General features: G+C 35.1%; 3 protein-coding genes across 4 annotated transcripts; 2 read left to right on the top strand and 1 right to left on the bottom strand.

The window, feature by feature from the left end:
- Positions 1 to 4,049: 4,049 nt before the first annotated feature.
- On the top strand, positions 4,050 to 16,548 carry LOC139839403 (protein PHOTOPERIOD-INDEPENDENT EARLY FLOWERING 1). Of its 2 annotated transcripts, none has more exons than XM_071829463.1 (21): positions 4,050 to 4,174; positions 4,558 to 4,653; positions 5,629 to 5,709; positions 5,821 to 5,928; positions 6,028 to 6,108; positions 6,197 to 6,285; positions 6,648 to 6,787; positions 6,873 to 6,928; positions 7,102 to 7,237; positions 7,691 to 7,765; positions 7,855 to 7,949; positions 8,041 to 8,172; positions 8,268 to 8,306; positions 8,518 to 8,586; positions 8,762 to 8,824; positions 8,938 to 11,947; positions 12,219 to 12,283; positions 12,392 to 12,486; positions 12,724 to 13,444; positions 13,879 to 14,357; positions 15,562 to 16,548. In XM_071829463.1, exons 2-21 carry the CDS (start codon positions 4,594 to 4,596, stop codon positions 15,956 to 15,958), a joined length of 5,991 nt encoding a protein of 1,996 aa, XP_071685564.1. In that variant the 5' UTR covers positions 4,050 to 4,174; positions 4,558 to 4,593; the 3' UTR covers positions 15,959 to 16,548. The 2 variants fall into 2 exon arrangements, with proteins under 2 accessions (XP_071685564.1, XP_071685565.1); XM_071829464.1 differs by having other exon boundaries at positions 4,104 to 4,174; positions 4,543 to 4,653.
- Positions 16,549 to 31,145: 14,597 nt separating this feature from the next.
- Positions 31,146 to 35,288, top strand: LOC139844229 (cation/H(+) antiporter 20-like). The gene is made up of 4 exons (XM_071834451.1): positions 31,146 to 31,325; positions 32,410 to 33,423; positions 33,890 to 34,714; positions 34,953 to 35,288. The coding sequence occupies exons 1-4, from the start codon at positions 31,146 to 31,148 to the stop codon at positions 35,286 to 35,288; spliced, it is 2,355 nt and encodes a 784-aa protein (XP_071690552.1).
- Positions 35,289 to 36,233: 945 nt separating this feature from the next.
- Positions 36,234 to 38,972, bottom strand: LOC139844230 (probable ADP-ribosylation factor GTPase-activating protein AGD6). Its single transcript, XM_071834452.1, has 3 exons — positions 38,103 to 38,972; positions 37,005 to 37,094; positions 36,234 to 36,782 (listed from the first exon to the last, which is right to left on the bottom strand). Exons 1-3 carry the CDS (start codon positions 38,907 to 38,909, stop codon positions 36,261 to 36,263), a joined length of 1,419 nt encoding a protein of 472 aa, XP_071690553.1. The 5' UTR covers positions 38,910 to 38,972; the 3' UTR covers positions 36,234 to 36,260.
- Between the last annotated feature and the right edge of the window lie 33,117 nt (positions 38,973 to 72,089).

Consider the following 72,089-nt stretch of genomic DNA (forward strand, 5'->3'; position numbering starts at 1 on the left):
ATCATTTTTATCAAAATTATTATTATTACTATCATTATTATTATTTTGACATTAATGTTATTATTTTTATATTATCAATATTATTATTATAATAACTAGTATTATTATTAATGTAAAATAAAACAACTTTTTATTTATTATTATCAATATTATTTTATCAAATAACTATTAGTTATATAAAACCATATTTACTACATATAACATAACTATATTAATATTTTATAATAGATATTAATAAATATAATTAGTTAGGTTATTAAGGAAAACACATAATTAAAATAACGATTAGATCACTAATATTATATAAATTCGTTCGATTACAATTATATGTGTTAATATATATATGAATAATATAGGTTCGTGAATTCGAGGCCAACCATACACTTGTTCAATGTCGTCATATGTATTTTTACTACAAAATACAGTATTGTGAGTTTCATTACTCCCTTTTAAATGCTTTTACAATATATATTTTTGGGACTGAGAATACATGCGCTTTTATAAATGTTTGATGAAATAGACACAAGTAATTGAAACTACATTCTATGGTTGAATGATCGAAATCGCATATGCCCCTTTTAGCTTGGTAGCCTAAGAATTAGGGTACTGGCCCCTAATTGACGCGAATCCTAAAGATAGATCTATGGGCACTAACTGGCCCCAGTCAGAGAATTTGAACTGCTTTAGTACTTCGATTTTATCATGTCCGAAGGGAGTCCCGAAATGATGGGGATATTCTATATGCATCTTGTTAATGTCGGTTACCAGGTGTTCAATCCATATGAATGATTTTTATCTCTATGTATGGGATGTTTATTTATGAGAAATAGAAATGAAAGTCTTGTGGTCTATAAAAATGATGGAAATTAATATTGATGATAAACTAATGAACTCACCAACCTTTTGGTTGACACTTTTAAGCATGTTTATTCTCAGGTTTGAAAGAAATCTTCCGCTGTGCATTTGCTCATTTTAAAGATATTACTTGGAGTCATTCATGGCATATTTCAAAAGACGTTGCATTCTAGTCGTTGAGTTCAATAGAGATTATTATTAAGTAAATGATAGATTAGGTCATCTATAAGTTGGATATTATGAAATGGTATGCATGTCTGTCAACTTTCGATGAAATGAAAGTTTGTCTTTAAAAACGAATGCAATGTTTGTAAAATGTATCATATAGAGGTCAAATACCTCGCAATGTAACCATATGTTATTGTATTCGTCCTTATAGATTAGGACGGGTCTTTACAGGTGGTATCAGAGCGGTGGTCGTAGCGAACCAGGTCTTGCATTAGTGTGTCTAACTAGTAGTTGTTAGGATGCATTAATGAGACTGGACTTCAGCCTAGTAGTTGTTAGGATATATTATTCGTCCTTATAAAAAAAGGAAGAATCCATGATGAAGATAAGAATGACGGTTGTTTAAGAGAAAAAGGAGGTTAAGAGATTAGGGTTTTATTATCTAGATACAAGGCTCGAATTAAGATCTGGCCCAAAATTAGGGTTTGTGGTTGATTCGTTAAACTATAATCGTTAACATCGCTGTTGAAGGCACCATCGCCACCGTCACTTCTATCGCAACCACCGCACCATCGCCGCTGTCACTATTATCTCTGTCATTCCAATTGCTTCACGGTATTGCTTTTGTATTAAAATTGTTTATTAATAAATCTAATTGGTGTTCTCGGATCTAATCTGGCTTATGTTTCCCAAACCATTAATATTTTCCTTTTTAACTGATTAGTGTGGATATTGCATCAATTTGATGGATTTGTGTTAACTTTTTTTTTTTATCTAAATAATTATTTATTGTTGAAAATGGTTTGGTTTTAAGTTTGAATGTATTGTTGCTATGGCCATAATAGACGTTTTTTTTTGTTCCATGGTACCTCATGAACTTAGTTACTAATTTTAAAAATACAATTTTTTTTCTAACCTCGTGATGTTTTTGTTCATACAACTGCAATTGGTTAAGGAAATGGGATTTTTCATCCAATATAAGGTATAACTCTTTGCTCATTCATGGTTTTGATATGTAACTTCTTAAGTGTTTGCGATTATCTTTTGTTATTGGTGGTACTTTCATTTCAGAATAAGGTAGGCCGAATAAGGTAGTCAGAATAAGCAAACCTGAACACCAATTGGTGGTACTTTCATCTCATGTTTGATTTTTATAAATATAAATTGGTTGGGTTGTAGTTTCTTTGATTTTCAGTTAGTTTCTAAAGTATATCATAATCTATTATGTCTTTTTTATTTTGATATGTTTTTATGAAAATTTATTAGCCTTTCTATCATTAAGACGCTACTGTATCTATCTCACTTTATATTATTTTTTTCAGCCACTTATCTTCAAAAATATGGGAATGATATTAATGTCACCTATGGAATCAAAGGGACAAAGATAGACACATATCGGATTAGGAGAAACGTTAATTGTGTACGATTTCTTCATCCTATTGTAAGTAACCTTTATATTGTTTTCTAATACTGTCCTATTTATAGTTTATTATCTTTAATTTCATTGTTTTATTTTCTCTTTTTTTTTGTGTGGTAGTTTTTAATAATTTTATGTTGGTTCAAGAGCATTTGAGTCCAACATATTTTTAAACATATTTTTTTTTTCTGTGTGCTCTTTTATCCAGATTTTGTATGCCAAAGTATTTAATGAAATGTCTTAATAAAAAATTGAATTTCAATCATATTAGCGTGTTTTGTCATTATGTTGTAAATCTCTTTTGTCGTTAGGTGTACCAGTGAGTGAATGTGAGAACGATGTTTTCAATGACAATTGTTGCTGCTTTTGATGTTTGTTACCGTAGTAAGCTTGGTTTTCATTGCTTGCCATCCATGTGCTTCTACAGGTGCTAAATTTCATATGGTCGAACAAGAAGTGAAAACTTTTATTGCTTGCCATCCATTGCTTCTATTCAATAATAACTTGGTGTAAATTTGGTGTAAATTCTATTTATCTATACGTTTAAAAGGTTTAAACTTTTTCTAAGGTAACATGGTATTTTAAAAAGTGGTGGTGTAAATAGTGAAGGTTTTGTAACCTAATATGATGAATATTCTAAGATATTTAGATTCATTGTTTTGATTATTGATTACTATGCATCTGGAGACAAAGATGATTATAGATCTATTTTCTACGGGTCATTAAACTAAATGATTTTAGCATTTACGTTCACTTAATACCTAAAACATATCATTAAACTGTTTCGTTTAAACAAACCCGTGATTTCACGGATCATTTCACTAGTAGAAAAATTAATTATAGATTTTTGTAAAAGTAGTTTTGTATAGAATTTATAAATTTTTAGTATTTCACTAAAATCAAAATCTAAAAATGTATATGAGGATAAGTTCTATAATGGAGGATCAAATTTTGTTAAGACTTATAAAAAGTACGAAGTAAAAAATCTCAAAGTAGATATGTACCATATCAAACAACAAATGCGGGGATCGTTTCAATGGGTATCTGTGTAAATTTGCGATTTATATCTCTTTACTTTATTTTGATATATATATATATATATATATATATATATATGTAGTGTCCCTATTTTATTTATGATTTTAAAAGTAAATCAAAATTAAATCTGAATTTAAAATTAAATCTGAAATTAAAATTTAATTAAATTAAAATTAAGTTTGAATTATTTTAAAAATATATTAAAATTAAATTAAATAATTATAAAAAATAAGATTTGTATTTAAATTAAATTAAGTTTGAAATAATATTAATATTTAGATTAAAATTATATTTTAAATTTAAAATAAAAAAAATTCACAGATAAAATAAAAATTTAATAATAATATAATATTATAATGAAAATGAATAATAAAATTAAAATTAAAATTAAAATTAAAATTAAAATAAATAAATAAATAATAAGCTCAAAAATTTCAGCCGTCAAGATTTTACTCTGTCAATCTCCATTCGCTCCATCTTTTGCCCTAAACAAAATCCTTCCCACATCACAAACAAACTCACTCTCTTCTCTCCAAATTTTTATTTTCTTTAATTTTTATCTTTATATAAAATTAAATTTAAAAAATTTAGAAATTTACCGGATCTGAAACTACTAAACCCGTTTTCTCTTTTCATCGCCGAAACCCTAAAAATCTACCGGAAAACCCAACTGATTGATTACTCGTTTCACAGCTGGTTAGTTCTTGAATTTGTTTGTATAAATACCTATACATACATATACAGCTCTGTTTACATACATGCAATTCTTGATTTTATTTGTTTGTTAACCAAGATTTGTTTTTTTTTTTCTTCACGGGTTTTACTTAAAATGGAAGGATGATTATATTAGCTTAAAAATTTACTGATTTTAGTTTAGGACATTTCTGTAACAATATTTGTACATTTTCTTGTGATTTATCGTTATAAAGCTTCAAACTTTAATTAACTACATTGGTTGTAGTTTTGGCTATTTGGGATTTTGTTATTGTTTATATAGTGAAATAGTGAAAGTGAATAGTTTGAAAGTAATTTTTTATTCAAAGTATTGATTTTTTATTTTCAAGTTTTTTATTTTGCAGATTTGTTTAAGTAATGTCCTGAACTTTGAGGGAGTGATGGCCTCTAAAGGTCCAAGGTCCAAACTTGATCATGAAGCGAAGGCTAAGCGCCAAAAGGTGAATTATTTTTTCATAGATTTTGAATAAGGTGGTGTTTGGATGCTTGTTTTAGAAATGATTACCTACTTTGGCTTATATGATAATATGATATGATTAGAAAGAATTTAGATAGGACTTAAGAACATGTTTTGGTTATGACTTGCATACTAGCTGCAACAAAATTGATATCCGAATGATTAGAGTAAATCAGTAAATTTTCTTTTATCTCAAACACTAGATACCATCAAATGTGATTGCAAACTTAGTGACAGAAGCACATTTAACCAATATGTAGCGTAGTGCGAATTATAATAATTTGGTACCACTTTAACCAGTAGATCCATCATCAGCACCTGCTAATTTTGTGGTACATTCAGATTTGGTTTCTTTATATAACATTCATGGTTGATTGAGCACAAGTGTTACCTTATGCTTATAAGCATGTAGCCATGTTGAAATTATGAGTTGTTTATATTTCACGTGCTAAGTTTATCTTTTATATTTCCTTTGCTAGCCCTTATATATTTCACGTACCTAAAGTATAAGAAATAAAAAAGTAACCACATAAGTTTATAAGCTAAAAGTAATTGAAAGCAACTACCTTTAGCCATGGATATCAAAATACAGTCAGTTATATGAGCATGGACATGAAATTGGCTCTTTTAAACTCTTTTTGGATGGTTCTCCTTAAATTGTATTAATAATAATTATAAGAGGGGTTGGTATTATCAATGTTCGTGCTATGTTTATGTTTTCGTATGATTAAGTTCATCTTCCCATTACTACCTTGTCAGTTTAGTTGTTATACTTTTTAGCCGCCCGTTCAGTCAACACTCGGGAGTCAATACCCTACAAACCAATAAGAAAACTTACTTTCTTTTTCCTAATGTTATCATCTTTATAATTTGACCCATTATTTTAATCATGTATATTTTGAAAGAACGAGTTATCTTCACTTTTTGATACGATATTGAACATCACTTCTCTTTGTAGGCGCTTGAACCGCCTAAAGAACCAAGGCGGCCAAGAACACATTGGGACCATCTTCTTGAAGAGATGGTGTGGTTATCAAAGGTACAATCTTTTTCTATAAATATTGTTATATTTTAACCCAATTGTTAGTTTTTATCACGAACTTGTTATTGGGTAAAGCTAGAAGTTGATAAAAGTGTTACCTACTACCAGGATTTTGAGTCCGAGAGAAAGTTCAAATTGGCCTTGGCAAAGAAAGTTGCCATAAGGGCTAGCAAAGGCATGGTAGATCAGGCCACAAGAGGAGAAAGAAAAGTAAAGGTGGGTATATTTCTTATTTTTTCAATTATATAGTTTTCAATTATATATTTTCTAATTTTCAAAATTCAAAATGACTGGATTTGACTTGTCAACTATCAGGAAGAAGAGCTCCGGATGAAAAAGGTCGCACTCAATATTTCTAAGGACGTTAAGAAATTTTGGACGAAAATTGAGAAGCTGGCAAGCCATTTTTGTGATTTAACTCTTTAGGGATAATTTTAACACTAAGTTGTATTGGTTAATGAAATGAAATGTTATGTGATTCCAGGTGCAATACAAGCATCGGTTAGAGCTTGATCAGAAGAAGAAAAAGGCGCTTGATAAACAACTTGAGTTTCTTCTAGGGCAAACAGAGAGGTAGGCTTCTGCTCTTTTATATATATATATATATATATATATATATATATATATATATATATATATATATATACATATATATATAATGTGTGTGTGTGTGTGTGTAATGCATACAATCTCCTAGTGCTTTGCTTTCAAAGATTTACATTGGTTTATATTATTATAATCAAATATACAATTGTAATCAACATTTAAAAGTAGTTTTAATATCTAAAATGGTGTTCTTGACCAACACTATAAATGGCCTGTTTCATTCCAAACTCATTATCAGACCCGTCCATATTGCCCCTCCACTTCTGTTGATTGAGTTGTAAAGAAGTAAAAGATGCCATCTATATTTCATCAAAAAATGATGGTCACAGGTATTCAACAATGCTGGCAGAAAACCTTGTCGACTCGTCTTCACAGCCACACGTGCACTCGTCGTCGGTGCAGGAACGACCAGCCATTGAATATATAGATCAAACGGATGTCAATGGGCGTTGCGAATCAAATAATGATGGTATAAAACAATAATGATCATTGTTTAAATATAGTTACTTTACTTTATCTTGAGGATGTATATGACTGTTTTCCTCTTTTGGCAGAGTCCGAGTTGAATATTTTAGAAACTGACGAAGACTATATATCTGAAAACGAACCCGTAAGGATTTACTCTCTTTTTCTTCTATCATATGTATAAAGGTTTATTTTTTTTCAAATATCAGCCTCACTAGGGTTTCAAAAAGCTTATAGTTTTCTGATTAAATCATTTATTAATTTTTATAATTATAATATATCCTATGAGCTCAAGTTCATATTTTGGTTCTGCTTTAGGAAGACGATGAGCATACGATTGAGGAAGATGAAGCTCTGATAACCGCAGATGAAAGACGAGAGGAACTTGCAGCTTTGCAAAATGAAGTAGATTTACCCCTCGATGAGTTACTTGCTCGTTATGCTGTTGGAGAAGGTTAGTCTGTTATAGTTGAGGTGACCAGATGGGCGGGTCGGGCGTTTTGGGTCACTGGGTCAGGTTGAAACAAATTAGTGCAGTACGAACGGGTACAGGTCATCTATTTGGGGTGTCACGGAAAGCATTTGTATATGCTAAAAACTTTACTGAAAATAATAATGTATCAGAAGGTTGTATGCATTAATATTCTTCCCTGAATTTTTTTCCTCAGAGGCTGTGTGCATTGATAATATACGCTGCACAACTTTAAACCTGTTTGACAGGACATTTTGACCCGCCCTCTAGTTTGACTTTATGGAGATAAAATTAATCCATATCCACTCAAAATTGTCACCTTCTTGTTATGAGCCCTCTTATGTCTAATTTCAGTTGCAGAAGTTCATATTTTATAGCATTATTTAGTATAAAAATATAAGTATAAATAAACTAACCGTACTCGAGTTTCCTCAGCTACTACCGATAGTCCTCCTGAAAAGACTAAAGATTTAGGTGAAGTGATGCAGATACACGAGGATGACCTTCAGTGTAATTAACGTTTTTTTTTTGTATATATCTTTTTTTTTTTCCTATCTGTAAGTTGTAACCATAACTGGCCTCGATGTTACTTTTTGCAGGTAACGGAAATGATAAGTCCGATCATACATCAAAGATAGAAAGTTGTCAAAATGATAACTCCGATCATATATCAAAGATAGAAAGTCGTCATTGTGTAAGTTGTAGGTCTTCATTACGGTTGTTACTAATGTAGTTAATGAATTGTGTTCATAGTTAAACGTGCTATATTTTCTCTCTCATTAAAGGTTGAAAGTAATGGCGGTTTATCGGTTTCAAGACATTGTCATTTAGAAATCAAGGAGCATTACGTTAGAAAACGCAAACGTAATCAAGAGGGAAACAAAAAATATTTACAATTAGACTTCCATGATGAGAAAGTAAGATAATTTACTCATATAAACATTCTTACACACATATATAAATATAATAAATATTCGTATGATGACGATTCCATAATTTTGTTTGTGTATAGGAGGATGGTGACTTTATAGTTGCGAATGGAGATGATAAGGTATGCTTAAATATAAATATATAATATATAATTTATAATTTATAATATATGACGTGTGATATAATCCCAAGTTAGGATTAGGATGTATAATCGATTTTTGAAGTGACCTTGTTGAAATTTGGATAATTTATTATCTATTTATTTCTTTTTGTAGTGTAACTTGTATTGAATACATAACCTTCATATTTCACATATTGTATTTTTGATGTAGGATGATGAAACAACCTTGTTGGAGGAAGAGGAACTTGCAAAGGCCGAACATGATGATTCAATCGATGAGGTGAATAGAATGACTTTTATATATTATCCTAACCAATGCCAACCTGATTTATTATTAAAAATATAATTATATATTATATATATATAATAATAATAATCATCATAATCATATATATAAAAAAGGAAAAAGTAATTGAGCTTTGGAGGGGGTCTAAAAATCCGAAATTGTTTTCCAGATTGCATTATTGCAGAAAGAGAGTGAAATCTCTATTGAGGATCTGCTTGCAAGGTATAGACAGGTACGTTCGTAAAGGCCAAAACTTGTTGCTTAATTTTTTTTCTTTCTAAATATTGTTTTTTTCTTCTAAATATTGTTTTTTTTTTTTCATTTACATTCACTTATTCTTAACAGGATGACGTCAATAATAGAAGTTCAGACGCCGATTCAGAGTCAGAAGGTGCATCTGCCTCTGAAAATATGTCTAATTCTTCTGGCCAACGAGATACTGAAGCCGATTCATCTATGAATATTCAACAAATTCCTACCGATGAAGCTGATTTACCAGTCGAAATCGATCCTGAAAAGGAAATTGATATGGATGAAGCGGCCGACGAAGGTGGGGATAATGAAGATAGAATTGCTGACGCAGCAGCTGCCGCCAGGTCAGCACAGCCGACAGGAAATACCTTTTTGACAACTAATGTTCGGACAAAATACCCGTTTCTGTTAAAGTTCTCTCTTCGTGAATATCAACACATTGGGTTAGACTGGCTAGTTACGATGTACGAAAAAAGACTTAATGGGATTCTTGCAGATGAAATGGGGCTCGGGAAAACAATCATGACGATTGCGTTACTTGCACATTTAGCATGTGAAAAGGGCATATGGGGCCCACATCTCATTGTGGTACCCACGAGTGTCATGCTCAATTGGGAAACCGAGTTTCTGAAATGGTGTCCAGCTTTTAAAATCTTGACGTATTTCGGAAGCGCAAAAGAACGGAAACACAAGAGACAAGGATGGATGAAACCGCATTCGTTTCATGTATGTATTACAACTTATCGGCTTGTTATTCAAGATTCGAAAATTTTTAAGAGAAAAAAGTGGAAATATTTGATTTTGGATGAAGCGCATCTTATAAAAAACTGGAAATCACAAAGGTGGCAAACGTTGTTGAATTTCAACACAAAAAGACGAATTCTTTTAACCGGTACCCCTCTTCAGAACGATCTTATGGAATTATGGTCGTTAATGCATTTCTTGATGCCACACGTTTTTCAGTCGCATCAAGAATTCAAAGACTGGTTTAGTAATCCGATATCGGGAATGGTTGATGGTCAAGAAAAAGTCAACAAAGAAGTAATTGATCGGTTGCATAACGTCCTTCGTCCTTTTTTACTCAGAAGACTAAAACGGGACGTGGAGAAACAATTACCGAGCAAACACGAGCATGTTATCTACTGTAGACTCTCGAGGAGACAACGGAACCTGTACGAGGATTTCATTGCCAGCTCAGAAACACAAGCTACTCTTCAAAGTTCTAATTTTTTTGGGATGATCAGTGTTATAATGCAACTTAGAAAAGTTTGCAACCATCCCGATTTATTTGAGGGCCGTCCGATTATTAGTTCTTTTGATATGAACGGTATTGAAACGCAGTTTTGTTCGTCTGTTTGCTCGGTTCTTGCGCCTAGTCAATTTTCGACGGTTGACCTTTGTGGGTTAGGGTTTGTATTTACTCACCTTGACTTCGACATGACATCTTGGGAGAGTGATGAAGTACAAGCTATCGAAACACCCTCAAGATTAATCGAAGCTCGTGTAGAAGAAGATTTTAAGTTTGTGAAAAAGTCAAACGGATTCAATATCTTTGAAGAAATTCAAAGGGCACTTCACGAGGAGAGACTTAACGAAATGAAGGAGCGAGCTGCGTCAATTGCATGGTGGAATTCGTTGAAGTGTAAACGAAAACCCGTGTATTCAACGGGATTACGGGATATTTTATCTATTGAAAATCGCTGTCAAAATCCTGTTTCATCGAAGCTTGCGGAGATAGTTTTGACTCCGGTTGACCGGTTTAAGCAGATGGAGGACCAAGTTGAGAGTTTCATGTTCGCAATTCCAGCAGCACGGGCCCCACCACCTGTCGGGTGGTGCAGCAAGTCGGGTTCGTCTGTTTTTCTAAACCAAACTTTTAAGGATAAATGTTCAACGCTGATATCACCGTTATTAACGCCGATTCGTCCCGCTATTGTTAGAAGACAAGTTTATTTTCCCGATAGGCGGTTAATACAATTCGATTGTGGTAAGCTTCAAGAGCTTGCGGTTCTTCTTAGGCGATTAAAATCCGAAGGTCATCGTGCACTAATCTTCACTCAAATGACAAAAATGCTTGATGTTTTGGAAGCTTTTATAAATTTATATGGGTACACGTACATGCGGTTAGACGGGTCAACACAACCCGAAGAGAGACAAACCCTAATGCAACGGTTCAATACGAACCCGAAGTTTTTCCTTTTTATATTGTCAACGCGTAGTGGTGGTGTGGGTATCAATCTTGTAGGTGCAGATACGGTTATTTTTTATGATAGTGATTGGAACCCGGCTATGGATCAACAAGCGCAAGATCGGTGTCACCGAATTGGTCAAACGCGTGAAGTACATATTTACCGTTTGATTAGTGAACACACGATTGAAGAGAATATTTTAAAAAAGGCGAAACAGAAACGGGCTCTTGATGATTTGGTAATTCAGAGTGGTGAGTATAACACCGAGTTTTTCAAGAAACTCGACCCGATGGAGTTGTTTACGGGTCATGGAACCGTTTCTGTGAATAATATGCAGAAAGGCAAGGCTTTGGCTAACGGGTCAGAAGCCGACCTGCCTGTTTCGAATGCAGATGTTGAGGCTGCTTTGAAACACGCAGAAGATGAAGCGGATTACATGGCGTTAAAGAGAGTCGAACAGGAAGAAGCCGTTGAAAATCAAGAATTTACTGAAGAACCGCCTATTGGACGAATGGAAGATGATGAGATTTTGAATGAGGAAGATGGTGATCATGGTGGATTAGTTACGGATAACCCGCAAACACCGAAACGGAGCGACCCGAATGAAGAAACGGGTATGGATTTGGTTAAGGTTGAGGAGGATGATGATGTGGACATGATAGATGATGTTAAACAGATGGCTGCAGCTGTAGCTTCGGGACAGGAGATTTTATCATTCGAGAATCAACTTCGGCCAATTGATCGATATGCAGTACGGTTTCTCGAGCTGTGGGACCCGATTGTTGACAATACTGTAGAAATAGAGTCGCAGGATCAGTTTGAGGGAGCCGATTGGGAGTTGGATCATATCGAGAAGTTAAAGGATGATATGGAAGCAGAAGTTGATGATGACGAGGAACCTTTAGTTTATGAAAGTGAGTTCTCGCTCTTTTTAAATTCTAAATTATTTGGACTAAATTATGTTATTAATGTGAACTATAAGCTAGTTTTCATGTGCACTAAAACTAATTAGTTATACGAGGTCAAAATAATTTGTTAGAATTTAATAGTATAGACATCTAATGTAATTGTTTCTTGAAACACTTTATTTTTGTTTATTTGCCACGTTTATGCTAATTACCGCTAGGATTCCATATCTTTGTTTATAATAATCTTCAAACGTCGTTGGTTTGTTGATGTTATCAGGCTGGGATTCAGAGTTTGCAACTAAGGTGTACCAAGAGCAAGTTAAAGCTTTGGCTGAACAACAGGTGGGATATTGATTATTTTGATTGTAGTTTGTATATCTCTGTTAGTTATATTATCTTTTTTTTTTTGTTCAATATGCTGACAACTATACAAATGTTAAACCTTTTTAGTTGATAGAAGAACGTGAAATGGAACTTGCTAGAGAGAAGGAACTTGCTAGAGAGATGGAACTTGCTAGAGAGAGAGAACTCGCGGACTTAAAGAGGTAATGCTTTTGTTAAAACACATTAAGGGTGTCTAATTGGGTCATGGGTCAAAATATGTAAGCTTTTGTTCCAGTAAAAATTGTTAGGCTGGGGTTGACCAGGCTCACTTTTGTCCAAGCAATCTGTATACTATATAGCAGTTGGGTTTGTCAAACAAGTTTTAGAGTAATCTAAGAAATAAATAACCTAATGTTAATCTTTGATTTCGGTACACCTTGTACTTGCAATCTTACTAGGATTGAGACGGCTGCAAAGAAATCGAAGACAAAGAAAAAAGCCAAGAAACCGAAGTTCAAATCTTTGAAACACGAAGCTTTATCTTGTGACACAAGGACTACAAACATACCGTCACCAATAGAATTTGACGATGATCTTGATGACGAGTTAATTTTTGTGAAGAAACGCAAAAGAGTAATAATAGAGGACAACACTGAATTTAAAAGTTCCAAGAAATCTAAAAAGAGCAAGAAGAAGAAATCTGAACCGATCCCATTAGATTTGGATTCTAATTCTTTAACAGACCATCAAGATGAATCAAAACATTTGAAATTAAGTAATAATCTTGAGGTTGATCATAAGCCAATTATCAACAGAAGCAAAACGGGATTAAAAATATCGGTAACATCAATGCCATTGAAACGGGTAATGACGATTAGGCTCGAGAAGATAAGAAAGGGAAGTATATGGCCTAATGATTGTTTTCCTGCACCCGATTCTTGGTTATCGTCAGAGGATGCGGTTCTTTGTGCGATTGTACATGAATATGGTGTAAATTGGAGTTTGGCAAGTGATGTTTTGTACGGTATGACAGCTGGCGGGTTATATAGGGGAATTGTTCGTCATCCTGTTCATTGTTGTGAAAGGTATCGGGAGCTGGTTCAAAGATACGTATTGTCTACTTCTGAAAATCTTCACAATGATAAGTCAGGTGGCAAAGCTCTTGTTAGAGTAAGCGAGGTAAGCTATATCTTTCTTTTAGTATTATAAATTAAAATTACTGGATTTATAAACTAATATTTTGTTTTTTTAGTGTTTGACAACAGTTATGCTATATTTCTCTGAGTGAATAATGTCACTATATAATAATGTTCTTTTTGGTCAACTTCTATATTCATTCTTTAAATAATGTCACATATCTACTCCTCTTACGCATGAATATTTTCGTTGTTAATATAACTCCTGAAAAACTCTGGTTGAATTTTTATCACTTTGTTCTAACCATTGTTTTAAAAACCAACATGTTTATACTATCATTAACCCTTTAAACAATATAAGCACATGCAAATATCATCTCCAGTTGCACATTGCACATATGATTAAAACCGTATCATATTGAATTTATTGTTTTCATTCTAGTCAATAACATACTGTATATATTTTCTTTATGATAGGAGCATGCAAAAACGTTGTTGGATATCGTTTCAGAACAGCCGGATCAAGCGTACACTCTTCAAAAGCATTTTGCTCACCTGCTTACATCTTTATGGAGGTCAACTAATTGTTCCAGTCGCCTAAAAACACTCAAAAGCGAAAGATTTCGGGACCCACAATTACAAGATATGAAGTTCACTAACGTAAACGCGATGAGCAGATTAGTAGCTGATGCACTAGAAACTTCTCAAAATATACCACGGGAAGAAACACTTTCTAGTTTTAGTGAAAGATATCATAATTCTCGAGGTGTTGTTAGTGAGCTGGCAGTTACGTTACAGTTTCCTTCAAGAACGAATGATGACGATCCGAATGTTCCGTTGCCTTCGGTCGTACCTGTGTCGGTAAACGATACGGAATCGTCGTCGTCTGAAAATGTGCCTATGGGTGGGAATCATCTTTTTAGGACGTGTAAGGATACTGCTGAATGTCGTTTCAGGTACGTACTCAAACCATTGTTGATTATGATTTATTTGGCGAAAATACATAATACATAATGTTATATAAAAACGGACCGAAGATCATCATACTACAAACCGATACTACTGGAAACATAATATAGCCCTAATCAATTTTCAGATTAAGTGACAGATTAAGTGACAAAGAAAACAACAATTTTACTTACTGAATTAGGAGTTGTACAGAAACGGATCATTAAGTGGAAAGTAAACGGGCTTAGAGGTGACAATATGGGCTGGTCAGCGAGTTGGATAATGGGTTTGGGTTTCAGGATGCAACTTTTTAGTACGAGTTGCTTGGGGGGTGGGGGTGGTTGACTGACCCATAGAATACTTACGTCCATTTTTAAGGTTTATTTTCTATTATTTGTTAGTTTAATTACTAATCTAACATTTCAATACTGGATCCATTTCTATATATTCAATTTTTTTTTTGAAAACCAAATATTTGGAATCACTGACGGACGGGGGAATAATAACCCACCCACCCACCCACCCGATCATTTTTCAACGTGCACACACGCTTTCGGGCCGAAACCCGAACCGTATTATAGGGAACCCATCCTTAAATCATCTCGAGGTGCCGGCAGAGCGGGCCGAAATCCTGGAATATGGGTCGTTAAAACCTCCTCGGGGTCACTCTGTATATCGGGTAAATACCCTGGAATGTTCTTATTCCAAGGGAGGGGGACTCGTACTTAGACCTCACACCCCCATCCAACACACAAGGTGTTGGGTGTACTGCTAGGCCACAAGGGCGGGTACATATATTCAAGCAGACACTACTTTCAGTTCTTTCTATTTAATATTTCGACCCATTTCAGAAAATATCATTTGAGATAAGAAATTCTTAACCCCAATCGACATGTTCATTAGTATATGGGTTGCAATTGCCACTTGTAATCCTATATGTATTTTATGGAGCTGTATGGATTGATATTATTGCCTTATATGTCGCATATTGGTTGTGTAACCGGTAAAAAAGACACATTTCTACAGTATAAAGTGAAAAAACTGAAATATGATTTTAAAAAGTATACAGTAATAACCGTCTGATTTTAGTTTATAGCAATTTAAGAGGAAAGTCAAATAGAAATCATTTGACCCGTTAGCAAATTAATCATCTCATTTGCTATCTGTTTTTATTCTTTTATATTTTGTCACATTTTGAAAATTGTTGTACAGGGATGCATCTAGGGTTGCCGTTGAGGATAGTTTAAGCTTGCCACCATCATCGCTTCCAATAACCGACGTCAAATCTCATCCGCCACCTAAATCCCAATCATCAAAGTCTTCTAAATCGAGATCGAAGAAAATTATCCCGGACTCCAACAACGAAGTAATTTCTCTACTTCGCGACCCCAATTTGCAACCACCACCAATGCCGATCAACGATTTGTCGTCTAGTTTTGATACGATACCTTCGATTCCTGGTGTCTTGTTGGACGATTTTATAAGTACGTTGGAAATAGGAGAAATAGGAGACGAGAGTTTTGACATGGTACCTCATGTTTATGATATGGGCTTCACATCGGGCCTTGAAGATTTTTCGTTATCTTGTGAGTTTACTGACATTGGATAGGGTTAAAGTTTGGTGATAACGAGTTTGGTTTAGAGTTAACTGGGCCACTGCATTTTGATCGTACCCGATAGTTCGTTGAATGCATCATGGATTGAGAGAAAGAAAGTTACTAACTTGATGTATCTGGAAGCCGAGATTTGGGGTCTGTTTGCTTATTTATGGGAATCTTGGAAGATACAACATTTTGCACATAAAAAATGTAACATTGTATAGCATGTGGCCCGTCAAGTTTGTAACTTTTTTCGGTTGTTGGGTGGGAAATCGTGCTTGTTAGTTATTTCAGGTATTGGTTAATTAAAAATGAATTGTTTTACGCACATGATTCCCCCTCATAGTGTAGGAATTAGAAACAGGAAATTAGTCGTCGATGAATGAATGAAAAAGCAATTAACCTATTTCTTTCTCTTTAGTGCAATGTTGTTAAGTGTTGCAGGTGCTCGCAGGAGTTCACTTTTTATACTGGTATGTTCTTTTGAAGGACAAGCTTGTTTATTTGATTTCTTTATAAATCTTTTAAATGTGGAAGTTCATGAAAGAATTCGGATCAAATGTACACCGTTTTGCAAATTCAAGTTTGTGCCTTTAGGTCTGCTGATATGTTGGTGTTATGAACATATAACTGTCGCGATTACATTGTGTCAGTGTATATTTGATTGCGATATTGATTCGAACCCAAGTGGGTAGTCTAGCAGTTATTTGATTCCATTCAGGTTACAAATTTTACATAAGTATATTGCAAGGCAAATAGTCTGCTTTCAGACATACAGAAAAAGCTTTGGCAGGAAGCAACACTAAAAGAAAGCATATGAACGAACTATAAGCATAAAGTACAAGAAAAAGTTATTTAATAAAAAGAGCACTCAATCAAATTGTACAATGTTTTTAAATACTCCCTCCGTCCCGGATTAATTGTCCAGTATTCCTTTTTGGGACGTTTCAAATTAATTGTCCACTTCCAAATATGAAAAGTAAATTTGATGATGTTTACAATATTGTCCCTAATGAATCAATTAAATTACAAAGGTGAGAGAGATTTCTAATTAATTAGTTGAGGGTAAAACAGTAAAGTAAGAAAAAAGTACAGAAGTGTGATAATGACATTTCTTAAACTGTGTGTTTTTTGTCTGGGTACAATTAATCTGGGACGAAGGGAGTATATTACATCAACTTTACTTCAAGACCATTCTTTTTGTTCTTTTGACAAATGATTAAAACTTAAAAAAATAATTTGGATATGAGATATTATCTTATTTTTTTAAATAATTGTGCCGTTGATCCCTTCATTTTACCCCAAAAAGCTAACAACGTCCCTCAAGTTTTTTTTTTGGCTTTCAGCGTCCCTCTATTATCACTTTTTTTATTACGCGTCCCTCCGTCAACTTTCTGTTAAAAAGGTCCGTTATGTCATGTGCATTGCATGTGAGGGCAAATTCGTCTTTTCGCCCCTCATCTTCATCTTCTTTGCTAAAAAGGAACACCTTTGCAGATTCATTTTTTCACTAAAATATCATAAACCTAAATTAATCAACCCATCATTCCATTTCAAATCTAAAGCAAAAAAAAAAAACCCATCATTTAATTTCAAATCTAAACAGAAAAACAACCCAACATTTTGTAACATCCCGCCTTTTTCCATTTACTTTTCCGTTATACTAATATAAAGTCCGTTATATGTTTATAACATCTCCTGTTGATACGCATTTTAAATTATCTCGTTTAGGTAATTCACGCACCCGAACGAAAGTTGAGGGACTAAACTTGACAAGGGATCAAACCCTTGACTAGGTCAAAGGGTCAAACCCCTTTCACCCATTCATTATCATCTCCATCTCTCTCTCTTTCTCTCTAGCAAGAACACACACACCATTACCAAATTCATTCAATCATCATCTAAATCCGATCTAGGAGGCTTACAACAAAATAAATTACATATTCGTAATCCTCTCTTCATCCTCTTCATTTTGGTACCAACTTCATCTCGTTTGGGTAACATTTCTAAAACTCTAGATTTCTCTAAATTCGTGTTTTTGACTTGAAATGGTGTTAGTTAGTGTCTATGGCTCATTGTGATGTCGTGTGTGTAATTTATATGCTCGATCTCGTTGTTTTAGTGTAACTAGCATGAACTTGAATTTTGGTGTGTTGTTCTTAAATTTTGGATGATCATATGTTGTTAGATGTTAAAAGTTCATGTTCTAATTGTGTTCCTAGTATCACTAGCTTCAATTTGATGTGTAGGTTGCTTTAGAAAAGTTCATGAACTTGATTTATGATTTTGGTGAATTTGGGTTAGGGTTGATGAACTTGAAATGGACTTTTGATGCATTGAATGCCATGGATTATTATTGGTAAGTGTTTAGTTGAATTGTATGCTTGATTACCTTCGAAACGGCATATCATTCATGTAAATTGGTTGCCCGAATCATTGAATTGCATTTATGAACTTGTATGCGGTTAATGTTAAGCATTAGATGCGGTTTTGGTTGTTGTATTAGGTAGATTGATTGATGAAATGTGTTTAGTTGTTTTCCTCGTCAAATTACCTTCCCAACGGTATAAGATACTTGTCTTGATTGTTTGCGGATCATAAATGGTGATTGTTTGAAGTTAGGTTCGTGCATAAAACTTAAAAACTGCCAGAATTCTCTGCACAGGTAATGGCGCGGCGCGCCATATACCCGCGCGGCGCGCCAAAGTGGTCTGTCCAACTTTGTCAATTTTTGAATAATGTTTGCTATGCTACGCACCTCCGATTCACATGTAACTTGTCCTAACATGCTCATACATGATTAAAAACCTCAGAAAAATAGTTCGGGACCCGACCCGAACGTGTTGACTTTTTCGTTGACTTTGACCGACCAAAGTTTGACTTTTTGTCAAACTTAACCAAATGATTATGCAACCTTCCTAACTTGTTTATATACTTGTACCTTGCATGAAACTTGACAATTTGATTTCACATGCTACATAATCGAGTCGTAACGAGCCATAGGACTAATTGAACATCTTTGACCTATCGTGTTTAACGTTATTGATACGACCTATTTGTTTAGGTCAAGACTAGCACTATCCTTCGCACACGTTATTTTGTGAAGTACTTTTCGTACGTGCACTCAAGGTGAGATCATAGTCCCACTTTTACTCTTTTGCACTTATATTTGGGATGAGAAAAACATAAACGTTTCTTTTTACTAAGTGAACACAAGTACAGAAAAACAAACATTCTACATACGAGTTTGAACAAAAATCCTCAATTCGATTATCATTAGTTACACTTGCCGGGTGTAAGCGAGAACTTATGTTATATGGCCATATGGGTTTGACAAACCCTCATTCAAACGGTTCGCTACCGTTTACGAATGAAATGTATTTTCGAGAAACAGTGTATGTTCTAACACTATTGTGATGGGGTTCTATGGAAGGAATGTTAAGCATTGATAATTGGGTGCTCGTGAAACAAACTTTTGGAATGTATTACTATTATCTCATGGTTGCAAATCTTGTGGTTCACTTGTACTTACTTACTTAAACCTATGATTTCACCAACGTTTTCGTTGACATATTTCTATGTTTTTCTCAGGCCCTTGAACGATACATGATACATGCTTCCGCTCATTATTTTGATACTTGCATTGGATGTCGAGTATATATGCATACATGGAGCGTCTTTTGGCTACTTTTAAATTGTGTCGCATAAGTTTCATTTGTACTTAAAACTTTGTATCGTAACTTGTGGTGGAACTATTCTTGTAAACTTTGAACAATCTTTACATTTGAAATGAATGCGACATATCTTTAGGTCAAACGTTGTTTTAAAGACTTATGACCACGTAACGGGACCTAAGTAGACGGCGCCGTCAAACATGATTTGGTCGGGTCGCTACAGATGGTATCAGAGCGTTGGTTGTAGGGATTTAGAGTTCATTGGTGTCAACCTCGAGTCATAGGGTACATTGGTGAGTCTAGACTACAACCGGCATATAGACTTGAAGTAGGAATTACTTGACTACTTGTGCATTTATACTCGAACGCTTCTACTCATATCTACTCTTAGTTCATCTTACTCTCACGGTGTTTAATTTGATTGACGCGCCACCTTGACTATATGAAATGATGTCGAATGCACATATGAATCAGGGTAATATAATTTCCGGGATTATATTACGGTGACTCATATGAACGTTCCGACATTATGGCATAAAGAATTTAAGGCGAGTCGAGGAAAAACTTCTCTTTATCTTTATTCTATATCATGGTTAGTATTATTGAGAATACTAATCATTGATATTCTTGTGTCTTGAAGGAACAATGGCTCCTCGTCGTGTACGCCGCAATGAAACTCCCGAACAAGCTCTCGAACGGATGATAGCTACCGCCGTAGATGCGGCCATGGCCGGTCACACATCCAACAACAACAATAATAACAACAACCACAACAACAACAACAATGGAGCCGGTAACTCAAACGAGGGATGCTCCTATAAAGCTTTCATGGGGTGCAAACCTCACACTTTCGATGGAACCGGGGGACCGGTCGTGCTCACCCGATGGTTTGAGCAAACGGAAGCCGTCTTTAGCATAAGCGGTTGTCGGGACCAAGACAAGGTCAAATACTCCACTCACACCTTCGCCGGTGTCGCTCTTACATGGTGGAATACTTATGTACAATCGGTGGGTACCGATGAAGCTCACGCCCTCTCTTGGGCCGACTTGAGGGAAAAGATGATTGTCGAATATTTCCCTCGTGAAGAAACCCGAAGGCTCGAACAAGAGCTAAGAACTTTAAAGGCGATCGGAAATGATCTCAAGGCTTACAATCAACGATTTTCCGAACTAGCCTTGATGTGCCCAAATCTTGTGAACCCCGAGGCTTTAAGGGTTGAACTTTACATGGATGGTCTTCCAAAGAGTATCAAACACGGAGTAATGTCATCCAAACCCACTAATCATCAAGAAGCTTTGAACATGGCCCGCAAATTGATAGAAACGGTTGACGAAATCGCTGTTCCGGCACCTAAGGCCGAGGATAAATTGGGCGGCAACAAAAGAAAGTGGGAACCCTCCCAATCAAACAACAACAACTTTGCTAAGAAGCCTTACACCTCCGACGGCAAGAAGGGTTATGCCGGGAACCTACCTCTTTGCAACAAATGCAACAAACATCACTTTGGCGAATGTAGTAAGTTAATTTGCCACCGGTGCCAAGGAGTTGGTCATAAGGCCAACGATTGTAAAAGTGCCACTCCCGTCGCTCGAAAGTGGCCCAATGCACCAAAGACGGGCACTTGTTATGAATGTGGCCAAACGGGCTATTATAGAAATGCATGCCCGAAGAGGAAAGATAACACCAATACGCGCGGCCGAGCTTTCAACATCAACACCGAGGAAGCCCGAGATGATAATGAATTAGTCACGGGTACGTTTCTTCTCAACAATTCTTTTGTCTCTTGCTTATTCGATTCGGGTGCCGATAAATGCTTTGTATCCAAGACTTTGACTCATTCTTTAAGCACTCCACCTCTTCCATTAGATACCACTTATACCATTGAAGTGGCTAACGGGAAACTATTAAGTGCCGACACATATTACCGGGGGTGTACGTTAAACATTTTGAGTAAGGAATTTGAAATTGACTTGATACCCATGGAACTAGGAAGCTTTGATGTAATAATCGGTATGAATTGGTTAGTCAAAACGAAATCTCACATCCTTTGTGATCTTAACGCAATCCGAATTCCTATCGAGAATGGTGAACCTTTGATTGTTTATGGCGATAAGAGTTGCACCAGACTCAACCTCGTTTCGTGCCTTAAAGTTAGAAAACTACTCCGTAAGGGTTGTTTTGCGATCCTTGCCCACGTTAAGAAAGTCGAGTCCGAAGAGAAGCATATCGATGATGTGCCAATTGTTAGTGACTTTTCCGATGTATTTCCCGACGAATTGCCGGGTCTTCCACCTCATCGACCGGTTGAATTCCAAATCGATCTTATTCCGGGAGCCGCACCCGTAGCACGTGCACCATATAGACTCGCTCCATCCGAAATGCAAGAATTGCAAAGTCAAATCCAAGAACTACTTGATCGTGGTTTTATCCAACCTAGCCATTCACCATGGGGGGCTCCGATTTTGTTTGTTAAAAAGAAAGACGGATCCCTACAAATGTGCATTGACTATCGTGAACTAAACAAATTGACGGTTAAGAACCGATATCCTCTTCCTCGCATCGATGACCTCTTTGATCAACTACAAGGGTCTTGTGTATATTCGAAAATCGATCTCCGCTCGGGTTATCATCAATTGAGGGTTAAGGGGGAAGATGTCTCCAAAACCGCTTTCCGAACTCGTTATGGTAGTTATGAATTCCTTGTCATGCCATTTGGTCTCACTAACGCACCGGCGGTGTTCATGGATCTTATGAACCGCGTGAGCAAACCGTATCTCGATAAATTTGTTATTGTGTTCATCGATGACATATTGATCTATTCTAAAAATGAAGAAGAGCACGAACAACATCTCCGACTTGTGCTTGAACTCTTGAGACAAGAACGACTTTATGCCAAATTCTCCAAGTGTGAATTTTGGTTAAAGGAAGTTCAATTTCTTGGTCATGTTGTAAGTGATCAAGGTATTAAAGTCGATTCCACGAAAATCGAAGCCATTAGTAAATGGGAGACTCCTACTACTCCTACTCACATTCGTCAATTCTTGGGTCTCGCCGGGTACTATCGTAGATTCATCGAAAACTTCTCTTTGGTTGCTCGTCCTCTAACCATGTTAACTCATAAGGGAAGAAAATTCGTTTGGGCAACCGAACATGAATCCGCATTCCAAATCTTGAAAACGAACCTAACCACCGCTCCTATCTTGTCACTTCCCGAAGGCAATGATGACTTTGTTGTATATTGCGATGCCTCGAAACATGGTTTTGGGTGTGTATTGATGCAACGAACGAAAGTCATTGCTTATGCTTCTCGACAACTAAAAATTCATGAACGGAATTACACGACTCATGATCTCGAACTCGGAGCCGTTGTCTTTGCACTTAAAATGTGGAGACACTATCTTTATGGAACCAAGAGTACTATCTTTACCGACCACAAAAGTCTCCAACACATTTTCGATCAAAAGCAACTAAACATGAGACAACGAAGGTGGGTTGAAACCTTAAACGATTATGATTGCGAGCTTCGTTACCATCCCGGGAAGGCAAATGTAGTAGCCGATGCCTTAAGTCGAAAAGAAAGAGCGGTGCCTCTTCGTGTCCGAGCCTTAAACATCACCATCCACACAAACCTTAATAGCCAAATTCGGGTAGCCCAAGATGAGGATCTCAAGGATGAAAACCTTTCACACGAGCTCTTGAACATTCTCGTCTCTCGATTCGAAATTAGGGAGACCGGACTCCGATATTACGCCGGAAGGATTTGGGTGCCTAGTTATGGGGACCTACGAAGCCTTATTTTAGATGAAGCCCATAAGTCACGATACTCGATTCACCCCAGTGCCAATAAGATGTACCACGACCTTAAACAACTATATTGGTGGCCGAACATCAAAAGGGACGTAGCTACTTATGTTTCCAAGTGTTTGACATGTTCCAAAGTCAAAGCCGAACACCAAAGACCGTCCGGACTACTTCAACAACCCGAGATCCCGCAATGGAAGTGGGAAAGGATAACGATGGATTTTATCACCAAGCTACCAAAAACGACGGGCGGTTATGATACCATTTGGGTTATTGTTGACCGTCTCACCAAATCCGCACACTTCCTTGCCATGAAAGAAACGGACAAAATGGAGAAACTTGCACAACTTTACCTTAAGGAGATCGTAGCCCGACACGGTGTACCTTTATCGATTATCTCCGACCGAGATGGCCGTTTTGTTTCTAGATTTTGGCGTACATTGCAAGAAGCGTTGGGAACACGTTTAGACATGAGCACCGCATATCATCCTCAAACCGATGGACAAAGCGAACGTACAATTCAAACCTTAGAGGACATGTTACGAGCTTGCGTGGTTGATTTCGGAAAAGCTTGGGACAAGCACTTACCTCTCGCCGAGTTCTCTTACAACAATAGTTATCACGCGAGTATAGAGGCCGCACCTTTTGAAGCGCTATATGGCCGAAAATGTCGTTCACCTCTTTGTTGGGCCGAGGTAGGCGACATGCAAATCACCGGACCCGAACTCATTCACGAAACCACCGAGAAAATCGTTCAAATCCGAGATAGGCTTAGGACGGCCCGAAGTCGTCAAAAGTGCTATACCGACAAAAGACGCAACGACCTTGAATTTCAAGTCGGTGACCGAGTAATGTTAAAAGTCGCACCTTGGAAAGGTGTAATCCGTTTTGGGAAACGCGGGAAGCTAAATCCGCGGTATATCGGTCCTTTCGAAATCTTGGAGCGTATTGGAACTGTTGCTTATCGTTTAGATCTTCCGCCTCAATTGAACTCCGTTCATCCTACCTTCCATGTATCTAACTTGAAAAAGTGTCTTGCCGAACCCGATATCGTCATCCCTCTCGAGGAATTTACTATTGATGACAAACTTCATTTTGTGGAGGAACCGGTTGAAATTGTGGACACCTCCGTCAAGACATTGAAACAAAGCCGAATCCCGATTGTTAAAGTCCGTTGGAACGCCAAAAGGGGACCTGAGTTTACTTGGGAAAGACAAGATCAAATGCAAAGGAAGTATCCTCATCTATTCGTGAATTCGGAAACGCAAGATTTCGAGGAAGAAACAACGACTACTACGCCTACTTAAATTTCAGGACGAAATTTCTTTTAAGGAGTAGGTAATGTAACATCCCGCCTTTTTCCATTTACTTTTCCGTTATACTAATATAAAGTCCGTTATATGTTTATAACATCTCCCGTTGATACGCGTTTTAAATTATCTCGTTTAGGTAATTCACGCACCCGAACGAAAGTTGAGGGACTAAACTTGACAAGGGATCAAACCCTTGACTAGGTCAAAGGGTCAAACCCCTTTCACCCATTCATTATCATCTCCATCTCTCTTTCTTTCTCTCTAGCAAGAACACACACACCATTACCAAATTCATTCAATCATCATCTAAATCCGATCTAGGAGGCTTACAACAAAATAAATTACATATTCGTAATCCTCTCTTCATCCTCTTCATTTTGGTACCAACTTCATCTCGTTTGGGTAACATTTCTAAAACTCTAGATTTCTCTAAATTCGTGTTTTTGACTTGAAATGGTGTTAGTTAGTGTCTATGGCTCATTGTGATGTCGTGTGTGTAATTTATATGCTCGATCTCGTTGTTTTAGTGTAACTAGCATGAACTTGAATTTTGGTGTGTTGTTCTTAAATTTTGGATGATCATATGTTGTTAGATGTTAAAAGTTCATGTTCTAATTGTGTTCCTAGTATCACTAGCTTCAATTTGATGTGTAGGTTGCTTTAGAAAAGTTCATGAACTTGATTTATGATTTTGGTGAATTTGGGTTAGGGTTGATGAACTTGAAATGGACTTTTGATGCATTGAATGCCATGGATTATTATTGGTAAGTGTTTAGTTGAATTGTATGCTTGATTACCTTCGAAACGGCATATCATTCATGTAAATTGGTTGCCCGAATCATTGAATTGCATTTATGAACTTGTATGCGGTTAATGTTAAGCATTAGATGCGGTTTTGGTTGTTGTATTAGGTAGATTGATTGATGAAATGTGTTTAGTTGTTTTCCTCGTCAAATTACCTTCCCAACGGTATAAGATACTTGTCTTGATTGTTTGCGGATCATAAATGGTGATTGTTTGAAGTTAGATTCGTGCATAAAACTTAAAAACTGCCAGAATTCTCTGCACAGGTAATGGCGCGGCGCGCCATATACCCGCGCGGCGCGCCAAAGTGGTCTGTCCAACTTTGTCAATTTTCGAATAATGTTTGCTATGCTACGCACCTCCGATTCACATGTAACTTGTCCTAACATGCTCATACATGATTAAAAACCTCAGAAAAATAGTTCGGGACCCGACCCGAACTTGTTGACTTTTTCGTTGACTTTGACCGACCAAAGTTTGACTTTTTGTCAAACTTAACCAAATGATTATGCAACCTTCCTAACTTGTTTATATACTTGTACCTTGCATGAAACTTGACAATTTGATTTCACATGCTACATAATCGAGTCGTAACGAGCCATAGGACTAATTGAACATCTTTGACCTATCGTGTTTACCGTTATTGATACGACCTATTTGTTTAGGTCAAGACTAGCACTATCCTTCGCACACGTTATTTTGTGAAGTACTTTTCGTACGTGCACTCAAGGTGAGATCATAGTCCCACTTTTACTCTTTTGCACTTATATTTGGGATGAGAAAAACATAAACGTTTCTTTTTACTAAGTGAACACAAGTACAGGAAAACAAACATTCTACATACGAGTTTGAACAAAAATCCTCAATTCGATTATCATTAGTTACACTTGCCGGGTGTAAGCGAGAACTTATGTTATATGGCCATATGGGTTTGACAAACCCTCATTCAAACGGTTCGCTACCGTTTACGAATGAAATGTATTTTCGAGAAACAGTGTATGTTCTAACACTATTGTGATGGGGTTCTATGGAAGAAATGTTAAGCATTGATAATTGGGTGCTCGTGAAACAAACTTTTGGAATGTATTACTATTATCTCATGGTTGCAAATCTTGTGGTTCACTTGTACTTACTTACTTAAACCTATGATTTCACCAACGTTTTCGTTGACAGATTTCTATGTTTTTCTCAGGCCCTTGAACGATACATGATACATGCTTCCGCTCATTATTTTGATACTTGCATTGGATGTCGAGTATATATGCATACATGGAGCGTCTTTTGGCTACTTTTAAATTGTGTCGCATAAGTTTCATTTGTACTTAAAACTTTGTATCGTAACTTGTGGTGGAACTATTCTTGTAAACTTTGAACAATCTTTACATTTGAAATGAATGCGACATATCTTTAGGTCAAACGTTGTTTTAAAGACTTATGACCACGTAACGGGACCTAAGTAGACGGCGCCGTCAAACATGATTTGGTCGGGTCGCTACACATTTTAAGTCGACTTTTATATGAACACTCAATTTGAATTGAAGCACAAATTTATTCACAGTTACCACTAACCTCAAAAGTAAAAATTCAAAGTTTTGCATTTTCTTGACTTTTATACCGAAGCACACAACTGAATTATAATACTTAAAACCTAGCTAGTGAATGCTAATTTTCTTTTTAACAACTAGATTTCTAATTCATATTCAGGATATGACGAACAGTAGTTACAAAGTTTATGAGCACAAAAATTTAAACTCAAGATCTAGATATTTTTAGGTGATGATTTCTACATGAAAGATGTTTAAAATTAATAGCTTAACACTCTTTGATCGATTTCAGAACTTAAAAACGACTATATGATCCGAATTTAAAAATCAACTTCTAGCTCAAAAACTTTAGATATCAAAATTCACCAACTAAAAGATGTTTTTAATTCAGTTTTAAGAGTCAAATAGTTCAAACGGGTGATAAGGAATACGAATCTGGAAGTTATTTGATCTGAAAACCGCTGAAACGATCTAATTGTTGACAGAATGAAGAACAGCAGATCTAGACTTAATTTGACGGAATCGGTTTGTTGAAGAAGATTAGGTTTTCAGTCAGGAACTCTAAGTTTAGTTTGAAGTTTAATCTTCAGAATAGAAAACCCCTAAATTGAGCTTGTAGATGAGGATGAAGAACGATGAAGATAAGTTCTGAATATGTAAACCAAAGGTATTCGGTATAGTTGATGTTTAGATGATGATGATGAAGATGATCATATAGTTGATTTTGTGAAATTGGGTGCTGGAAATTTTGGGGATTTTTTTATAGAAAAAAAAAAGATGAAGTTTGAAGGTGATTGGAGATGGGAGATGATTATGAAATGTGAATCTGTACAGATAATGATAATTTTTTAATGATGCATATTAAAAGATGAATTTGCCCTCACATGCAAGACAAATGACTTAACGGACCTTTTTAACAGAAAGTTGACGGAGGGACGCGTAATCAAAAAATGTGATAATAGAGGGACGCTGAAAGCTAAAAAAAAACTTGAGGGACGCTGTTAGCTTTTTGGGGTAAAATGGAGGGACCAACGGCACAATTATTTCTTATTTTTTTTAGTTTTTCTTTAATCAATTTTTTTATTTTTGAAACATTAGTTACAATCCCGAAAGTCCTTCTAGAAACAGTCTTTTTACCGACGAAACGTTCTCCACCATTGGGTAGAGAAACAACTTCTATTTTATTTTATGATAGAAGAACAAGTATTCACATCGCGCTTTTTAAAACCGCACATTCATAAAATTAATACTTTTTTTTGTAAGTTTTCTCTTAGAAAAGCATATATGAAGGTGGAAGAAGTAACATATGTCTCATGTCTAATCCCTCTAAAAGAAATAAGGTAATGGAATCCTCAGGTCCTTTCTATGTTGCTCCTAAGTGGGAATTAAAATCATTTTATTCCTTTTTTCATTGTATTTTCCTAATCAATAAAAAAAGGAGAATATAATTATGTTAAGCTAATGCTCGAACGAAAAAAAAATAAAAAAATTGCTACTCTTTTCATTCCAGTTAAAGTTTCTATTTTGGTATGTTATTCCAACTAAAGCTTTCTTTTAAATATACAAGTTCGATTGATTTCTCTTTGGTGGGGAATTCAAAGAAACATTTAAGGTCGACTTATAAAAAACTTGCAGATTATCTTAAAGACAAAGATAATGACTTTGGATGTTAAAAGGAAAATAGCTATATTTTTCTTATTGTAAGTCTTGAATTAATTGCTAATATTTATCCTAATGTTGAAAAAAATAAAATAAATAGTCTTGAAGTACTATATAAATAAAGAGATCCTAAGACCTTTATACTTAGACTATTTAAACCCACGAAACTAGTCTAATTTCAACTTATACTTTATCAAATACTAGTTTGGTTTTATGAGTCCGTGCGTTGCACGACATTTGTACAAATTATTAGTAATCGATAACGTTAATATTGATACTCAATTACTTATCAAATATATAATACAATTAAAACTAAAAAAAAATTCTTTTGTTACTGATAACATTTGTATCAAAAACACTAGTTTTGAATACTAACGCATAAATTATGAGCCCGTCCGTTGAAATCATTTTAACTTAAACTAACAAGTAACCGATAAAACACCAAACATATGCCCCTAAAAAGTTGTTTAAAACCGATTATTAAGAGTAATGTTTTATGTACATCTCTAATTGTATATGCTTTTAGTATAATTAAATCCATTATGTCAAAATGTCAAACGAAGCAGGGCAGACATATATCTAAATATCTCATAAGATAATGAACCCATTCGTTTTCTACAAATATTATATTAACGTAATTTTTTAAATTTATGTGCAAACTGTAAATTAATAATTATAGTTTAATTTACAGTTTGCACATAAATTTAAAAAATTACGTTAATATAATATTTGTAGAATATTATATAAACGAACGGATTGTCTTAGGGTATTTCACTCTGGGTAGAGAAATGACTTTTATTTATTCTAGGATAGAGGAAGGATTGTCTACATCTTACCTCTCTCATACCCTACTTAGGTGGAATTAAGTCTTGTTGTTGTTGTTGTTGTTGTTGTAAATTAATATTTATATTATATAAAATATCATTCATAAATAATATTATAATGTTTATAAAGAAATATCTATTTTATAATTTTTATTATTGTAAATGGTTTTTAATATATGATCATTATATATATATATATATATATATATATATATATATATATATATATATATATATATATATATATATATATATATATATATTATCAATATTTATATTAACTTAATGTATCATTTAAAACAATAGTATTATTTATGACCATTTAAAATAATTTTAATAATAATATAATATTATATGATAATAATATATAATATTTTAGGTAATGAAATCTGTATATTAAATTAGAAATCTGATAATTCGATTAATATATGGAAATAATTGATAGACTGACATGTGGTAGGAATAAAGGAGGAGTTGATACGTGACAAGAATTAATTAGGAGTTGACACGTAGGATTATTATCACGCGCTTATTATATAATGTATAGATATTTATAATGTGGATAAGTTACAGGGCCTACGGGACACCGCTAGTTTAAAAATTATCAGTAGAAAATACCCTGTAAATTGTATAGGACACCATGGAGGACCCCATAGTTGTTTTTAAGTTATAATTTTTTCTTTAAAATGTATTGGATACCACTATATTTAATTACTCGGACTCAATATATTTTTCGAACTTGTAGTTTTTTTTTAAGTAAACAATCACTAAATTAGCATTAAAATATAATTAGTACTGAAATTTACTTTTAAGATCCATTGAGTTTGCATCCTGGAATCGCCAAGTTAATTTCACTTTCATGTTCCAACAACATGCATATATTCAACTATAATAGTGGTCATCCATACCAAATATATATATATATATATATATATATATATATATATATATATATATATATATATATATATATATATATATATATATATATATATAAAATAATGAAATAGGATGAAAAGAAATAAAAAGAAAAAGAAAGAGAAAAAAAAAGAAAGAATAGCCGATACCAAATACATGAGAGGCCTATTACAAACAATCCAAAAAACGAGTACGTTGATTAATATAAGAAAATTAATAGTTATATACTTTAATTCGGTGCCTTCCAACAAAAACAATACATTTAATTTGATATAGTGATAAATAACTCGGTTAAAGTTTGTTAGAAACCATGAAAATTAATATGTGAATATTGATTTTTGTCATCTCGTATATATTATGTGTAAATAGGTTATACCGAGAATTAATTTAGGGAGAACACCGGGGAAAATATTTAGAATTCAAAAGAGTTTTGTCACTAAATAAGTTCTCCCGATTTTGACCCTGTTTATATATTTAAATTTTTTAGTATTCAAGATGAAGAAACAATAGAATAAACCACCAAATAAAAAAAACCCACCTTGAAATTCCTTCTTAAGTCGTTTATATATACTCGCATTTCTCCCTTTTCTTTCTCATCAACAACTGTGTTTTAAATTACTACCTTTAAGTGCTCTCGAGCATAAACAAGTGCTTAAAGACATGATGTTGAACATAACGTCAGTTAAAACGTCATCAGATGGAGTGTGGCAAGGCGATAACCCTCTCCGTTATGCATTCCCATTGTTAATAATTCAAACTGCACTTGTTATTTCGGTTAGTAGATTGCTTTCGTTCTTCCTCAAACCTCTCCGACAACCTAAAGTCATAGCCGAAATCCTTGTAAGTTCTTATACCCTATAATATAGATAGATTAATTACCACAAACCAGAGCCGGTCTTAAGAATTCAGGTACCTAAAACGAGGTGGAAAAAAGACCCTTGGGCTTTTAACGTATTCAAAAAAATAAGCCAAAAGGAATGCTATATTTCTCTTTTTTTTAGGCCTTTGATTGTTGTTTTGGGCCTAATGTGTTTCGCCTTCCCTATTTCAGTTGTGTTTTACTAATTCTCGTATTTCTCAAATCTCCGATTGTATCTCTATATATAAAAAAATTGGCCTCCGAGCGATCAATCACTTTGTTCCCCTCCGGGCCTCCCATGCCACAAACGCGGATATCTTTTGTGAAGGCCACTTTAGCTACGTAAAATGGTTTGTATGTGTTGACCAAATGATCTTGTCACATTTGTATCATGTAGTTTAAACTTTGGATGTTTACGGATACAAATTTAAGTGTCTTCAACGAATATATATGACACCATAGTTGCACATTTGCTAGAGACTCGTTAACATGACGAAATAAAGAGCTTTATCAATGGTTGATACACACACAATTTGAGAGTAAACGGTTAACTTTCATTTAACTCAACTGATCACTTACAACAACTATACATCAATGTATTTAAACTCGGCTAACTAACTAACACGTGCTTAATTAAGTTAACAGAATCTAACAGAAATTAACATTAAAATTACATAAGTTACCAGATAGCCCCTGTACAATACAATGTTACAGATTGACCCCCATACTTTTTAAGTTTCGATATTGACAACTTAGGTCCTTGTACTTTTATACAAAAAGGCATTAATGGGTAAATTACAAAAAAAGAGTATCATAAATTATACTTTTTTGTCTTGTGAGACACGAAAACATAGATCTAGTTTATAGAGAGGTTTATGAAAATTGTTACATCTATTGATTATATTGACCATGTGGTAATAACGGTTCGAACAATAAGGATGTTTGTAAATGTAAGTTTTGAAAGTCTTGTGTGTTGTGTGATGTGCCTGTTAATACAGAAGACACAAGAAGTTAATGTTGGGTCTGTAGACATTTCATGACCAAATTTGCTTTCTGGGTTCACAGGGGGGGATTTTACTAGGACCATCGGCGTTAGGCCGTCACAAACAATTTACGCAGTGGATATTTCCAACCTGGAGCACACCAATACTCGAATCAGTAGCCAGTATTGGCCTTCTGTTCTTTCTCTTTCTCGTAGGCCTCGAACTCGATCTCACTTCAATTCGCCATAACGGAAAACGAGCATTTTGCATTGCTACATCAGGAATCTTGTTACCATTCGTATTCGGGAGTGGAATCACATTCCTGCTACGAGAAACCGTCGTTGGAGCCGATAAAGTCGGTTTCGCACAATGTTTTTTGTTCATGGGAGTTTCACTTTCCATTACAGCGTTCCCCGTTTTAGCTCGAATATTAGCCGAGCTCAAACTATTAACAACTCGAGTTGGAGAGACCGCAATGGCTGCTGCAGCGTTTAATGATATCGCTGCGTGGGTTTTACTAGCTTTAGCGGTGGCTCTTGCTGACGACAGTCATAAGAGCCCACTGGTGTCAATATGGGTCTTAACGTCGGGTGCGGGTTTTGTGGTTTTTATGGTACTTGCAGTTCGTCCTGCGATGTATTTGGTAGCCCAACAATGTACTGATTCGGGCTCAAATGTAGAAGAAGGATATATATGTTTGACGCTTGCTGGCGTAATGTTATCAGGGTTTATAACAGACTTAATTGGGATTCATTCGATATTTGGTGCGTTTGTGTTTGGGTTAATGATACCGAAATCAGGGGAATTTGCAGGGAGGTTGATTAGAAGGATAGAAGATTTTGTATGTGGTCTTTTGTTGCCGTTGTACTTTGCTTCGAGCGGGCTGAAAACAGACGTGAATAAGATTCATGGAGTGAAGGCGTGGGGGCTGTTAGCGGTGGTGATTTCGACTGCGTGTACTGGAAAGATACTTGGGACGTTTGTGATGGGGATGTTGTGTATGATTCCGGCAAGGGAATCGTTAACTTTGGGGTTATTGATGAATACCAAAGGCTTGGTTGAGCTTATTGTTCTCAATATCGGCAAGGAGAAGAAGGTACGGTTTTTGCATTATATCTCTTCGCTTAACAATAGAATACTAACGGGTCAAAATGGGTTTTGTATAAAACGTATTTTTTTTATCCGTGTTGAAATAGATCGGGTCAAGTTGGTCCTGAACACTTTCTACACACATATAGTTAGTTAGTTAACCAAATATGAGATATAATATACAGTTATACAATGAATCATGATACCAGTGTTCTTATGTATACAGTTAATTTCAGATTACTTTCGACCAGTTTGACCCGTTTTCTTAAATGCTTTTTTTTATTTTTCTTATTCTTAGCAGAAAACTACAACCAGAATCGACTCATTCATGAGGAAATGAGTCGAATTTCCAACTCTATCTTAAGTTACACTCGTTCATAGTTCATAACCCAAATTGACACTTTCGTAAGTAAATGAGGCGAAATTACGAATAGATATAAACGCGTGCAAGTTTTTACTGTCTTTTGAAACAGGTACTCAATGACGAGATGTTTGCAATATTCGTAATGATGGCGCTGGTTACTACATTCATGACAACACCAATGGTGATAGCTGTATACAAACCTGCCCGCAGTATCTCATCCATTGTCTACCATCGTTCACTTAAAGAGTCGTCATCCCACTATTTACAAACTCTAAAATCTGAGCTTCGGGTCGTAGCATGTGTCCACGGGTCACAAAATTCACCATCAGTTATGAATCTAATTAATTCAATGCAGTCTCCAAACACCTACTCCAATATGAAGCTTTATATCCTACGTTTAATCGAACTAACCGAAAGATCATCATCCATAATGATGGTGCACCAGGCCTGTAAGAACGGAGTCCCTTGTTTCAAGTCAAGTGCAGTCAAAGCAAACAAAGTAAAGAAAGAAAACAAAGTGAAAATTCGATCATCGACTGCTATCTCACCATTGTCAACAATGCATGAAGATATATGCCACGTGGCGGAAAAAAAGAAGGCTGCAATTGTAATTTTACCTATTTATAAACGATGGAGACGAGAAGACAACGAAGAAGAGGTAGCTCATATTGGGCCGGGTTGGGAAATGGTCAACCAAAGGGTCCTTACACACGCACCGTGCACAATGGCGTTGTTGGTGGATCGTGGTGGGATCATTAGTATCCCTAAAAGGGTTTGTGTGGTGTTCATAGGTGGTCCTGATAATCGTGAAGCCGTTGAATTGGGTGGCAGGATGGCAGCACAACCTGCTACCAAGGTGACTGTAATTAGGTTCCTAATGAATGCGGATAACGAGAATTGTATTATCGGAGGGCCGAATATTGATATAGAGAAGGTAACCCGATCTCACCTTCCTAACTGAGTAGGTAATTTCGACCCTTAATGGGTCTCAGTATATGTAGTATATACTCATCTTACCCAGTCAGACTGAACATGAAAAACCTTATTAGTTTAAGAGCTAAAACATAGACCTACGTTTTGTCCATACAAATTTAATTGTTTCGACAACATACCCTGCCTATTTTGCACATCCACCTTTAACTGAAGTACTAATCCAACAATTTTCTAAACAGGAACTGGACGAGATGTCATTAGAAGAATTCAAAAGACGATGGGAAAGAGAGGTGGAATATGTGGAGAAGGCAACTCACAATATCACGCAAGAATTACTCGAGATAGGGCAGAGTACCGAGTATGAGCTTGTGATTGTAGGCAGAGGTAAATATCCGAACACATTGGCTGCGAGAATACTTCCATGTGATGATCAAGATTCGAAGGAGTTGGGACCTGTAGGAGGCTTACTAGCATCATATGATCATGGAGTTGCATCTTCTGTGCTTGTGGTTCAAAAACATGAATTAGCTAAAGAAGACCAAGGTCGAGCCATGTCTAACCAACACTTAGTCTAATAACAGTGTCATAAGTTTATTACCGTGATATAAATCCTGATCATACATGTCGAATGCACTTTGTTTTCTTTGTATGTGGGAGCATGGATCCGGTTTGACCCGGATCCAACTTGCCCATTAAGTTGGTTGCAGTTAATAAAGAAGTGAAAACCATCGAGTATGTGGTTAAGTCTCATTTTCATTAACTTGGTGTTAATTGTGACCCGACAGGTTTTATTGACTAAATAATCTATATAAGTTCCTTTTTGCATTGGAATTCTATGCATAACAAGGAACACTAGAACAAGTCTAGCTAAAGACACAATAAACACATAAGCAACAATTAAAAGATGTGAGTAAGCACTCAGTTTGATTCGTTTATATTTGATGTGTAACACCCACCATTTTACACTTTTACCTCATTATCTAAGCGCATCTTACAACGGAAACTAAACAAATTACGTTCTTTAAAAAGCATCTCCGAATCAAATTCAAATTCTACCTAGTGATGTATCATCAATAAGGCTCAACAGTATACTTTTCTTGAACATTAAGTTTGAGCTATGTGCAATAAAATACGTAAGCCTAAAGGCTATAAGCCACTCAAATATATTCATCAACTTTATTCAAACATAAAATGCAATGGTTCAACTTCAATGTGGCTGATAATGACGCAACCTGAAGTAATATTTGCAGAGCATTAAGTTACCAGTAAAAAAGGAGCTCTAATGGAGATTTAGACTAACAAGCGGTTTTAAGTACATAACCAGAATCACAAAGTTCCGAGAAAACTACTCATTACAAATACAAAGAGTGTTATATTTCAACCCAAAAAAACAATCAACTTTAGTTCCTTTTGGTTGGGCAATTACCCCACATTGTTGACAATTGTACACAATATAAACATTTTACTGAACCACAACCTCTCTTACATCCATACAAATTCTTTTAAAAAAAAGATGAAAAAAAAAAAAATAAAAAAATACACCGACCTTAAAGAAAGCCTGCCCCAGACCAGTTTCCATCCGATTTACCATGTTGACTTGCGGTTTTACCGTCAGACTTATAAAAACTGTCGTCCCCGTCATCTTTAACATCATCCCAACCCGCCCAGTCATCCCCGTTACTGGATACAGCCACCCCTGTGGTAGATGCATGCTTCCTATTACCATCGTTATCCCAATCATCCCAAGAACCAGAATTCACCGAGTTAAAATTTTGACCCGATGAGCTGATAGATGATGGGACGGGATTGGAATTCGAAGTTCCGTTAGAATTTAATCCTTTGTGTTCTTGCTGAAACTCGTGATAAGATCCATTTCCTTGTGTTTCATTTCTCTGCCAGCTGTCAATCGACCAAGAGGGATTTTCTTTGGCTAACTCGTCAACTTTTTGTGAAGCAAACGCCATGACCCCTTTCATAAGTCCCCATGTTTTTTGCCCGATTTCTGTAGTCTTTGCGGTCACAACATTGACGGTTTCATTTACTTTGTAATCATAGCCACCATCTCTAACCTGCACAGAAATGTATATATGTGAACATAGTTTACCATTTATGTAATGTTAATCTGAACTATCATGGTCACTACTGCATATCGATGAGATGATATAAAACTAAGGCCAATCAAGAGACATTATCAAACGCAAAACAAGGCTGAGAAAATGGTTATTTTCAGATAGAAAAGCTACATAAGGTGTTGGAAAAAGTTATATACAAGAGGATGAATAACAGAAGACCTTTGTAGTGAGTTCCTTCGTGCCAGCTTGAACAACACTAGCAGCTGACTGTGCAGCAGATGCAGCCACAACAGATAACTTACCGAGTCCCTGTAGACATATTTGATAAATCAGTATCCAATTAGACACAGCAAAAAAAAAAAAAAAAAAAAAAAAAAAACCACAAGCATTTTAAACATTTAATAGTGTTTGTGCAACCAAAAAGTCCATGTTCAGAGCCCTGTGCACGAGAGAGTTTGTTTATATGTATGTGTTATAAACATATGAAGGTTGAGATTTAAAAAAAGAGAACTAGATCCTCATTTTTTGTGGTAAATTGGTGCCAAACAAATAGCTATACTTTCCTAGACGTCATTGACTCATTGATCATTCCAAGTAGGTTGACGATTAATCAAGCAAATGGTGGCATTGAACTCAAACTAAGTTGCAAGATAGTCAAAAACTCTAATTCTTAAATCAAACCACCAAACAAATTGATAAAGCACGCACTTGTATAGCAAAATCAATATACGATGAAGTTTCATTTTGATAGAGCACCGATTCGCATCTTTACTGTAGAGAGAAGACATCAAATGCAATCAACATACCAATCATTCGTTCAAAACTTCTAATTGAAACTTTTGTCCTAGTTCTGTTAAGCTACAACCTCCAACTTAATGTTCAAAGTAACCATACCAGCAAGTTTGAAATATTTCTATATAATTCTACAATAGTCACAAGAGTAAATTACCAAGAATAGTAACATAAAATCTAACATTCGTGTGTATACTAATATCTCTCCCCTAAAAAAGAAAGCATAATCAAATTTTGGTCAAATGGTAAGTACATGTTTACATTTTGACAAACATAAAAGTGTAAAGTACAGATTTTGTAATAAAAAAAGAGATTTAGACTTCAATCTTTTCAAATTGAGGACTCAGATATAGTTCAGTTTCTTGACAAAATTCATCCATCATTTTAGAAATTAGTGATATACAACACATATGACAAATTTTGGATTTTATAATAACTTCAATGACAATTCGGCCTACTTATATAACTGTATACATAACATTTCAACAAAATTATAACTACTTCTAGAATCATGAACCAATCTACCTGAGTAACCGACGACAACACATCCCCTTGTGCATTACTCCTCGCCGCCACCGGAGTCGGAGTTGATCCAAATCCAACATACTTCCCGCCTTTCGATGGCGGCAATCCTTCAGGCCGTGATTCGTTCTCCGCCATTTTCCTCGCAAAAAACCCTTCCTTCCCCGCCGCAGACTCCTCCAATTGAGATCTCGTATACATCATATCCTCACTCGATCTCGACCTAACCGGTCCCACGCCATTTCCCCCAACGCCACCACTTCTCAAATCACCAGCCGTCTGATTCCTCCTAATATTACCATCAAATCCACCATTCCCCCAATCACTATCCCAACCGCCGCTACTTACCGCCGTCCCCGACGACGGCGGCAACTTCCTACCGTTACCGGCACTTCCAGAACTTCGAACTGAAGTTTCCTTAACAACAGGTGGATCTTGCCACGACTTACCATCAGCTAGGGTTTGAATTCTATCTCTATAAACCGACGCAGCATTCGTATTATACTTCTTAACGATATCCGTCTCTTTACTAATTCCGTATTTCAATAAAAAGTTATTTAGGGTTTCGTTACCACCGGATTCCATTTTTCGGATCTGGATCTCGGACCATGAGTCCATGGTAACAGATCGGACAAAGGAAATGTGAACACCTAGTCCACGGTGCTTTCCAGAACATTCTAGACACATGAAGATTCCGTATGATACGGAAGCCCATTGAGGGTTCTTTTGTGAACAGTCTACACAAGTTTTGTTACCTGGTTGTGATTGGAGGTCACGGAGACGACGTGAAGCTGATGCTGCTGACGTCATTTCGGAGATATGCGAGGGTAGATCTGGAGCTCCGATTTGTGGGGGTCGATTGTGAGGTGATTTTTTTTTTTTTTTTTGGTTGGATGGGTTTTACAGTTGGAAGTCACAATCTGATGAGACTCTGAATGCGTGATAGTGTACCGGCACCGATTTTAGAAAAAATAATAAAATAATTAATTTTATTTAATATTACTAATTATTAATTTAATAATAATAATAATAATAATAATAATAATATAATATAATAATAATATAATATAATATAATCAATTATTACATTTAATTATTTAATTATAATAATTAAATTAAAAATGTATTTAATTGGAATTATTTATTTTTTTAGTGATAAAAAAGTTGCATTAAATATTAACGTGAGAAGTTGGTAATTTGGGTTCTTTTTTCATGTACGTTAAATCGTGCGCTAAACATATTACGCCCTCGACTCCCACCATCCCAAGTGCTTCGTAAGATTCGGTTTACAACCATCATCATGAATCGGCTAATAAGAAGGTTTACGCTACTATGAAACAATTTTTGAATGCAAGCGAGGTTGGCTCTCCTGTGAACATTTTGCGTTTTGGTTGGATTGAAGTTGATAATTTGGAAGGGGATGTTAATGTTTCTGTTGTTGAGCAGGATGTTGGCTTTATTCCAATTGGTATGTCATGTGTTGATAGTCTTGATTGTGAAGCTAGTGCATATTCTATGTGAAATGGGTTTTCGGTTTTAGATGGTCCAATATTGATCCACTTATTGTTGTTCCAAGTCCTGCTCACCAAGAAGTGGTTCTTTTGTCTATTGCTCATCTAAGTATTCACCCAATTGTTGTTGTTCCTTGTCCAAGTAATTCCGTTCAAGGGGTGACTCTTATGTCTGATGCCTCTATTAGTTTAAAGACCGGCTCACTTTCTTGTAAATGAGCGATTAAAAAGAATAATAAAGAGATTGTCAATGAGTTCGTGTTACGGGATGAAGAAGAGTAAAAAAATTTTTGACAACAACAGTTCCGTTTTTTTAGGATTTGGTCAATCGTGAACTTTTACCTCATTCATCGGCGATTTTTAATGTTAATGGCCCGCCAAATATTTATCGTATTTGGTTGTTAATCGTTTGTAAAAATGTGTTTGTAACAACCTGACTTCGTATCATAAAACTCAACAAGATTTTTTTTTTTTTTACATACAGCATCTGGCACAGCGTGCCACTTGACTACTGAACCTGCCTTCGAACTGCCATGGCACGACGTGCCTTCAAGTTGGCACGGCGTGCCACTCTGAATCTGTTTAAAGTTTAATATTCATACACCACAATTAATACCCCCAAACATAATTAATGTAAACCAACCATATTACATTGTTATAAATGTTGTACCAAATACATTTTCACAACAAAATAAGTTTTATGACCCCGAGACCATTTCGGCCCGTTTAACAAATTCGAATACAAGTTCCGACCCAATAAGTTTAAGTACCAAATGACACTCGAACATGGGTTTGGGATTATGTAACATCCCGCGTTTTTCCGTTAAATTTATTTTTAACACCGTCTTTTTTTTAGATAATATCTTTCGTTATCTAAATTCGTATCTTTCGTTAACTAACGTTCTTAATATTTCCGTTATTTGATTTAACATCTCTCGTCTACTCTAGCGTTTTTAAAATATTCGTTCGGTTAATTCACACACCCGCTTTGAAACTTGAAGGACCAAAGTTGGCTAGTGGGCAAACTAGTTGACTAGGTCAACTAGTCAACCCACCATCTCATCCACTCATTCACTCCATCTTCCACCTCCCCATTTTCTCTACTTCCACTTTTTGATCTCAAACTCCAATATCTCTAAATCATCATCTAAATTCGATCTAGGAAGCTTGCAATAAAATAAATTACATATTCGTGATCCTCTCTTCATCCTCTACATTTTGGTACCAATTTCATCTCGTTTGGGTAACATTTCTAAAACTCTAAATTTCATGTTCTTAGTGTTTTTGACTTGGAATGGTGTTAATTAGTGTCTATGGCTTAAGTCTAACATGAATATATGTTGGGTTTGCTCGATTTGTTGTTTTGAGTAACTAGCTTGAATATGAAAAATTGGTGTACGTAATCTTGAATTTTGGATGATTAAATGTTGTTTAAATGTTAAAGTTCATGTATTAAATGTGTTACTAGCATCATTAGCTTCGTTTTGGTATGTAGGTTGATTTAGAAAACTTCATTAACAAAATTGATGAATTCATGATTCTTGGTTAGGGTTTGATGAACTTTAAAATGGATTTTTGATGCATTGAATGCTATGACATGTTGTTAGTAAGTGTTTAGTTGCAATGTATGTTTAATTACCTTCGAAACGGTGTATCGTATGCGTAAATTGGATTCCCGAATCACCGTTTGCACCACCATGTGCCATGTACATGACTTCATTGTTCTGAATGGATATTCGAAAACTCCGAGAATATTGATAACAACCATACTAGGGACACATCTTCGGTTATTGTCGAACCATATTTATACTTCCGAATGAATGACAAATTCTTTCAACTTCAAACATGTGTTACACGCATATACTATCTCGTTTTCGCACAGTTTTATCGACGAACTACAAAATGTTTGGTATGCTCACATCGAGGCGGAAACTTCTCTCGCATTAGACTCGTACTTCCGTTTAAGGAAATCTTTTATCTAAATTCTCAATGGAGAGAGAGACTCTTCACATTATACTAGTATTCGCCACGAGGGGGAATAGTCCTAACGAACGTTTTCAGAAACCGATAAGAAACTTGCTCTAACAAACGTTTCCGGAAACCGATAAATCTTCCGCGGCGCGAAATTCTTAAGAAACGAAAACTTGTTCAAATATATCTTAAAGAAATGTAGCTCATCTCGAATCGAGATTCTCGTTTCACTTCTAGATTTTTGGAGTGCCTTACAAAAAGCCTCGGGACCACGTTTAGATATGAGTACCGCACATCAACCACAACCCGACGAATCGAGCAAACATACGATTCAAACCTCGGAAACCATAATGCGAATTTGTGTTATCAACTTCAAATTTACTTGAGAAAAGTATTTGCCTTTAGCCGAATTCTCTTACTACAATAATTTTCATTCGAGTATTAACGTCACACCTTTCGAAGCTTTATATGACCGAAAATGTCGTTCTACTATTTGTTGGGCCAACGTAGGCAACAATCAAACTACCGGACCCGAACCCATTCATGAAACAACCGAGAACTTATTCAAATCCAAGAAAGACTGAAGACGGCCCGTAGTCGCCAAAAGAGTTATGCAGATGTTGGATGTAAACCTCTTGAATTCCAAATGGGGGACCGCGTAATGTTAAAAGTCGCACCTTGGAAAGGTGAAATCCATTTTGGGGAAACGCAGAAAGCTAAATCCGCGATATTTTGATCCTTTTAAAATCTTGGGGCGTTTTGGGCCCGTTGCTTACCGTTTCGAACTCCCAACTCAATCGAATTCCGTTCATCCTAGATTCTGTGTATCAAACTTAAATACGTGTCTTGCGAAACAAGAACTTGTTATCCTTTTAATGAACTTCCTATCGATGACAAACTTCACTTCCTAGGAGAACCGGTTGAATTTATGAATCGTGAAACCAAACACTAAAACAACGTAAAATTCCGACCATCAAAGTTCGTTGGAATGCCCAAGGAAGTACCTTCACTCATTCGTTGAATTGGTAACGCAAGATCTCGAGGAAGAAACAACAACTACTACTTCCAACTAAATTTCGGGACGAAATTTCTTTTAAGGTGTGGGTAATGTAACATCCGGCGTTTTTCCGTTAAATTTATTTTTAACACCGTCTTTTTTTTAGATAATATCTTTCGTTATCTAAATTCGTATCTTTCATTAACTAACGTTCTTAATATTTCCGTTATTTGATTTACCATCTCTCGTCTACTCTAGCGTTTTTAAAATATTCGTTCGGTTAATTCACGCACCCGCTTTGAAACTTAAGGGACCAAAGTTGGCTAGTGGGCAAACTAGTTGACTAGGTCAACTAGTCAACCCACCATCTCATCCACTCATTCACTCTATCTTCCACCTCCCCATTTTCTCTACTTCTACTTTTTGATCTCAAACTCCAATATCACTAAATCATCATCTAAATTCGATCTAGGAAGCTTGCAACAAAACAAATTACATATTCGTGATCCTATCTTCATCCTCTACATTTTGATACCAATTTCATCTCGTTTAGGTAACATTTCTAAAACTCTAGATTTCATGTTCTTAGTGTTTTTGACTTGAAATGGTGTTAATTAGTGTCTATGGCTCAAGTCTAACATGAATATGTGTTGGGTTTGCTCGATTTGTTGTTTTGAGTAACTAGCTTGAATATGAAAAATGGGTGTGCTTAATCTTGAATTTTGGATGATTAAATGTTGTTTAAATGTTAAAGTTCATGTATTAAACGTGTTACTAGCATCATTAGCTTCGTTTTGGTTTGTAGGTTGATTTAGAAAACTTCATTAACAAAATTGATGAATTCATGATTCTTGGTTAGGGTTTTATGAACTTTAAAATGGATTTTTGATGCATTGAATGCTATGACATGTTGTTAGTAAGTGTTTAGTTGCAATGTATGTTTAATTACCTTCAAAACGGCGTATCGTACGCGTAAATTGGATTCCCAAATCACCGTTTGCATTTTCGAGCTTGAAACTTTAAATAATGATCATTTATTGAGGTTTTCATTATTGTTAATAATGGATTTGATTGATGAAATGTATTTAGTTGTATTCCTCGTCAAATTACCTTTCCAACGATATAAGATACATATTTTGAATGTTTACGGTTCATAAGTTATGGTTGTTTGAAGTTGGATTCGTGCTTGAGTGTTCAAAAACTGCCAGACTTGCTGAACGGACATACTGAGCGCCGCTCAGGGTCTTGGAGCTCCGCTCCGGGCCCCGGCTATCCAAAAATGCCCGTTTTCGTTTAATTCTAACTATGCTACGCACCCCCGATCAACATGAAACTTGGCTAGCATGCTTATATATGATTAAAAACCTCAGAAAAATTGTCGGATACCCGACCCGACCCCGTTGACTTTTTCGTTGACTTTGACCAAAGTTGACTTTTATTCAAACTTAACAAATACTTATGTAATCGTTCTAACGTGCTTTTGTACTTATATCTTGCATGAAACTTGACAACGTGATTCACATGCTATATATTCGAATTGTAACGAGCCATAGGACTAATTGAATACATTTCGCCCGACCTTGTGTCGTAACTGGTTAATTGATACAACTTACTTGTTTAGGTCAAGGCTAAACAACTTTCATGCACACGTTTACTTTGTGAAGTACATTTATACTCGTGCACTTGAGGTGAGATCATAGTCTCATCTTTTTAACAACTTTTATACTTTTAAATCATGGGATGAGAAACATATACGTACCATAATTTTATGCTTTGAACACAAGTACGAAAAACAAACATTTCACAGCGAGTTAGAACGAAAATCCTCAATTCAATTATCATTAGTTACACTTGCGGGTGTAAGCGTGAACTTATGTTGTGTGGATCCATGCGGGCTAGACGTGCCCTCATTCGGACGGTTCTCTACCGTCGGCGGATGAAATATATTTTCAATTTTAGTGTATGTTCTAACACTACATAACAGGGTACCAAACAGTAAAGTCTTGATAATTGGGTGCTCGCGAACGTACTTTTGGAATGCAAATGATTTGGAAAATCAACTATATTAAATCTTGTGGTTCAAAAACAACGTTTATTACTACACCTATGATTTCACCAATGTTTTTCGTTGACAGTTTTCTATATGTTTCTCAGGTTCATATTTGGCTACTTGATACATGCTTCCGCACACTTTGATTACTTGCTTGGAGTCAAGCATACATGCATACGCTAGTGATAGCACTTTTGGATTCAAACTTAAAGCATACATACTTTCGCTATTTATAGCAAATCGTGATTTTCAACATATATTATGTCACAAGTTATTTCATTTATATTTTATAACTTTTGTAAGCTTAAACTTGTTGTCGAACCGTTTAGTAACTTAAACTTTGCAAGTCATGCACGTTTCAAATGAATGCGACATAATTTTGGTCAAACGCGTCTCATTTAGGGACTATGACCACGCAACGGGACCTAAGTTAACGGCGCCGTCAATGACGATTTTGTTGGTTCGCTACAGATTAAACTACCCAAAAACTAGGCCGACTTCAAAGGCTATCCACCAAAAGCATTAAAAGGAACGCCTACTTCAAAGCTTACCCTTTTCACGATCCGCTCCCATATCTAAAAATGTAAACAACGAGAGGTTAAGCTAAAATCTTAGTGAATGCAATAAATATACATATACATATACATATACATATACATATACATATACATATACATATACATATACATATACATATACATATACATATACATATACATATACATATACATATACATATACGTGTTACCTACTCGAATCCACAAACACACCATAATGCATATAAACGCATACCAACACACAACAAGCAAGTATCATCGAATCATACAACTAGCAACATCATCATTAGCATAATAATATGATAAAATTGAAGTTAAACATAACAACGCAATAATCATGGTTAACCATAAACGAAAGGGAATGGTTCCCGCCAAAGAACCATCGGTTATTCGCAACAACACTTAGTGATATGATGCACGATTTATTCACTAGCCCCATAGTTGGCGATACAACGCATGATTAACACCCATCCATCCTTCACATATTATAGTGATACAACGCACAATTAATTCACTATAACACACACGGTGATACGACGCACGAATTATTCACCATATGACCATTGTGGCTGTAGTGACCCGAACTTTTCCATGTTTATATATTAAATGAAAACTATATTTACATGATTAAATGTTTACAACATGTTAAGCAATCAAACTTGTTAAGACTTGATTAATTGAAATGAGTTTATGTAGACAATTGACCACCCCATTTGCCTGATGATTCACGAACGTCATAACTTGTGATGATTATATAATCATTTTATTTTTTTATGATGTAAGTTTTTATTTTATATATATGTATATATATATATATATATATATATATATATATATATATATATATATATATATATATATATAAAAGAAGAAATACAATCAAATCAAAGATGTACAAGTAAAATACTATTTGCTACAGTAAACACTATTTACTCGTATTCAATCCGTATTCGTACTCGTACAATACCCAGCCTCTAGACGTATATACTATTGGTATAGACACTCAATGATCAGCTCCTTAGCAGCCTTAATGAGTCATCAAATATGTGGGAACCATCATTTGGCAACTAGCATGAATGATTACACTAAAAATCAAACTAATGGAGCCTATATCTTGACTCCATATTCACATTTTCTTTCACCCACCACAAACACATTTTCATTCCAACTTTTCTGCATCAAACACATCTCTCTCAAATTCTCTCTTGATGTTCTAAGTGTTCTTCATCATCTTCATCAGAATCTACATCAATCTAGCTTATAAATCCATACATAAACCAACTTACAAAATAACAACTCAAGAACACATCAAGAACACTTTCAAGTTTACTAGCTTACTTCCAACCTTGCAAATCCATTTCAAGTGATTATCCAATCTCAAGAAATCTTTGTTATTTACAGTAAGTTATCTTTCTAATTCAAGGTAATACTCATATTCAAACTTTGATTCAATTTCTATAACTATAACAATCTTAATTCGAGTAGTAAACTCACTTGAACTTGTTTTCGTGTCATGATTCTACTTCAAGAACTTTCAAGCCATCCAAGATCCTTTGAAGTTCTAGATTATTTCTTGTCATTTACAGTAGGTTTACCTACTATACTTAAGGTAGTAATAATGTTCATAATATCATTCGATTCATATATATAACTATCTTATTCGAAGATTTAAACTTGTAATCACTAGAACATAATTTAGTTAATTCTAAACTTGTTCGCAAACAAAGTAAATACTTCTAACTTAACTTTTAAAATCAAATAAACACATGTTCTATATCTATATGATATGCTAACTTAATGATTTAAGACCTGGAAACACGAAGAACACCGTAAAACTGGACATACGCCGTTGTAGTAAAACCGGGGGCTGTTTTGGGTTAGATAATTAAAAACTATGATAAACTTTGATTTAAAAGTTTTTCTTCTGAGAAAATGATATTTCATATGAACATGAAACTATATCTAAAAATCATGGTTAAACTCAAAGTGGAAGTATGTTTTTCAAAATGGTCATCAAGATGTCGTTCTTTCGACGGAAATGACTATCTCTTTCAAAAATGACTTGTAACTTATATTTCCGACTATAAACCTATACTTTTCTGTTTAGATTATTAATATCTGGTTCAATATGAAACCATAGCAATTGGATTCACTCAAAACGGATTTAAAACGAAGTGGATACTTTTGCTTGTTTTAGCTACGTGAAACTTTGTAACAAATCCATATTAACCATAACTTAACTAACTTATATTGTATTATACATGTATTCTAACATATATTATGTAATCTTGATAGACCATAGACACGTATACAATGTTTTGACATGTCATATGGACGTCATCTATATATATTATTTGGAATAACCATAGACACTCTATATGCAGTAATGATCGAGTTAGCTATACAGGGTTGAGGTTGATTCCAAAATAATATATATACTTTGAGTTGTGATAGAGTCTGAGACTTGTATACACTGGGTCATGGATTGATTCGAGATAATATATATATTGATTTATTTCTGTACTACTAACTGTGGACAATTAATTATGGACTACTAAAGTTGGACTGTCAACTTAGCAAACTTAAATCGTTAAAACGTAATAAAATATGGTATGAATATATTTCGATCATAGTTTGATATATATGTATATATTTGTTATAGGTTCGTGAATTGACCCGTGGCCAAGTCTAATTCTCGACGAATTGATAATATGTGAAAGTGAGTTATAGTCCCACTTTTAAAATCTAATATTTTTGGGATGAGAATACATGCAGTTTTATAAATGTTTTACAAAATAGACACAAGTACGTAAAACTACATTCTATGGTTGAATTATTAAACCGAATATTCCCCTTTTTAGTTTGGTAATCTAAGAATTAGAGAACAGACACCCTAATTGACGCGAATCCTAAAGATAGATCTATTGGGCCTAACAAGCCCATCCAAAGTACCGGATGCTTTAGTACTTCGAATTTATCATGTCCGAAGGGAGTCCTGGAATGATGGGGATATTCTATATGCATCTTGTTAAGGTCGGTTACCAGGTGTTCACCATATGAATGATTTTTATCTCTATGCAGTTTGTGAAATGCCTGATATGAGATGGATGTTTATGAAAAGTGAAATCTTGTGGTCTATTATTACAAATTGATATACATATAGGCTAAACCTATAACTCACCAACATTTTTATTGACGTTTTAAGCATGTTTATTCTCAAAGTGATTATTAAGAGCTTCCGCTGTTGCATGCTAAATTAAGGATAAGATTCGGAGTCAGCATGCTTGTATGATAATGTTTAAAGAAAAACTGCATTCGAAAAATAAATTGTTGTAATATATTATAGTAACCCATTATGAAATGGTCGTATGTAAACGTTGTACTTTAGATTACCATTATTTGGTAATCTACGCTATATCTTTCAAACCTTTATCGATAAAGTAAAGGTTATGGTTTGTTTTAAAAATCGAATGCAGTCTTTGAAAAACGTCTCATATAGAGGTCAAAACCTCGCAACGAAACCAATTAATATGAAACGTTTATAATCGATATGAACGGGACATTTCAGTTGGTATCCGAGCGTTGGTCTTAGAGAACCAGAAATTTGCATTAGTGTGTCTAACCGAGTTTGTTAGGATGCATTAGTGAGCCTGGACTTCGACCGTGTTTACTTGAAGAACGATTGCTTAACACTTTTTGTTGGAAACTATATATTGTTAACACGTAAATATTATGTGATATATTAATCTCTTAACGTGTTTGATATTGTGTGATAGATGTCTACCTCTAGTACAAATCCCATCGACTCACCTAATAATAATGAAGAGTCGAACGAATTGTGGGAAGATTCACAAAATCCGAAAGAAGAAGAAGAACCGGAAGAAGAGGAACCGGAAGAAGAGGAACCGGAAGAAGAGGTTCCGGAGGAGGAAATATTAGGAACCACAGAAAAATAGATAAATAAAATAAAATCATCAATTAATGGACCAAAGTTAAAAATGGTTTGTGGTGTCTCCGCCGAGGAGGAAAAATATTGGGAAAATTACCAATTTTCCGATGAATCGGATCCCGATGAGGATTCCGATGATGTTATAGAAATTACCTCGGCTCAATTTAATAAGGCAAAAGAAAATAATAAGGGAAAAGCTATCAAAATAGGAAAACCCGAGTCCAAAACCGATGAACTTTATGTTAACATGAAATACCCCGATGGTGTATACCGTAAACACCCGTACTTATTAAATTTTAACTATAACCCGGGAACATCTAAACCACCAGGTTTTTCTAGACCATTTGTGAAAACGACAGCTCGTATTAGAGGAGCACCATGTATCCCTAAGAAATTAGCTAAACGAACTAAGTCCGAGGAGGAAGAAACAAGTGAGTCAGAATAAAGAGTTGTAATCATGCTGTGTAATATATGTATTATAGTGTGTTTGTACTTTTATGATATATGTAAAAATTGCTTGTATTGTTTGTTAATTATCTTTTACGAATCTAATCCTCGTCTATTTTACAGTATAAAAACACAAAATGGATGTTAAGGATAGACAACCGAATATTTTAGAAGACCTACCAGGGGATATGATTAATGAAATTTTGTCTAGAGTCGGTCAGGATTCATCGGCTCAATTGTTTATGGCGAAATTAGTTTGTCAAACATTTGAAAGACGTTCAAGGCATGCCTTAGTTTATAAAAGGCTTTCCTTTGAAAGATGGGGTATATCACATTGGGGAGACCTTAAGTTACGCCATGTTTTCTTTAAAGCATTAAGTGCGGGGAAACCAAATGCAATTTTACGCTACGGGTTGAGAGCCTATTTTGACTCCACATATCCCAACATAGGACTTCGTTCTTTAGAAAGAGCTTTCAACATGCAACTTAAAGAAGCATGTTATGTTTATAGGTTAGTGATGTTCGCTTCTCACCAAATTGAGAAAAAGAACATCGGATTACAACTGTTAAATAAAACATTCCCACAAGTGATGGATTCAGTAGTTGGGGTGAGAAACAAGATTTTTAGATTGTTACGGGGCTGTGGGGCATTACGTAACCCCCTTCCTTTTGACGACGTTAAAACATGCTGGCTAGCCAACGGTCACCACGGTTATTTTCCACAAGACCAAGGATGGGAAATAGTATTAGTAAAACCCGAATGCATGACTTGTTTCTGGACCTACGAATTACGTGTCTTGATTGCCTTTGCTGAACGACTTGCATTAAACTAGAATGGTCTTCGCGAGTGCCTTGTATAGAAGTTATTGTGTACTATATTTCATGCTATATGTAAAATAGCGATATTGTACGTTTGTAAAATATTGTATAAAAGTTTGAACGTAATATTATTGTAATCAGTTTTTCATATAGAATTGTAGTAGTTGAATTGTATATTAGCTACTAACTATGAACTTAACGGGTAGGTACTACCCGAACTAAAAATTATAAAACGCTAATATGAAGAAAAGGCTTTTATAAATAAGTTCATATTATGCTACGAAATACTATTAACTACTCCTAATATTCTATATGATTAACTTAACTCTTTTGGCTATTTTTGAAGGAAATGGCACCGACTACTCGACAGAACTTGAATATGAACGAAGAAGATTTTTGTGCATTCCTTGCTGCAAACATAGCCGCAGTACAGGCTGCAATGCAAAACAACAACAATAATTTAGGGTCTAGCAGTGGAGTTAACTCCACAGGAAACCGTGTAGGATGCTCCTACAAGGCTTTCACTGCCTGTAAGCCTCTGGAATTCGATGGGACTGAAGGACCAGTCGGACTGAAACGTTGGACCGAGAAGGTCGAATCTGTGTTTGCTATAAGCAAATGTGCTGAAGAAGACAAGGTAAAGTACGCCACACATACCTTCACAGGTACTGCGTTAATATGGTGGAACACCTACCTCGAACAGGTGGGACAAGATGTTGCTTACGCACTACCGTGGTCAGCATTCAAACACTTGAAGAATGAGCAGTACCGTCCCAGAAACGAAGTCAATAAGCTCAAAACAGAGCTTAGAGAATTACGAGCGCAAGGATTTGATATCACCACATATGAACGACGATTCACTGAGTTGTGTTTATTGTGTCCAAAAGTATTCGAAGATGAAGAAGAGCAGATCAATGCGTTTGTAAAGGGGCTACCAGAGAGAATTCAGGAGGATGTGAGTGTGAGCGCGCCCACTTCAATGCAAAAGGCAAGCCGAATGGCTCACAAACTTATAAACCAGATCGAGGGAAGGATTAAAGAGCAGGCGGCTGAGGAGGTCAAAATGAAGCAAGTCAAGAGGAAGTGGGAAGAAAACAGTGACAAGAGTCACCAACACAACAACAGTAACTATCGCATCAACAATCAACACCAAAATCACAACCACAATCGCACCATTTTTCGCAACAACAAACGCAACAAAAACCATCCCAACAACAACAACAACTATAACAATCGTCCCAACAACAATAACAACCGTAACAACAACAATCCCTATAACGACAAGAAGCAGAAACAACCATGCCAAAGGTGTGAAGAGTACCATCCGAATGAGTTCTGCACGACATTTTGCACCAAGTGTAAAAGAAATGGTCATGGCGCGGCGAAGTGTGAGGTCTACGGACCGAAGAATAATAAAATTAAAGGAACAAAAAATGTCGGAACAAATAATGCCGCCGTAGTTTGTTATGGATGTGGAAAATCGGGCCACATTATTAGAAATTGCCCAAACCAAGGGAATACTAATGGGCAAGGCCGCGGAAGAGTTTTCAATATTAATGCGGCAGAAGCGCAGGAAGACCCGGAGCTTGTTACAGGTACGTTTCTTATTGACAATAAATCTGCTTATGTTTTATTTGATTCGGGTGCGGATAGAAGCTATATGAGTAGAGATTTTTGTGCTAAATTAAGTGGTCCATTGACGCCTATGAATAATAAATTTTTACTTGAATTAGCAAACGGTAAATTAATTTCAGCAGATAAAATATGTTGGAATCGAGAAATTAAACTGGTTAGCGAAACATTTAAAATTGATTTGATACCAGTAGAGTTAGGGAGTTTTAATGTGATAATTGGCATGGACTGGTTGAAAAAGAAGAGAGCATAGATCGTATGTTACAAAAATGCAATTCGCATTGTACTAGAAAAAGGAAAACCCTTAATGGTGTATGGAGAAAAGAGCAACGCGAAGCTAAATCTTATTAGTAATTTGAAAGCGCAAAACCTAATACGAAAAGGTTGCTATGATGTTCTAGAACATGTCGAGAAAGTACAAACCGAAGAGAAGAACATCAATGATGTTCCCGTCGCAAAAGAATTTCCCGATGTATTTTCGAAAGAATTACCGGGACTACCTCCACATCGATCTGTTGAATTTCAAATAAATCTTGTACCCGGAGCTGCACCAATAGCTCGTGCGCCATATAGACTCGCACCCAGCGAAATGAAAGAGTTACAAAGCCAATTACAAGAAATTTTGGAGCGTGGTTTCATTAGACCAAGCACATCATCGTGGGGAGCTCCTGTTTTGTTTGTCAAAAAGAAAGATGGTACATTCAGGTTATGTATCGACTACAGAGATTTGAACAAACTTACCATCAAGAACCGTTATCCACTATCGAGAATCGAAGACTTATTTGACCAATTACAAGGTTCGTCAGTGTATTTGAAGATCAATTTACATTCTGGGTATCATCAAATGCGGGTGAAGGAGGATGATATTCCAAAGACTGCTTTTAGGACGTGTTACGGTCATTATGAGTTTATGGTTATGCCGTTTGGACTGACTAACGCACCAGCTGTGTTCATGGACCTCATGAACCGCGTGTGTGGACCATATCTTGACAAGTTTGTCATTGTCTTCATCGATGACATTCTTATTTACTCAAAGAATGATCAAGAGCATGAAGAACATTTGAGAAAAGTGCTAGAGTTATTGAGGAAAGAAAAACTGTATGCTAAGTTTTCAAAGTGTGCATTTTGGTTGGAAGAAGTTCAATTCCTCGGTCATATAGTGAACAAAGAAGGTATTCAGGTTGATCCGGCAAAAATTGAAACCGTTGAAAAGTGGAAAACCCCGAAAACTCCGAAGCATATACGCCAATTTTTAGGATTGGCTGGTTACTACAGAAGATTCATCCAACATTTTTCCAAAATAGCAAAACCCTTGACTGTAGTGACCCGAACTTTTCCATGTTTATATATATATTAAATGAAATTGTTATTTACATGATTAAGTGTTTCCAACATGTTAAGCAATCAAACTTTTTAAGACTTGATTAATTGAAATAGGTTTCATATAGACAATTGACCACCCAAGTTGACCGGTGATTCACGAACGTTAAAACTTGCAAAAACTATACGATGACATATATATGGTTATATATATAGTTAACATGATTTTATTATAAGTATGTATCTCATTAGGTATTTTAACAATGAGTTATATACATAAAAATGAGACTATTAATTTAAGAAACTCGAAAACGATATATATAACGATTATCGTTATAACAACGTCTTACTAGGTACATATGAATCATATTAAGATATTGATACACTTGGTTAATTATGTTAAATGATAAGTAAATATATTATTAAGTGTATTAACAATGAAAACATATGTAAAAATAAGACTACTAACTTAATGATTTCGAAACGAGACATATATGTAACGATTATCGTTGTAACGACATTTAACTGTATATATATCATACTAAGATATATTATATATCATAATATCATGATAATATAACAATTTAACATCTTATTTGTTATAATAAACAATGGGTTAACAACATTCAACAAGATCGTTAACCTAAAGGTTTCAAAACAACATTTACATGTAACGACTAATGATGACTTAACGACTCAGTTAAAATGTATATACATGTAGTGTTTTAATATGTATTCATACACTTTTGAAAGACTTCAAGACACTTATCAAAATACTTCTACTTAAAAAAAATCCTTACAATTACATCCTCGTTCAGTTTCATCAACAATTCTACTCGTATGCACCCGTATTCGTACTCGTACAATACACAGCTTTTAGATGTATGTACTATTGGTATATACACTCCAATGATCAGCTCTTAGTAGCCCATGTAAGTTACCTAACACATGTGGGAACCATCATTTGGCAACTAGCATGAAATATCTCATAAAATTACAAAAATATGAGTAATCATTCATGACTTATTTACATGAAAACAAAATTACATATCCTTTATATCTAATCCATACACCAACGACCAAAAACACCTACAAACACTTTCATTCTTCAATTTTCTTCATCTAATTGATCTCTCTCAAGTTCTATCTTCAAGTTCTAAGTGTTCTTCATAAATTCCAAAAGTTCTAGTTTCATAAAATCAAGAATACTTCCAAGATTGCAAGTTTACTTCCAAGTTTTCTAAATCCATTACTAGTAATCATCCAAGATCAAGAAACCTTTGTTAATTATAGTAGGTTATCTTTCTAATACAAGGTAATAATCATATTTAAACTTTAATTCAATTTCTATAACTATAACAATCTTATTTCGAGTGGAAATCTTACTTGAAATTGTTTTCGTGTCATGATTCTGCTTCAAGAACTTTCAAGCCATCCAAGGATCCTTTGACGCTAGATCTATTTTTCTCATTTCCAGTAGGTTTATCCAAGGAACTTGAGGTAGTAATGATGTTCATAACATCATTCGATTCATACATATAAAGCTATCTTATTCGAAGGTTTAAACTTGTAATCACTAGAACATAGTTTAGTTAATTCTAAACTTGTTCGCAAATAAAAGTTAATCCTTCTAACTTGACTTTTAAAATCAACTAAACACATGTTCTATATCTATATGATATGCTAACTTAATGATTTAAAACCTGGAAACACGAAAAACACCGTAAAATCGGATTTACGCCGTCGTAGTAACACCGCGGGCTGTTTTGGGTTAGTTAATTAAAAACTATGATAAACTTTGATTTAAAAGTTGTTATTCTGGGAAAATGATTTTTATTATGAACATGAAACTATATCCAAAAATTATGGTTAAACTCAAAGTGGAAGTATGTTTTCTAAAATGGTCATCTAGACGTCGTTCTTTCGACTGAAATGACTACCTTTACAAAAACGACTTGTAACTTATTTTTCTGACTATAAACCTATACTTTTTCTGTTTAGATTCATAAAATAGAGTTCAATATGAAACCATAGCAATTTGATTCACTCAAAACGGATTTAAAATGAAGAAGTTATGGGTAAAACAAGATTGGATAATTTTTCTCATTTTAGCTACGTGAAAATTGGTAACAAATCTATTCCAACCATAACTTAATCAACTTGTATTGTATATTATGTAATCATGAGATACCATAGACACGTATACAATGTTTCGACCTATCATGTCGACACATCTATATATATTTCAGAACAACCATAGACACTCTATATGTGAATGTTGGAGTTAGCTATACAGGGTTGAGGTTGATTCCAAAATATATATAGTTTGAGTTGTGATCAATACTGAGATACGTATACACTGGGTCGTGGATTGATTCAAGATAATATTTATCAATTTATTTCTGTACATCTAACTGTGGACAACTAGTTGTAGGTTACTAACGAGGACAGCTGACTTAATAAACTTAAAACATCAAAATATATTAAAAGTGTTGTAAATATATTTTGAACATACTTTGATATATATGTATATATTGTTATAGGTTCGTGAATCAACCAGTGGCCAAGTCTTACTTCCCGACGAAGTAAAAATCTGTGAAAGTGAGTTATAGTCTCACTTTTAAAATCTAATATTTTTGGGATGATAATACATGCAGGTTTTATAAATGATTTACAAAATAGACACAAGTACGTGAAACTACATTCTATGGTTGAATTATCGAAATCGAATATGCCCCTTTTTATTAAGTCTGGTAATCTAAGAATTAGGGAACAGACACCCTAATTGACGCGAATCCTAAAGATAGATCTATTGGGCCTAACAAACCCCATCCAAAGTACCGGATGCTTTAGTACTTCGAAATTTATATCATATCCGAAGGGTGTCCCGGAATGATGGGGATATTCTTATATATGCATCTTGTTAATGTCGGTTACTAGGTGTTCACCATATGAATGATTTTTATCTCTATGTATGGGATGTGTATTGAAATATGAAATCTTGTGGTCTATTGTTACGATTTGATATATATAGGTTAAACCTATAACTCACCAACATTTTTGTTGACGTTTAAAGCATGTTTATTCTCAGGTGAATACTAAGAGCTTCCGCTGTTGCATACTAAAATAAGGACAAGATTTGGAGTCCATGTTTGTATGATATTGTGTACAAACTGCATTCAAGAAACTGATTTCGATGTAATATATTTGTATTGTAAACCATTATGTAATGGTCGTGTGTAAACAGGATATTTTAGATTATCATTATTTGATAATCTACGTAAAGCTTTTTAAACCTTTATTTATGAAATAAAGGTTATGGTTTGTTTTAAAAATGAATGCAGTCTTTGAAAAATGTCTCATATAGAGGTCAAAACCTCGAAACGAAATCAATTAATATGGAACGTTTTTAATCAATAAGAACGGGACATTTCAGTTGGTATCCGAGCGTTGGTCTTAGAGAACCAGAAAATTTGCATTAGTGTGTCTTATCGAGTTTGTTAGGATGCATTAGTGAGTCTGGACTTCGACCGTGTTTTCTTTAAAAATGATTGCTTAACATTTTTGTTGGAAACTATATATTATTAACATGTATATATTATGTGATATATTAATCTCTTAACATGTTTGATATTGTGTGATAGATGTCTACCTCTAGCACAAATCCCATTGACTCACCTAATAATAACGAAGAGTCGAATATATATTGGACTGATTCACAAGTTCCCGAAGAAGAACCGGAAGAAGAATCAGAACCGGAAGAGGAGGAACAGGAGGAGGAAATAGAACCGGTGGGGGAAATAATAAAACGGTTAAGTAAAAGAAAATCCTCAACCAACCGACCAAGGTTAATTATGGTCAATGGTGTTTCCGTCAAGGAAGCAAAATATTGGAAGGATTACCAATTCTCCGATGAATCGGATTCCGACGAGAATTCCGATGATGTTATAGAAATTACCCCAACTGAATTTAAAAAGGTAAAAGAAAATAATAAGGGAAAGGGCATAAAAATAGAGAAATCTAATTCCAACCCCGATGAACTTTATATGTATCGTCAACCTCCGAATCCCTTAAGTTGTAACAATGACCCGGGAACCTCTAAACCACCAGGTTTTTCTAAACCATTGTGGAAAACGACAGTTCGTATTAGGGGAACATTATATATCCCTAGAAACTTGGAAAAAAGAACCAAAACCGAAGAAAAAGAAACGAGCGAGTCGGAATAAGATAGTTGTATTCGTGTGGTGTAATATATGTAATATAGTGTACTTATGCTTTATGATATATGTAAAAATTGCTTGTATTAATAAGTATTTTTTTTATGAATCTAACTCTTGTCTATTTTACAGTATAAAAACACAAAATGGATAGACAACCCAATATTTTAAGAGACCTACCCGGAGACATGATTGATGAAATCTTGTCTGGAGTCGGTCAGAATTCTTCGGCACAACTATTCACGGCGAAATCAGTTTGTAAGACATTCGAAGAACGTTCCAAGAATGTCTTGGTTTATAAGAGACTTTCGTTTGAAAGATGGGGGATATCACATTGGGAAACCCATAAGTTACGATGTGTTTACTTTGACGCATATATTGCAGGGAACCCAAATGCTATTTTATGCAACAGGTTAAGAAATTATTTTGACTCAATGTATCCGAATATAGGACTTCATGATTTAGAAAAAGCGGCTAACATGCAACATAAAAAAGCATGCTATGCTTACGGGTTAGTAATGTTCGCTTCTCGCCAAAGTGAGAAAAAGAACATCGGGCTACAACTATTAAACAAAACGTTCCCACAAGTGACGGAGTCGGTAATTGGGGTAAGAAATAAGGTTTTTAGGTTATTATTGTAGTGACCCGAAATTTTCCATGTTTATATATATTAATTGAGATTGATATTTACATGATTAAATGTTTCCAACATGTTAAGCAATCAAACTTGTTAAGATTTGATTAATTGAAATATGTTTCATATAGACAATTGACCACCCAAGTTGATCGATGATTCACGAACGTTAAAACTTGTAAAAACTATATGATGACATATATATGGATATATATATATAGTTAACATGATACTATGATAAGAAAACATATCATAAAGTATATTAACAATGTACTACATATGTAAAAACAAGACTACTAACTTAATGATTTTTAAACGAGACATATATGTAACGATTATCGTTGTAAAGACATTTAATGTATATATATCATATTAAGAGATATTCATACATGATAATATCATGATAATATAATAATTTAAAATCTCATTTGATATTATAAACATTGGGTTAACAACATTTAACAAGATCGTTAACCTAAAGGTTTCAAAACAACACTTACATGTAACGACTAACGATGACTTAACGACTCAGTTAAAATGTATATACATGTAGTGTTTTAATATGTATTTATACACTTTTGAAAGACTTCAATACACTTATCAAAATACTTCTACTTAACAAAAATGCTTACAATTACATCCTCGTTCAGTTTCATCAACAATTCTACTCGTATGCACCCGTATTCGTACTCGTACAATACACAGCTTTTAGATGTATGTACTATTGGTATATACACTCCAATGATCAGCTCTTAGCAGCCCATGTGAGTCACCTAACACATGTGGGAACCATCATTTGGCAACTAGCATGAAATATCTCATAAAATTACAAAAATATGAGTAATCATTCATGACTTATTTACATGAAAACAAAATTACATATCCTTTATATCTAATCCATACACCAACGACCAAAAACACCTACAAACACTTTCATTCTTCAATTTTCTTCATCTAATTGATCTCTCTCAAGTTCTATCTTCAAGTTCTAAGTGTTCTTCATAAATTCCAAAAGTTCTAGTTTCATAAAATCAAGAATACTTTAAAGTTTGCTAGCTCACTTCCAATCTTGTAAGGTGATCATCCAACCTCAAGAAATCTTTGTTTCTTACAGTAGGTTATCATTCTAATACAAGGTAATAATCATATTCAAACTTTGGTTCAATTTCTATAACTATAACAATCTTATTTCAAGTGATGATCTTACTTGAACTTGTTTTCGTGTCATGATTCTGCTTCAAGAACTTCGAGCCATCCAAGGATCCATTGAAGCTAGATCCATTTTTCTCTTTTCCAGTAGGTTTATCCAAGGAAATTAAGGTAGTAATGATGTTCATAACATCATTCGATTCATACATATAAAGCTATCTTATTCGAAGGTTTAAACTTGTAATCACTAGAACATAGTTTAGTTAATTCTAAACTTGTTCGCAAACAAAAGTTAATCCTTCTAACTTGACTTTTAAAATCAACTAAACACATGTTCTATATCTATATGATATGCTAACTTAATGATTTAAAACCTGGAAACACGAAAAACACCGTAAAACCGGATTTACGCCGTCGTAGTAACACCGCGGGCTGTTTTGGGTTAGTTAATTAAAAACTATGATAAACTTTGATTTAAAAGTTGTTATTCTGAGAAAATGATGTTTATTATGAACATGAAACTATATCCAAAAATTATGGTTAAACTCAAAGTGGAAGTATGTTTTCTAAAATGGTCATCTAGACGTCGTTCTTTCGACTGAAATGACTACCTTTACAAAAACGACTTGTAACTTATTTTTCCGACTATAAACCTATACTTTTTCTGTTTAGATTCATAAAATAGAGTTCAATATGAAACCATAGCAATTTGATTCACTCAAAACGGATTTAAAATGAAGAAGTTATGGGTAAAACAAGATTGGATAATTTTTCTCATTTTAGCTACTTGAAAATTGGTAACAAATCTATTCCAACCATAACTTAATCAACTTGTATTGTATATTATGTAATCTTGAGATACCATAGACACGTATACAATGTTTCGACCTATCATGTCGACACATCTATATATATTTCGGAACAACCATAGACACTCTATATGTGAATGTTGGAGTTAGCTATACAGGGTTGAGGTTGATTCCAAAATATATATAGTTTGAGTTGTGATCAATACTGAGATACGTATACACTGGGTCGTGGATTGATTCAAGATAATATTTATCGATTTATTTCTGTACATCTAACTGTGGACAACTAGTTATAGGTTACTAACGAGGACAGCTGACTTAATAAACTTAAAACATCAAAATATATTAAAAGTGTTGTAAATATATTTTGAACATACTTTAATATATATGTATATATTGTTATAGGTTCGTGAATCAACAGTGGCCAAGTCTTACTTCCCGACGAAGTAAAAATCTGTGAAAGTGAGTTATAGTCCCACTTTTAAAATCTAATATTTTTGGGATGAGAATACATGCAGGTTTTATAAATGATTTACAAAATAGACACAAGTACGTGAAACTACATTCTATGGTTGAATTATCGAAATCGAATATGCCCCTTTTTATTAAGTCTGGTAATCTAAGAATTAGGGAACAGACACCCTAATTGACGCGAATCCTAAAGATAGATCTATTGGGCCTAACAAACCCCATCCAAAGTACCGGATGCTTTAGTACTTCGAAATTTATATCATATCCGAAGGGTGTCCCGGAATGATGGGGATATTCTTATATATGCATCTTGTTATTGTCGGTTACCAGGTGTTCACCATATGAATGATTTTTATCTCTATGTATGGGATGTGTATTGAAATATGAAATCTTGTGGTCTATTGTTACGATTTGATATATATAGGTTAAACCTATAACTCACCAACATTTTTGTTGACGTTTAAAGCATGTTTATTCTCAGGTGAATATTAAGAGCTTCCGCTGTTACATACTAAAATAAGGACAAGATTTGGAGTCCATGTTTGTATGATATTGTGTAAAAACTGCATTCAAGAAACTGATTTCGATGTAACATATTTGTATTGTAAACCATTATGTAATGGTCGTGTGTAAACAGGATATTTTAGATTATCATTATTTGATAATCTACGTAAAGCTTTTTAAACCTTTATTTATGAAATAAAGGTTATGGTTTGTTTTAAAAATGAATGCAGTCTTTGAAAAACGTCTCATATAGAGGTCAAAACCTCGCAACGAAATCAATTAATATGGAACGTTTTTAATCAATAAGAACGGGACATTTCAGTTGGTATCCGAGCGTTGGTCTTAGAGAACCAGAAAATTTGCATTAGTGTGTCTTATCGAGTTTGTTAGGATGCATTAGTGAGTCTGGACTTCGACCGTGTTTTCTTTAAAAATGATTGCTTAACATTTTTGTTGGAAACTATATATTTTTAACATATGAATATTATGTGATATATTAATCTCTTAACGTGTTTGATATTATGTGATAGATGTCTACCTCTAGAACAAGTCCCATTGACTCACCTAATAATAATGAAGAGTCAAATGTAAATTGGAATGATTTGTGGACTGATTCACAAGTTCCCGAAGAGGAACCGGAAGAAGAGTCGGAACCGGAAGAAGAATCGGAACCGGAAGAAGAATCGGAACCGGATGAACAAATAGAACAGGTGGGGGAAATAATAAAACGGTTAAGTAAAAGAAAATCCTCAACCAACCGACCAAAGTTAATTATGGTCAATGGTGTTTCCGCCAAGGAAGCAAAATATTGGGAGGATTACCAATTCTCCGATGAATCGGATTCCGACGAGAATTCCGATGATGTTATAGAAATTACCCCAACTGAATTTAAAAAGGCAAAAGAAAATAATAAGGGAAAGGGCATAAAAATAGAGAAATCTAATTCCAACCCCGATGAACTTTATATGTATCGTCAACCCCCGAAGTCCTTAAGTTGTAACAATGACCCGGGAACCTCTAAACCACCAGGTTTTTCTAAACCAATGTGGACAACGACGGCTCGTATTAGGGGAACATCATATATCCCTAGAAACTTGGCAAAACGAACCAAAACCGAAGAAGAAGAAACGAGCGAGTCGGAATAAGATAGTTGTATTTGTGTGGTGTAATATATGTAATATAGTGTGCTTATGCTTTATGATATATGTAAAAATTGCTTGTATTAATAACTATTTTTTTATGAATCTAACTCTTGTCTATTTTACAGTTTAAAAACACAAAATGGATAGACAACCCAATATTTTAAGAGACCTACCAGGAGACATGATTGATGAAATCTTGTCTAGAGTCGGTCAAAATTCCTCGGCACAACTATTTAAGGCGAGATCAGTTTGTAAGACATTCGAAGAACGTTCCAAGAATGTCTTGGTTTATAAGAGACTTTCGTTTGAAAGATGGGGGATATCACATTGGGAAACCCATAAGTTACGATGTGTTTACTTTGACGCATATATTGCGGGGAACCCAAATGCTATTTTACGCAACGGGTTAAGAAATTATTTTGACTCAATGTATCCGAATATAGGACTTCATGATTTAGAAAAAGCGGCTAACATGCAACATAAAGAAGCATGTTATGCTTACGGATTAGTAATGTTCGCTTCTCACCAAAGTGAGAACAAGAACATCGGGCTACAACTATTAAACAAAACGTTTCCACAAGTGACGGAGTCGGTAATTGGGGTAAGAAATGAGGTTTTTAGATTATTACGGGACTGTTGGACATTACGTAACCCTCGTCCCTTTGATGACGTTACAACACGCTGTCTTATCAACGGCCATAACGGTTATGTTGCACAAGACCAAGGATGGGAAGTAGTCCTAGTAAAACCAGAATGCATGACTTGTTTATGGACGTATGAATTACGTGTCTTTATTGCCTTTGCTGAACGACTTGTGTACTAGCTAGAATTGTCTTCACAACTATCTTGTATCAAAGTTATTGTGTGCTATATTTCATGCTTTATGTAAAATAAGCGGTATTGTAAGTTTGTAAAATATTGTATAAAAGTTTGAACGCGAAATATTATTATAATCAGTTTTTCATATAGAATTGTAGTAGTTGAATTGTATATTAGCTACTAAGTATGAACTTAACGGGTAGGTACTACCCGAATTTAAACTTATAAAACGCTAATATGAAGAAAAAGCTTTTATAAATGAGTTCATATTATGCTACGAAATACTATTAACTACTCTTAATATTCTGTATGATTAACTTGTTCCATTTAACTATTTTGAAGGAAATGGCACCGACTACTCGACACACCGTGAATATGAATGAAGAGGAATTCCGTACTTTTCTAGCTTCAAACATAGCCGCAGTACAGGCTGCGCTACATACCAACAATAACCTTGGATCTAGCAGTACAGGAAATCGTGTAGGATGCACCTACAAAGAATTCACTGCCTGCAAACCTTTGGAATTTGATGGAACCGAAGGACCGATCGGATTGAAACGGTGGACCGAGAAGGTTGAATCGGTGTTTGCCATAAGTAAGTGTACTGAAGAGGACAAAGTGAAGTACGCTACGCATACCTTCACAGGTTCTGCGTTAACATGGTGGAATACCTATCTAGAGCAAGTGGGACAAGATGATGCGTACGCACTACCGTGGTCAGCATTCAAGCACTTGATGAACGAGAAGTACCGTCCCAGAACCGAGGTCAATAAGCTCAAGACAGAACTTAGAGGGTTACGAACCCAAGGATTTGATATTACCACGTACGAAAGACGATTCACAGAATTGTGCCTATTGTGTCCGGGAGCATTCGAAGATGAGGAAGAGAAGATCGACGCGTTTGTGAAAGGATTACCGGAAAGAATCCAAGAAGATATAAGTTCACACGAGCCCGCCTCCATACAACAGGCATGTAGAATGGCTCACAAACTAGTGAACCAGATTGAAGAAAGAATTAAAGAACAGACTGCTGAAGAGGCCAATGTGAAGCAAGTCAAAAGAAAGTGGGAGGAAAACGGTGATAAGAATCACCAATACAACAACAACAGCAATTACAACAATAATCGCAACAATTATCCCAACAATCGCAACATCAATCGCAACTACAACAAACGGCCCAACAACAACAACAACAGCAACTACAACAATCATCCCAACAACAATAATAACCGCAACAACAACAACAATCAGAAGCAGCTATGCCAAAGGTGTGAAAAGAATCACTCGGGGTTCTGCACCAAATTTTGCAACAAGTGTAAAAGAAATGGTCATAGCGCGGCGAAATGTGAGGTCTACGGACCAGGGGTTAATAGAACGAAAGGAACAAATGGTGTCGGAACGAGTAATGGCGGAGCAAGTAGTGTCGGAGCAAGTTATGCCAATGTAGTTTGTTATAAATGTGGAAAACCAGGCCACATTATTAGAAATTGCCCGAACCAGGAGAACACGAATGGACAAGGCCGTGGAAGAGTTTTCAATATTAATGTGGTAGAGGCACAGGAAGACCCGGAGCTTGTTACGGGTACGTTTCTTATTGACAATAAATCTGCTTACGTTTTATTTGATTCGGGTGCGGATAGAAGCTATATGAGTAGAGATTTTTGTGCTAAATTAAGTTGTCCATTGACGCCTTTGGATAGTAAATTTTTACTCGAATTAGCAAATGGTAAATTAATTTCAGCAGATAATATATGTCGGAATCGAGAAATTAAACTGGTTAGCGAAACATTTAAGATTGATTTGATACCAGTAGAGTTAGGGAGTTTTGATGTGATAATCGGTATGGACTGGTTGAAAGAAGTGAAAGCGGAGATCGTTTGTTACAAAAATGCAATTCGCATTATACGAGAAAAAGGAAAACCCTTAATGGTGTACGGAGAAAAGGGCAACACGAAGCTACATCTTATTAGTAATTTGAAGGCACAAAAACTAATAAGAAAAGGTTGCTATGCTGTTCTAGCACACGTCGAGAAAGTACAAACTGAAGAAAAGAGCATCAATGATGTTCCCATTGCAAAAGAATTTCCCGATGTATTTCCGAAAGAATTACCGGGATTACCCCCACATCGATCCGTTGAATTTCAAATAGATCTTATACCAGGAGCTGCACCAATAGCTCGTGCTCCTTACAGACTCGCACCCAGCGAGTTGAAAGAACTGCAAAGCCAATTACAAGAACTTTTAGAGCGTGGTTTCATTCGACCAAGCACATCACCGTGGGGAGCTCCTGTTTTGTTTGTCAAGAAGAAAGATGGTACATTCAGGTTGTGTATCGACTACCGAGAGTTGAACAAACTTACCATCAAGAACCGCTACCCACTACCGAGAATCGACGACTTATTTGATCAACTACAAGGCTCGTCTATTTATTCAAAGATTGACTTACGTTCCGGGTATCATCAAATGCGGGTGAAAGAAGATGATATTCCAAAGACTGCTTTCAGAACACGTTACGGTCATTACGAGTTTATGGTCATGCCGTTTGGTTTAACTAATGCACCAGCTGTGTTCATGGACCTTATGAACCGAGTGTGTGGACCATACCTTGACAAGTTTGTCATTGTTTTCATTGATGACATACTTATTTACTCAAAGAATGACCAAGAACACGGTGAACATTTGAGAAAGGTGTTAGAAGTATTGAGGAAGGAAGAATTGTACGCTAAGTTTTCAAAGTGTGCATTTTGGTTGGAAGAAGTTCAATTCCTCGGTCACATAGTGAACAAAGAAGGTATTAAGGTGGATCCGACAAAGATAGAAACTGTTGAAAAGTGGGAAACCCCGAAAACTCCGAAACACATACGCCAGTTTTTAGGACTAGCTAGTTACTACAGAAGGTTCATCCAAGACTTTTCCAGAATAGCAAAACCCTTGACTGCATTAACGCATAAAGGGAAGAAATTTGAATGGAATGATGAACAAGAGAAAGCGTTTCAGTTATTGAAGAAAAAGCTAACTACGGCACCTATATTGTCATTGCCTGAAGGGAATGATGATTTTGTGATTTATTGTGATGCATCAAAGCAAGGTCTCGGTTGTGTATTAATGCAACGAACGAAGGTGATTGCTTATGCGTCTAGACAATTGAAGATTCACGAACAAAATTATACGACGCATGATTTGGAATTAGGCGCGGTTGTTTTTGCATTAAAGACTTGGAGGCACTACTTATATGGGGTCAAAAGTATTATATATACCGACCACAAAAGTCTTCAACACATATTTAATCAGAAACAACTGAATATGAGGCAGCGTAGGTGGATTGAATTATTGAATGATTACGACTTTGAGATTCGTTACCACCCGGGGAAGGCAAATGTGGTAGCCGATGCCTTGAGCAGGAAGGACAGAGAACCCATTCGAGTAAAATCTATGAATATAATGATTCATAATAACATTACTACTCAAATAAAGGAGGCGCAACAAGGAGTTTTAAAAGAGGGAAATTTAAAGGATGAAATACCCAAAGGATCGGAGAAGCATCTTAATATTCGGGAAGACGGAACCCGGTATAGGGCTGAAAGGATTTGGGTACCAAAATTTGGAGATATGAGAGAAATGGTACTTAGAGAAGCTCATAAAACCAGATACTCAATACATCCTGGAACGGGGAAGATGTACAAGGATCTCAAGAAACATTTTTGGTGGCCGGGTATGAAAGCCGATGTTGGTAAATACGTAGGAGAATGTTTGACGTGTTCTAAGGTCAAAGCTGAGCATCAGAAACCATCAGGTCTACTTCAACAACCCGAAATCCCGGAATGGAAATGGGAAAACATTACCATGGATTTCATCACTAAATTGCCAAGGACTGCAAGTGGTTTTGATACTATTTGGGTAATAGTTGATCGTCTCACCAAATCAGCACACTTCCTACCAATAAGAGAAGATGACAAGATGGAGAAGTTAGCACGACTGTATTTGAAGGAAGTCGTCTCCAGACATGGAATACCAATCTCTATTATCTCTGATAGGGATGGCAGATTTATTTCAAGATTCTGGCAGACATTACAGCAAGCATTAGGAACTCGTCTAGACATGAGTACTGCCTATCATCCACAAACTGATGGGCAGAGCGAAAGGACGATACAAACACTTGAAGACATGCTACGAGCATGTGTTATTGATTTCGGAAACAGTTGGGATCGACATCTACCGTTAGCAGAATTTTCCTACAACAACAGCTACCATTCAAGCATTGAGATGGCGCCGTTTGAAGCACTTTATGGTAGAAAGTGCAGGTCTCCGATTTGTTGGAGTGAAGTGGGGGATAGACAGATTACGGGTCCGGAGATTATACAAGAAACTACCGAGAAGATCATCCAAATTCAACAACGGTTGAAAACCGCCCAAAGTCGACAAAAGAGCTACGCTGACATTAAAAGAAAAGATATAGAATTTGAAATTGGAGAGATGGTCATGCTTAAAGTTGCACCTTGGAAAGGCGTTGTTCGATTTGGTAAACGAGGGAAATTAAATCCAAGGTATATTGGACCATTCAAGATTATTGATCGTGTCGGACCAGTAGCTTACCGACTAGAGTTACCTCAACAACTCGCGGCTGTACATAACACTTTCCACGTCTCGAATTTAAAGAAATGTTTTGCTAAAGAAGATCTCACTATTCCGTTAGATGAAATCCAAATCAACGAAAAACTTCAATTCATCGAAGAACCCGTCGAAATAATGGATCGTGAGGTTAAAAGACTTAAGAAAAACAAGATACCAATTGTTAAGGTTCGATGGAATGCTCGTAGAGGACTCGAGTTCACCTGGGAGCGTGAAGATCAGATGAAGAAGAAATACCCGCATCTATTTCCAGAAGATTCGTCAACACCTTCAACAGCTTAAAATTTCGGGACGAAATTTATTTAACGAGTAGGTACTGTAGTGACCCGAAATTTTCCATGTTTATATATATTAATTGAGATTGATATTTACATGATTAAATGTTTCCAACATGTTAAGCAATCAAACTTGTTAAGATTTGATTAATTGAAATATGTTTCATATAGACAATTGACCACCCAAGTTGATCGATGATTCACGAACGTTAAAACTTGTAAAAACTATATGATGACATATATATGGATATATATATATAGTTAACATGATACTATGATAAGAAAACATATCATAAAGTATATTAACAATGTACTACATATGTAAAAACAAGACTACTAACTTAATGATTTTTAAACGAGACATATATGTAACGATTATCGTTGTAAAGACATTTAATGTATATATATCATATTAAGAGATATTCATACATGATAATATCATGATAATATAATAATTTAAAATCTCATTTGATATTATAAACATTGGGTTAACAACATTTAACAAGATCGTTAACCTAAAGGTTTCAAAACAACACTTACATGTAACGACTAACGATGACTTAACGACTCAGTTAAAATGTATATACATGTAGTGTTTTAATATGTATTTATACACTTTTGAAAGACTTCAATACACTTATCAAAATACTTCTACTTAACAAAAATGCTTACAATTACATCCTCGTTCAGTTTCATCAACAATTCTACTCGTATGCACCCGTATTCGTACTCGTACAATACACAGCTTTTAGATGTATGTACTATTGGTATATACACTCCAATAATCAGCTCTTAGCAGCCCATGTGAGTCACCTAACACATGTGGGAACCATCATTTGGCAACTAGCATGAAATATCTCATAAAATTACAAAAATATGAGTAATCATTCATGACTTATTTACATGAAAACAAAATTACATATCCTTTATATCTAATCCATACACCAACGACCAAAAACACCTACAAACACTTTCATTCTTCAATTTTCTTCATCTAATTGATCTCTCTCAAGTTCTATCTTCAAGTTCTAAGTGTTCTTCATAAATTCCAAAAGTTCTAGTTTCATAAAATCAAGAATACTTTAAAGTTTGCTAGCTCACTTCCAATCTTGTAAGGTGATCATCCAACCTCAAGAAATCTTTGTTTCTTACAGTAGGTTATCATTCTAATACAAGGTAATAATCATATTCAAACTTTGGTTCAATTTCTATAACTATAACAATCTTATTTCAAGTGATGATCTTACTTGAACTTGTTTTCGTGTCATGATTCTGCTTCAAGAACTTCGAGCCATCCAAGGATCCATTGAAGCTAGATCCATTTTTCTCTTTTCCAGTAGGTTTATCCAAGGAAATTAAGGTAGTAATGATGTTCATAACATCATTCGATTCATACATATAAAGCTATCTTATTCGAAGGTTTAAACTTGTAATCACTAGAACATAGTTTAGTTAATTCTAAACTTGTTCGCAAACAAAAGTTAATCCTTCTAACTTGACTTTTAAAATCAACTAAACACATGTTCTATATCTATATGATATGCTAACTTAATGATTTAAAACCTGGAAACACGAAAAACACCGTAAAACCGGATTTACGCCGTCGTAGTAACACCGCGGGCTGTTTTGGGTTAGTTAATTAAAAACTATGATAAACTTTGATTTAAAAGTTGTTATTCTGAGAAAATGATTTTTATTATGAACATGAAACTATATCCAAAAATTATGGTTAAACTCAAAGTGGAAGTATGTTTTCTAAAATGGTCATCTAGACGTCGTTCTTTCGACTGAAATGACTACCTTTACAAAAACGACTTGTAACTTATTTTTCCGACTATAAACCTATACTTTTTCTGTTTAGATTCATAAAATAGAGTTCAATATGAAACCATAGCAATTTGATTCACTCAAAACGGATTTAAAATGAAGAAGTTATGGGTAAAACAAGATTGGATAATTTTTCTCATTTTAGCTACTTGAAAATTGGTAACAAATCTATTCCAACCATAACTTAATCAACTTGTATTGTATATTATGTAATCTTGAGATACCATAGACACGTATACAATGTTTCGACCTATCATGTCGACACATCTATATATATTTCGGAACAACCATAGACACTCTATATGTGAATGTTGGAGTTAGCTATACAGGGTTGAGGTTGATTCCAAAATATATATAGTTTGAGTTGTGATCAATACTGAGATACGTATACACTGGGTCGTGGATTGATTCAAGATAATATTTATCGATTTATTTCTGTACATCTAACTGTGGACAACTAGTTATAGGTTACTAACGAGGACAGCTGACTTAATAAACTTAAAACATCAAAATATATTAAAAGTGTTGTAAATATATTTTGAACATACTTTAATATATATGTATATATTGTTATAGGTTCGTGAATCAACAGTGGCCAAGTCTTACTTCCCGACGAAGTAAAAATCTGTGAAAGTGAGTTATAGTCCCACTTTTAAAATCTAATATTTTTGGGATGAGAATACATGCAGGTTTTATAAATGATTTACAAAATAGACACAAGTACGTGAAACTACATTCTATGGTTGAATTATCGAAATCGAATATGCCCCTTTTTATTAAGTCTGGTAATCTAAGAATTAGGGAACAGACACCCTAATTGACGCGAATCCTAAAGATAGATCTATTGGGCCTAACAAACCCCATCCAAAGTACCGGATGCTTTAGTACTTCGAAATTTATATCATATCCGAAGGGTGTCCCGGAATGATGGGGATATTCTTATATATGCATCTTGTTATTGTCGGTTACCAGGTGTTCACCATATGAATGATTTTTATCTCTATGTATGGGATGTGTATTGAAATATGAAATCTTGTGGTCTATTGTTACGATTTGATATATATAGGTTAAACCTATAACTCACCAACATTTTTGTTGACGTTTAAAGCATGTTTATTCTCAGGTGAATATTAAGAGCTTCCGCTGTTACATACTAAAATAAGGACAAGATTTGGAGTCCATGTTTGTATGATATTGTGTAAAAACTGCATTCAAGAAACTGATTTCGATGTAACATATTTGTATTGTAAACCATTATGTAATGGTCGTGTGTAAACAGGATATTTTAGATTATCATTATTTGATAATCTACGTAAAGCTTTTTAAACCTTTATTTATGAAATAAAGGTTATGGTTTGTTTTAAAAATGAATGCAGTCTTTGAAAAACGTCTCATATAGAGGTCAAAACCTCGCAACGAAATCAATTAATATGGAACGTTTTTAATCAATAAGAACGGGACATTTCAATTATGAGAGTGTTGGTCATTACGTAACCCTCGTCCCTTTGACGATGTTACAACAAGCTGTCTTATCAACGGCCATAACGGTTATGTTCCACAAGACCAAGGATGGGAAGTAGTCCTAGTTAAACCAGAATGCAAGACTTGTTTCTGGACGTATGAATTACGTGTCTTTATTGCCTTTGCTGAACGACTTGTGTACTAGCTAGAATTATCTTCACAACTATCTTGTATCAAAGTTATTGTGTACTATATTTCATGCTTTATGTAAAATAAGCGGTATTGTAAGTTTGTAAAATATTGTATAAAAGTTTGAACGCGAAATATTATTATAATCAGTTTTTCATATAGAATTGTAGTAGTTGAATTGTATATTAGCTACTAAGTATGAACTTAACGGGTAGGTACTACCCGAATTTAAACTTATAAAACGCTAATATGAAGAAAAAGCTTTTATAAATGAGTTCGTATTATGCTACGAAATACTATTAACTACTCTTAATATTCTGTATGATTAACTTGTTCCATTTGACTATTTTGAAGGAAATGGCACCGACTACTCGACACACCGTGAATATGAATGAAGAGGAATTCTGTACTTTTCTAGCTTCAAACATAGCCGCAGTACAGGCTGCGCTACATACCAACAATAACCTTGGATCTAGCAGTACAGGAAATCGTGTAGGATGCACCTACAAAGAATTCACTGCCTGCAAACCTTTGGAATTTGATGGAACTGAAGGACCGATCGGATTGAAACGGTGGACCGAGAAGGTCGAATCGGTGTTTGCCATAAGTAA

The sequence above is a fragment of the Rutidosis leptorrhynchoides genome, chromosome 4 (genome assembly GCF_046630445.1).
Source record: "Rutidosis leptorrhynchoides isolate AG116_Rl617_1_P2 chromosome 4, CSIRO_AGI_Rlap_v1, whole genome shotgun sequence".
Taxonomy (NCBI): domain Eukaryota; kingdom Viridiplantae; phylum Streptophyta; class Magnoliopsida; order Asterales; family Asteraceae; genus Rutidosis; species Rutidosis leptorrhynchoides.

Coding starts and splice junctions, on each gene's coding strand:
- LOC139839403 (XM_071829463.1), top strand. CDS start 4,594: ATGGCCTCTAAAGGTCCAAGGTCCAAACTTGATCATGAAGCGAAGGCT. Junction 5,929..6,027: donor GAGGAGAAAGAAAAGTAAAG/GTGGGTATATTT, acceptor GTCAACTATCAG/GAAGAAGAGCTCCGGATGAA. Junction 7,766..7,854: donor ACACGAGGATGACCTTCAGT/GTAATTAACGTT, acceptor TACTTTTTGCAG/GTAACGGAAATGATAAGTCC.
- LOC139844230 (XM_071834452.1), bottom strand. CDS start 38,909: ATGACGTCAGCAGCATCAGCTTCACGTCGTCTCCGTGACCTCCAATCA. Junction 37,095..38,102: donor TGTTGTCGTCGGTTACTCAG/GTAGATTGGTTC, acceptor ATATGTCTACAG/GGACTCGGTAAGTTATCTGT. Junction 36,783..37,004: donor CGAAGGAACTCACTACAAAG/GTCTTCTGTTAT, acceptor ATTTCTGTGCAG/GTTAGAGATGGTGGCTATGA.
- LOC139844229 (XM_071834451.1), top strand. CDS start 31,146: ATGATGTTGAACATAACGTCAGTTAAAACGTCATCAGATGGAGTGTGG. Junction 31,326..32,409: donor AAGTCATAGCCGAAATCCTT/GTAAGTTCTTAT, acceptor CTGGGTTCACAG/GGGGGGATTTTACTAGGACC. Junction 34,715..34,952: donor CGAATATTGATATAGAGAAG/GTAACCCGATCT, acceptor TTTTCTAAACAG/GAACTGGACGAGATGTCATT.